The 72,089-nt window shown below is 39.4% G+C and overlaps 1 protein-coding gene across 2 annotated transcripts; it reads left to right on the top strand.

The window, feature by feature from the left end:
* The first annotated feature begins 15,183 nt into the window (after positions 1 to 15,183).
* LOC139128758 (probable E3 ubiquitin-protein ligase DTX3) lies at positions 15,184 to 56,159 on the top strand. 2 transcript variants are annotated; one of them, XM_070694484.1, is made up of 4 exons: positions 15,184 to 15,256; positions 53,705 to 54,416; positions 54,659 to 54,875; positions 55,933 to 56,159. In XM_070694484.1, exons 2-4 carry the CDS (start codon positions 54,321 to 54,323, stop codon positions 55,995 to 55,997), a joined length of 378 nt encoding a protein of 125 aa, XP_070550585.1. In that variant the 5' UTR covers positions 15,184 to 15,256; positions 53,705 to 54,320; the 3' UTR covers positions 55,998 to 56,159. The 2 variants fall into 2 exon arrangements, with proteins under 2 accessions (XP_070550585.1, XP_070550586.1); XM_070694485.1 differs by lacking the exon at positions 15,184 to 15,256 and having other exon boundaries at positions 51,896 to 54,416.
* The last annotated feature ends 15,930 nt before the right edge of the window (positions 56,160 to 72,089 follow it).

A 72,089-nucleotide genomic window follows, 5' to 3' on the forward strand; every position in this document is an offset into this window, starting at 1 on the left:
CTCTCACAATCAAAGTGAGAGCGTATTTGAGGGTTGAGACTTGCGAAAATCAGTACTAAATTCACCTTGATCGAATGAAGACTTGTGATCAAAGTCACTGCTATGCTAAAAGCGCGATACGATCTCCACTTAAGTGTAAACGGCGCAGCCCTGTGTATGAGCATGCATGGAGCAACAGCACCGATCGAAGCTTCACGATATGAGCGAACGGCTATTAAAGTACATGACGTCCCTGACGGAAACAATTGTCAAACACCGTAAAAATATGAATGAGGCATTTTGTAATCTTTACATCGTTGAGTTTCTTGAAGAATATAATGTCTTAATATATAATGTTTTAAAAATGGAAATCGGCGACTGACTGATCGGGCAGGGATCGCACATTCAAAGTGCTTGTCAAAGTGAAATCAAACGCTATATGTGCGACAGGCAGAAATATTATAACATCAGTCATCGCCATGATTAGGTAATACACTGTCAGGACTGAAAAACACTTTCTTGTAAAGCTTTTAAACTTGAGACAAGCCCATCGGGGGATTATCGTTATTGAAATTACTGCCATGACAATGACACACGACTGATCACGTCGTTCAAAATCTCAAGTGTCTCTCGACACAGGCGCGACTTTGCACAATTTTTAAATAACAGGTATTTACAATCTAGTATCGAAGTTTGACATATCGACAATTTTGGGACTATAGAATCGATACTAGAATCGAATGAACTGTGGTTGTCCCATGGGAAGCTGCGTCTGCGTTACCGCCGATGTTCACCGGCGTTTTTGGGGACTGTAATATCGATACTACACGATACCAGAATAAATTGCTTGGGGACTGTTATATCGATACTACACGATACCAGAATAAATTGCTTGGTGCCATGGCATGCCCGGTCTGTTAAATCGACGATATTTACCCGATATTTATCGGCGATTTGGGGATTCTAATATCGATATTAGACGATACTTGAATGACTTGCCCTGTGCCTCGGCACGCCGGATCTGTGAAATCTCCGATATTTACCCTATATTTTTCGGCGATTTCACCACCTTACAGGTTTTGCGTCAGGGTAGCGTCAGGGTTCAGTTGTCCGAATTTAACGTGTTCATCGGGTCGATGGCATATTCAAGCCAAATACCGTGATGTAATATTTTTAGACTCATACTCTCGCCATTGCTGCATTGGTAAGGTTGAAAAAATACGCGGAGTCTTTGAGGTCGGCAGTATTGCTCTGTCTTATTTATTGTTGACAGTACAACCGGCTTAATTTTGAAAGTCTGAAAATTTTCAACGGTGAGTTTTAGTTACACATTAAAAACTTCCGACTTTTATACAAGCTGATAACTTGCTCCAGACCATGACAATAATTAATTAAGTTATGGCGTTTGGCCAATTTCAAGACTCAACTGCAATGATCATTTCCATCTAACACAAATTAGAATGACGGTACGCTGAGAGACCACACCCGATATTGACACATGAGAGAGAGAGAGAGAGAGAGAGAGAGAGAGAGAGAGAGAGAGAGAGAGAGAGAGTTACGTATTGTACTGGGAAATAGCCACTGCGTTCAGTTGAAATATGTTTCAACACCACCTTTCTTACGATCGACTAAGTCTAGGTTGTTGTAAACGTAAATGCACAAAATGTCTTTGACATCCTACATGCCTGTCACAGAGTTTATGTTTATCTCAAGGCGGATACACGATGCATGCATAGGACGGTGATGCATATTCGTTTTACAGCAAGTGATTCGGTCGCGATGTGTTGCTCGCCGATAGATTGCTTGTTCTATAATCATCAAGTCGTTGGCTTAAAAGTTTCAGAGCCAGGACGGCACAATCATTTCCGCTACAGACAAACAACGTATGAATGTGATGCAAGGTCGCAGAGCTTTCTGATTATATAGTATGAAACAAAGGAGACAGTCAAATTTCTATCTAATGACTGCTCAATCGCTGACTACACAGAGATAGCTATGATTTCTGTGACAATATAATTGACCATGAGATTGATTCAGTGAACAATATTCAAGGGCTCGTTGACCAAAATGGCATTCTTTATTGAGGTAAAATATCCATCATTGTTAACAAAATGTAAAGGTTACAAGCATTCATGACCCCTGATATTCTGATGCAATTGATCGTTTGAAATGATTATCAAACTTTGTGTACAGAGAAAATAAAAAGCACGCTGTCGGTACAAACGTAAAAAAGAATTTGTCATTTGCTGTTGTCTGATTTCTCAGTTTTAGTAGCTATTGATTTTTTTTATCCTCAAAAAATCAATCATAGAGAACCAGACAAGTCTCCAAAAATACATTTTCCCATGATCTTACTTTATCTGGTGAACAAGCCACTCTAAAATTTCTTCAAAAAAGTTTCCTCTTTCTTCGAAAATTCTCCGGCAAAAACTCCGCATACGACGCCATGTCGGATAAACAGTATCAGAGTTCACGTGCCCAGGTCATGAACTGGTTTGACTGAAGTCACATTTATCAGTCGCGCTATAGTCGTACAATGGTACCAGAAGAAGTATCGCTCGCTTGAGTTGCATGTATTAATAATAAAAAGGATATCTGTGATATTTGAAATGCAATGACTAAAAAAAACGAAAAGGTTAACGAAAAAGACGGAAGTGATGTAATGGGTCATGATCTGTACGCAGGTCATTGTGTACTCCTTCCGCGCTCAGCTGGCCGTTCAGTTCACAGAGCTATGCCGCGCCGCGACTGTGTTCTGGAGATAGTAAGTTGTTATTCAACGTTGAAAGCGACTTTGACTCTCATTTTTCGTATGTCTGAGCCCGAATTTGATCGGTTCAAGGCGCCCCTCACTTCAAGCCCTCACATTCGCTCGCACTTCGAGCCCTCACATTTGCTCGCACTTCGATTGTGAGAGCCCTCACTTCAAGCCCTCACATTCGCTCGCACTTTGATTGTGCTGGCCCTCACTTTGGCCCCGCACTTGTCGATTTCCGGCACCCTTACATACCTCAACAAGGACGTTATGGACAAAGTACCACCTTATTTTACATTTCAAGACCCTCCTATAGTGTCCTATACCTATTCTAAGACCATAGGTAGGAAATTGTTTAATTACAATAGGGTCTTGAAAGAAATTGATATTAGGAACAATGTTCATGATGGTACTTGTGATTGTATGTCATCTCCCTTTTGTTACAAACCTCACGGTCATATAATAACAGGTGACATGAAGATAGTTACACATCCTAAGCTTCGGCAGCTATTCCAGTTTGGCCCAAAATATCGGGAGCCACCCAAAGTAAACTGGAACTTTAACTTTAAGTTAATCATGGATGCTGCTGAGGCTTATGCTAAGAAGTGGGCTGCCCTCGAAGACGAAGACGTTGGATGTCTTTCAGACTGGCTTCGCACAGTCCGTGATAAGGTAAAATCTCGTATTTCACGTCTTCGTTCTTCACATACTGTCATCAACACTACATCTGCCTTTGATGACCCTTCTGTACGGGAATGTCTAGATGCTTTACATGATAAATATGTTGTTGTGCCTGCAGACAAAGCATCAAACAACATCATTTTTGTCTGCAAGCAATATTACATTCAATGTTTAAAGAACGAACTTCAGATTAACTCAGATGATGAGAGTAGCACAACATACTCTCTTTCAACCTTATCTGAAGAGGAAATATTGCAGAACCATTCAACAGTTTTGAGTGAATTTGGCATCAAGTTAGCGCAAGATGACAATGTATTACCTAATCTATATTGGATTCCTAAGATCCATAAGAATCCCTATAAACAACGTTTCATAGCTGGTTCCAGTAAGTGTACAACAAAACGCTTGTCACAACTTTTAACCATCATTTTATCAACCATTAAATCTGGTTTGGTACGGTATTGTGACAAAGTTTATGAAACTAGTGGAGTCAATCAAATGTGGATATTAAAGAACTCCAAAGAATTGTTACATATTTTACAAAATAACAAAAACATGTACAATTCAATCCACACATTTGATTTTTCAACGTTGTACACAACCATCCCACATAACAAACTTAAAGACAGGCTATCATCTCTCGTGAAGAAAGCCTTCTTTTACAAGAACGGTACTCGTAGGTATGAATACATTGCCATCAAGCGCAACTTGGGCTATTTCACCAACAACAGCGATGCCAAACTCAAATACAGTGATGTTGAAGTGATTCAAATGCTATATTTCCTAATTGACAACATATTTATCAAGTTTGCTGGCATGACATTCAGGCAAACCATAGGCATTCCCATGGGCACAAACTGCGCCCCACTTCTTGCAGACTTATTTTTGTATTCGTATGAAGCAGAGTTCATACAATCACTTCAGAAATCTGGGTGTAAAAGGATTGCCAAGCGATTTAACAACACCCACAGATATATCGATGATCTCATCAGTTTAAACAATCCTGGTATATCCAATTATCTACACCACATCTACCCAGATGATTTAGAAATAAAAGAAACAACTGAAAGTGTGGACTCGGCTTCATACCTAGACGTATTGTTTGAAATTAGACAAAATACACTATATACTTAAAGCTGTATGACAAAAGAGACGATTTCAATTTTGAAATCATAAACTTTCCCTTTTTGTCGAGCAATATACCATCATCTCCAGCTTATGGCGTGTATATTTCACAACTCCTTAGATACAGTAGAGCATGCAATTCATATGAAGACTTTCGAGTTAGACACAGCCTATTAGCTCAAAAGTTAGTAAGGCAAGGATTCTCAGAAAGTAGATTAGTAAAATCATTTAAGAAGTTCTACGGTAGATACGGAGATGTTGTATCAAAATATGACCTGTCTGTTACTCAAATGATGAGTGACAGCATACCAAATTTTGACTCTCAAAAGTAATTTGGTGAATTCACCAAATAACAATGGATTTGTCGCTTTGGGTCAATCTTGACGGGTGCGGCTAGCTGGCAGGGTACGCTTACCCATTCCGGACACCTGGTACCACCACTATTTTGTGGTTCAAGATGACCCCATTGCCTTTGTCATTTTCAATATGTTCCTTGGACCTGGTAACTTTCTTAGTTACCTTGAATGATAACGATTATTGGACCTGATTTGATGTCTATTGTAGGTCTACAGGAATAAGTCTTGTTATGCATCTACTTAGCACCTAATAACACCTATCTTCCACCTACTTCTGTGTTAGACCAACTGTAGGTGACAAATAGATTTCTGTAGGTAAAGCAAACCTACATAGACCTATCATGACCTATCATGCACCTAAAGGAAAATTGAGGCGCCCTCACAGGCAAACAAACGTAAAAGCCGTAGTTGAACTTTAAACCCTATTTGAATAAAGAATTCTACCTACAGGGGTACACCCAATTGATCATTGCTTAGGGGATTTCCCGGCCTTCTTCCGATAAACGTTTGCCGGCTGCAGGCTGGTGAATATTTATGTGACCTTTGTGCTTGTTTTGGTTCCGTATTGCACCAAGTTTTCGACCCAAATGTTAAAATTGGCTGATCGGAATGATAGCATGGAGGTTGGACATCGCATAGCTGACGTTTTTTGTGGTAGCAGCAGTAAGTCATGATGATGGTTTCACCAAGTCCCGACATCGAGGATGACATACCTCTCAGTCCTCTGGTGCGACTATGTGATCGCCACGAATAGTCTGACAATAAATTTGATGAAGACGGTGCAGCAATGATCAACCCGGAAATAACGCTGACATTGATTCAAGACCAACATCGTACGCTTCAACAACTTCAAGTTGCTGTACTTCTGACGACGATTTGGGTGAGTGGAGTCATGAATTTGAAACAAGAGATGGTTTGATGATAGGAACATTGATGTTTGGTCATGACGGGAAGTTCGAAATCGGAATATGACGGTACCTGTCGTAATATTGAACTACATCCTTACCCAAAGTCATGGCGGTACAATGAGATGGATGTGGGAATAAAATGATACGCGAACCAACTGAACAGCATGGAGGCGAAGCAAATTGATTCTAAGTCAAATTGGCCTGAGAACATCTTTTGACCCTGGAACATTTGATCGAACATTTTCAAGTTTGTTTCGGACTGACACCACGATGGATCTGGTTGATATGCATTTTTTGTTTTTCAAATATTTTTTCTTGAATTTCTGGCCAACTTGATCCAGTGCCTGCTGTCAGTGCTACTATGCCGACATTGACAGAGTAATACATAAAAGGTATCTGCTAAAGTGCGGGTTGCGGTTGCGGGTTTTTAGAATTATGGCTAGATTTCTAATTTATGTAATTTGGCATTTAGTATATAAGAAATAAAACCTTTAGAAGGTGTCTATTATCATGACGATCAGGTCTATGGTACAGTATCCCTTTTCCTGCCAAGTCCATATTTCACCATCGGGTCAAGATTGTTAAAATTAATGAAACATAACTATATGGTGTATTTAAAATAATACTGTACATTCAATATACTTACAGAAGAACAAGCTGGCTTTAGAAAGGGATATAGCACAATTGACAACATTTTCATTTTGCACACCCTCATTCAAAAATACATTGGCGTTCGAGGGGGTAGGTTTTACTGTGCATTTATAGATTTTGAGAAGGCTTTCGACCGTGTCAATAGGACGATTCTATTTTATAAATTGGGTAAAGCAGGACTGTGTGGAAGAATGTTCAATTCACTCATGGCAATTTACAATCAAGTTAAAGCATGTGTTCTTGGTAATGAGGGTTTAACAGAAGTTTTTGATTGCCCATATGGCGTTCGTCAAGGATGTATTCTCTCACCATTCTTGTTTTCCTTCTTTATTAATGATATTTATGAAGAGTTTAAAAACGACCCATGGGTAGGTGGTTGCTCACTTGGTATGGTCGAACTTTTCTATATTTTATTTGCTGATGATTTAGTACTGTTAGCAGAGAGTGCAATTAAATTGCAAAGACTTCTCAACCAAATGGAAGTTTACTGTAGAAAATACAAACTTACTGTTAATCTCAGTAAAACCAATATTATTGTATTCAGAAATGGTGGCCCCTTAAGAAACTATGAGCGTTGGTTTTATCAGGGAAAACGCGTACAAGTCGTTTCATATTTTAAATACTTGGGTGTAGTATTTTCTTGTAGTGGTTTGTGGTGTAAAGCCCAGGAAGTTTTAGCATCCCAAGCATCAAAAGCACTTTTCTCATTGAATTCAAAAATGTACTTTATCAGTAATGAAGCTATGCATATTTGCCTGAAAATTTTTGACACAAAAATACTGCCCATCTTGAACTATGGATGTGAAGTGTGGGGCTATATAGAAGGTCACGACATTGAAAAGGTTCATAATAAATTCTGTAAACAAATATTAAAACAAAAGAAACATGTTTCAAATGCAGCAGCAAGAGCAGAACTTGGAAGGTTTACTTTACGAGCAATGAGACTTTATAGAATTGTTAAGTATTGGCTGAAACTTTTAAGACTTAGGCATGAGCGGTACATTTATCATGCTTATCAAATACAACATGGTATGGCAGAAAGTGGTAAAAGTTGCTGGGCATTAAAATTAAAAAACATTCTGTTCTCATATGGTTTTGCTGAAAGCTGGTATAATCAAGGTGTTGAAAATGAAAGAATGTTTTTATCACTGTTTAGACAACGCTGTATTGACATTGACCTACAACATTGGCATGAACAAGTTCACAACTATAATAGATTAGCCACTTATGTTCTTTTCAAAAGTTCACCTTCATTTGAAAACTATTTGAATGTCAAGATGAAACCCATTTTTAAAGTCACATTCACCTCTTTTCGTATCTCCTCACATCCATTAAATATTGAACATGGCAGACACGTAAAAATACCAAGAGATCAACGTGTATGTAACTGTGATAATTTGTCTGTAGAAAATGAATTTCACTTTTTGTTGGTTTGCCCGATTTACTCTGATCTCAGAAATGTATACTTACCTTTCTATTATTACAGTTTTCCTAGTTATGATAAATTTATTCAATTAATGCAGAATGATGACCATTCCATCATTCGAAATCTTTGTAAATTTGTATTTCATGCATTTCAAAGAAGAAACGACCGTTTAATGCAGTTGTAATATTTTTTTTTTCTGTAATTCCTGTACATTTGATCTAAATGTATATGCTTGTTACCATTATGGCACAAAGGGCCGGTGGCCTAGGTGTGAATAAAGATAATAATTATATTATTAAAAAAATACTGTACATTTGAAGGCTGTTGAAAACATAAATGCTGTAAACTTGATTTTTTTGGACTAAAGTGCTATAACAGACCAAACCAAATGGGTGGTAAATACGTCATGTTTCTGAAAAAAATCAAAATCTGCTAAACTAAAAGCCGCGATTCCGAGGACCAATTTATTTATTCCGAGCTGCCTGGCCATTGCAAATAATTAGGGATCTAAAATCACTTTTCTTTCTTGCCATGGATGTGAGTGAGAAATAATACCAGACTGACAAAAAAATTCGCGCCTCGGAAATGTCGCCACTTATCGCGGAATGAAAATTGTTACATTTCTAGTATCAGGCCATAGGAAGTAAATTCTTTGTGATGCATCCATTCATAATTCGGTTCTAGGGCAACACATACAGAAAATTAAAAAATGCCTACTTAAATGCAATGTGTAAGGAAAGATTTGACTTAAAAAAGCGTAGAAGTGATTTGTATTTAAATGCCGTGTATTTTTCATGAAATCTTTAAAAAGAAAAAGACGTACAACAAAGGACTTAGTTTACTTTGCCGTTTCGGTTCACCCGAGGTCGCGACCGCAGAGAACGACATTTCGCTACATTTTACGCGAGAATTTCAGCGGGAAAACACGCCGGTGCTTTGACTTATTTTCAGGAATCGATCTAATTGGAATATTTTTGGATTAGTTTGTGTTCTGAAGCTCTCAATAATTGTGTATCTCCTAATATCATGAACGTATTCTATGACTTGCACCTGCTGTATGATAGTCGCTCCATGCATTTGATCCAGCGTGACTATGAAGTTTCCTAGGACTATAATCGTGTTCACCACAATAAAATAATTTTAAACGGCATTGAAAACGATTTTGAAAATTGTGCTTTTATCGGCGGTTTAACTAATCTGAAGTGAGAGAAGGGCATGGCATTCTATGAAAAAGTAACAAATTATAGGCGTGTCGAGTTTCAACGAACTGAAGTTCATCTCCCAGTTCATCTGTGCTGTCAACGATCAGAAACTTACTTTTAAACTATCCATCATAACATGAAAACTTAATATAGTGAGTTGTTGTGAAATCTGTCTTGTGTTCACATTATTACTCATCCGTGTTCAGTCATATCATTTCGAAAGCTTCGATCTGCAGTGCGCTGTGCAACGGCGAATGTTGGATGGGAAATGGACTATTCTGACGTTGGTGGCGCTTTACCAGATGTAAGCTAAAATAATGGCATTATTCAAGAAGTTCACGGCTTTTATTCCATAAACAAATACATCTGGATACTATTTTAGCATTTATTCTAACTACTAGCGAAAATGATAGCAACAAAAACACATTTTTTCATGCCCGCAACCCGCAGCCCGCAACCCGCAAAATAGCGCATCCGTACATAAAAGAGATGATCCTGCATTTGACGAGCTTTGGAAAATTTGTCGAATTTTGTGGAACATGATCACAGGTAGAAAATGTGTAAATGCTGAGCGATGTTTGTCTGTAGATGAACTATGGTCAAGTTCAAGACACGTATATTATTCCACAGAAACAAGCCAACTAAAAGCATGTATTACAGTTAACTGGAGTCTAAGCACAAGCACATAAAAAAATAAATTTCTTGTGAAATTTTCAAAAGAAAGATTGTTAAAATTCTTAATTCATAAATTGTAATGTTACTTGATCAAATGTGCATTTCATGCTTTTTAGAATATAGCTGGGGGCACATACATTGTCTTTTTTGAAATTTCTTATTGCGTTGCTTGAAACCAAAAATCTTTCAGCAACTCGTACACATTGGCTGAAGTATTTGTAGTGACTCTTCACATTTGTGATATCGATCCACCAATAAAACACCTTGGTAGGTACATCAAGTCACCTAAGGTTATCAACAGTGTGCAAACGATCTGATTTTGCATCTGAAAAATATTTCGTTGACATTACAACTTATTACCTATGATACACCTACTCCTTAGCTGTATTTTCATGATATGTGTATGTATTTTTGAAAGGAGTCATCATTGGCCTCTTGGGCTATTGTAAGTAGTTGTGTAATAGATTTATGTAGGTCTATCATAGTTCACTAATAGGTGCTAGTTGTATCTTAGTAGGTGTGTTGCAGATTTATATAGGCATGTTACACTATACAGCGAGCATTGAAATTCACTGGCGAGAATCATCAAGACTCGCCGTTCGGAATCTTTGTTGAACGCCGAGTCTTGATGATTCTCGCCAGTGAATTTCAATTCTCGCTGTACTTAATGAGAATTTCCATTCTCACTGGTGAGAATTTGTTCTCACACTTGATTCTCGCCAAGGAGTGCATTTCTCACCAATCTCCAGTGGAGATTAAAATTTCTCACCAACAGCGGTGAGAATAAGAACAGATTCTCACCGATCACGAGAAAGCGTCAGTTTCTCGCTCTAGTCACGCCTTTTTTCCCTATAGTGTTAGTAGGTCTGTCGTAGGTCTGCACTAGCTACAAGGTAGGTGTCTGAGTAGGTGACTAGTAGATTTCTGTAGGTATCAAAATCCTTTTTTCCAGGTGAGGCAAGTGGTAGGTGTGCAGTAGATTTTCGTAGATATTAAATGACCTAATTTGCATCTCATAAATATTTCGTTGAAAATTACTACTTATCGCCTATGATAGACCTACTTGTTAGCTTGTAGTTTTGTAATACAGTAGGTGTAGGTAGATTTTAAGTAGATGTCCATTGTTTCAGTTAATAAAGCTCTGTTCACCAAACTTTCACCTATTTGTCACCTATTTGTCACCTCTGTAAAATAGCGCTATTCACCTACTAAAATAGGCGCTATGTTTTTGGTAAGGGACCTCCTTCCCTCAGTCACTGTTATCTAAACTACTTGTATCATCTCAGCTGAGTCATTACCCACATATCAAACCAATCAACCCTGCACGAATCGGCCTTTAACATTTGCCGTGCTGAAGTTCACCTCGCAAAACTCCCACCCACCCTCCACTGGAAGAGAAAAAAAACAGCAGATCACTTGCAAAGAGAACTGCAGCCATTTCTGTATTTCATCAGCTTTTAATGTATTAAAGTTCCATGGGGTTACTGTCATGGGCCTGCAGTGGGTACACCGGTAACACATTGCCCGACATGCAGTGGGTCCCCGTGAGGGACCCTGTACCGCTGTCCAGCCGCTTAGACGCCTTGACGCCCCTGTATGGCAGTACCGGTACAAGCATCCTGGTAACAGGCTGCCTTCCCCGAGGTCACTCAAATCTGCGAGTGGCCCAGGGGGACAGGGTAAGTGGCGATTCCTGGATGTACCATTGCCCCTGGATTTCAACCAAAACATGTCTCCGTGTCATTTTCTTGCATTAACTGAAGTGTTATTGATGGTTAACAATTTATTCTTCATTTTACAGGAATTTATGGAATTGGCAGGTATCATAAGACTTGATCATCTGCCACTACCTATAAGTGCTGTGATAACCAGCCTTAATAGCAGCAGTTGCAAATGGGGAATGAAAAAGAACAAGGACAAAATGCTGTTGATGGTGAAAGGACATTTAAGCCAACTAATTCAAGTCAATGATGATTTGGTAGCACTGTTAGCGAGATATCAAGTAGGTAGTGCTATTGCAGCCAATTTAAGTGATCACAGTGGGAATAAAAAAGTTGAATTCCAAGGTAAGGTTACTCAAAGCAGCCCTGCAGATAGCGAAAGTAATCTGTCAGATTTACACCAAGGTAGATCTCAGAATGTTTCTAAAAATATTGCCAGTAAAGCACCAAATGATTTACACTCCCCAGAGCCTGCAAAAGAGTGTATGGAAAATATTTCCACAGTTGCGAATCTTTCTCAAAATGAGAGTGAAAGAGATTGCATGCACACTTTGGAAACTACCGATAAGAGGTTTCAGAAAACGGAGGTCTTTGGCTCAGGTGAAGCAAACTTAGATCATGAAGGACAGCATCATTAATATGAGTGGTAATACTAGAAATATTGATGCTTCCTCCCAAAGTATGAAACCTGTAAATTCAAATGAAGCTGTGGCTCAATTACCTCAGAATGATACCACTGAAGTAAGAGAGCAGGACAAACATTTTGACCATGAGAAACATGATAGTGTACAGCGTAGAACTTTAACAATGTCTCTCCCTGCTAAGAAAGAAAGGGAAAATGACAGCAACACTGAGAAAACTGAAAGTAATGTTGTCACTGTAGTAACCGAGTCAAAATCCACATCTGAACTACCGGTACCTAGGGCTAATCATGACATTGACCCTGCCGAGGAAGCCAAAGGTTCAGATAATAAGTCCAACAGAAATCATGAACTTAAAGTAAGAAACAGTGAGATGACAGGCCAAGATGCAACAGGAAAAAGGAAAAATGTTATCAATATTAACCAGAATTCATTAAGAATAAGTACTGCTAGATCGGGCAAGAAAATTACAGATAAGCCCAATGCCAGTTTAACAGCTGTCTCTGATCACCCTTTAGTCAACACTGATAGCAATGTAGATAGCTCATGGGATCAGCTGCCTGAATTATCAAAAAATAATGTTGACGAAAGGAAAGACTTTGATAAAACTGTGGAAGGTGTTTCAGCAGAAGGAGTTGAGTGTCTTGGTGTGGTTCACAAAGATATACCCAGCCATAATGAAAATGCAGAAATAAGAGCAACTCATGAACAAGAAAAGAAAAGGGCCAACCAATTCAATGATTCCAAACAGGTTAATGATAGGATGGCAGAAAATTCACAATCGCAAGCATGCGACACTTCCCTTTACCAGGATAAAATAAGTGTTAGCCCTGACCTACCTGAACCAGGCTCAACTTCTGGAGAAAAAAAGGAAGGAAATGATGAGAAACTGAACATACGGTACAAGATTCAGATCAAAAGATAGTGGTAATGTAAGCCCTGGTACAGACAATCAACTAGATAGCAAAGCTAAAATTGATAGGTCAACTAAAACAACTAAACATCCAGTTCACTCAACATCCACTGATGGAAAATTAAGCTGTGCAAGCCAACCTGTTACATTTCAGGACGATCAACATTTGTTACATTATGCATTTCTTGTGCATTCACAAAAAATAAGTGACTTGAAAGTGAAACATAGAGTTTCTATAGATTATAAACTTAAAAATCAACAAAGTTACTATTGTACCCAAGAAATCTTGTACCAATGAGGATGCACAAAGAGTTGGCGAAGATTTTAAGAAATTGTTCAAATGCGTTGAGAAAAATCTTAAATATGGTATCGTAGATTTTAGAAGGCTGGGCATTGATTCCACCAAAAAGGCTAAAGTGATGGACATTATTGCACAATGTGAAAGGGAGAATATGATTGTTCGTGTCCCAGTTGCTGAAAAAAATGTTGTCAAATTATGCAGTGAAAATCAGGAGATGTTGGATGATACTGTGCGAAAGATTAATAAAACCTTAGGGATTGTGCCTCCAAAGGGAGATAGAAAAGTTGGAAATGCAGATGTTAAAGACAATCAGTCAGCTCAACCCATGAAAAACATCAAAGAGTCAGACATGAAATCTAATAAGAAATCAGGCAGAGCTGGAAAAGCTGAGGAAAGTTCAAATCAGTCAAGTAGTGATAAGTTTTCAATAACATCTGATTCAATGAACATGAGCAGTAAGAAGGATGAATCAACTGATAAATGTGAGATTCATGCAATGAAAGAAAATCAGTATGTATTACAATTCTTCTATGACACATGCAAATATGAGATCACAGAGCTTTCAAAATGCTATAATGTTTGTATCAAATGGGACCCATCAATTGATGCAGATACTATAAACATCATTCCAGAAGATGATTGTCTTGCTGAGTCTGTAGAATTGGCAAAAGGAAAATTGAAATCTTATTTTCAAACAATACGTGGATTACTTGAGAAGGAGGTAGTTGATTTCAGCCACAACCCTGACATAACAGAAAAAACTATACAAGAGGCACAAGGGATGTTGGAAATTTACAAAAATGATGTCTCCTTTCTTTTAACACCAAAGGGGAAATTTATCTTGTTCAGTAATGATAAACAATTACTGCAGAAGGCTAAAAATGAGGTGGTGTCTTCCTTGGGATTATTATCTCAGAAATCTCATTCAGCAGGTAGCAGTGGGGACAAAGAACACTCACAAACTCAACTAAAAGAACCAGTGTCTGATAGTCCAAAATGTGCAACAGATGAAGCAACCAAAAAAGCTACAGGTAGGGGAAGATATGTTAGCTTTTATGTTCCACGTCCATAGAGAAAGTCTGAGTGATATTGCAAAGAACCAACGTGTAAAATTTGAATGGAATGAGGGTCATGATGTTGTCATAAAATCAGCAAAGGACAAGGGCCTGTGCTCCGAACGAAACTTAGAAAATGCATATGAAGTGTTTGTTTCATTTGTGCAAAGCCTTCATATCAAGATGATATCCAAGGAGATAGACTTAAAGGGAAAGTTTTATCTCCTTCTAAAATCAGTCAAGCTGTCAAAATGACTCAGGCTATCCATGACAAAATTCATGTAATTGAAAGCGATGAACAAATCAGAATATTAGGCGAGACAAGTCAGGTGAAGTGTGCCAAAGAGACATTCTGCAATCACCTTGGTGTAAACATTCCCCAATCTCGTCATGGGGGTCGGAAAACAGGGGGATCTTTAGGCGTTCAAAGAAATAACAGTTCAGATAACCAAAGAAGGAAGGTTTTATTAGAATTTGAGGTGGGAAAAGTAAGGAAAACAAAAGTGTTAGTTTGTCAGGGAGATATCACCAAGGAAAGAGTGGATGCCATTTCAAATGCTGCCAATGAGAGACTTGACCATGGTGCAGGTGTTGCAGGAGCAATTATTAAAGCCGGAGGATACAACATTCAGAAAGAGAGTAATGATATCATTCAAACAATGGGAAGACACCTCAATATAAGTGAAGCAGTTTACACCAGAGGTGGCAATTTGCCATGTAAATGGGTTCTTCATGCAGTTGGTCCTAGATGGGATGAGAGAAATGCAAGGAAAGTGACAGAAGCTTTACATTATTGTTGTACAAATCTTCTGTCATTGGCTGAAAGTTTAGGAGCAAAGTCTGTGGCCATACCAGCTATTGGTACAGGTAGAGTTCTTGTCTTATATTTTATTTATGATAGTAAGCTGCACCTTACACCGCATATTGTGCTCAAAAATCACTTTCGCAAATATTCATTCAATTATAATTAATTTTTTAACCCCAAGATTAAGATATTGGTTGGACTGGGCTCACCTTTTAGCTAATTGTCAAGCAGTTGTCAGTTGCTTGATAAAGAAGTGTTAATTTATGCAAATGTATGCAAATCACTCGATTTTCTGGCTTCTTTTTCCTCCCAATTTCAAAATTTCCAAAGAATTTAACTCCACTCTGGCTGGGTCAAATTTTCTGAAATTTTCACATTATGTTTTTTAAATGCTACATAACAAAACGACTATTTTGTTTGACAATAAAGTTCTTACATTTTGAATAAGAGGCATTTTAATTTTGCTAATCATGATTTTAATCACTTTTTTGAGTGTCAGTCTTTCAACCCTTGCCATTTTAGAATGAGGATAGATAATGCGAAATAAAATAGTTGTTTTTTTGTACATATACTCTTCTTTCAAATGAAATATTAAATTTCAGAAAATAGTATCAAGTTTTTCACTTAATTTTTATCATTAATACCAAAATTAGGTTTTTTACCCAAAATATACACCCACTTCATCCTTCGAGTAAACCATTGGTACTATACCAAACTTTAGAGTCTCTGCTTTTTGAAAATATGTAGTATGAGGGGGGTTACTTGTCATCTTGATGAGAAATATTGCTTTAAAAAAATTGTGTCATCAACATGCAGCTCTGCCTTAAAGACGCCCTTCTCAATCCCTGGTTCTCGCATTAGCGAATGTGTCAACAGCCCATTAACAGTTTGTCATTCTTTGTTTTCCATTGAATATTTTATCAAGAAAATAATATTTATATTAGATAAATGTGATAATTGAGTGGGGGCTTTAAAACAAATTGTACCCAACATATGTAGGTCTTGTTGTCATCCAAGCATTCAAATTTACTGTTAGCTGTTTTGGTACAGACTTGTTTTGTTTATTCAAACTGCTCCCTTCTTACTCCAGGACATTATTAGATCTATCATGATCCCTCATCAGGGGTACCTAAGAAAGTGTAGCTTTTGAATGAAAATGACAGCCTTGACACAATGCAGGATAGCTTGGGGAGGGAACGATAGCTGCAAGAATGGAATCCAATAGCTTTGAACATATTTTGCTATTGAGGGCGTAAAAACAAGATGGCTGACATCAAAAGTATCATCAGAGCCCGTAACAACCACAGCTCCTACACAACGACAACAAACCAACCAAGTCATGTAACTGCCGCAAAAAAGAAAATTGCCCATTGTCCAGAAACTGTCTCACGCCCTCAGTAGTATACAAAGCCACTGTAAATACAAGCAATGATACAAAGCACTATATCGGACTCACGGACTCAACTTTCAAAACAAGATAGATATACATATCACAAAATATACTTTCAAACATCAAAACACAGGAACAGCACGGAACTCTCAAAATACACATGTATGGACCCTCAAGGACAGCAACGCAAAATACAACGTCACATATTCTATCATTGACAGAGCCCAGCCTTACTCAACCAAGACAAAACGCTGTAACCTCTGCATCATGGAGAAATTTCACATTATCAACTCAGACAAGTCAACACTGCTAAAAACGTACAGAATTTCTTTCGAAATGTAGACACAGAAGCAAATTCCTTCTCATTAACACTTGAACGCGCCAGAACAACCGCCTCGTTTGTATTATACACCTGACCTATTTATAGGTAGCAACAAGCCCGCCAACATCACTCCTGACGATTGCCAAGCGCATGAAACAGTCTGTAGAGTTATCACGACAAGTTCCACGTCTAGCAATACCTATGCCCTGCGGAAACGCATCGAGCACTATACATTGCCTGAATTGACACCAAGCCACTGATATATATATATATATATATATATATATATATATATATATATATATATATATATATATAATATATATATATATATATATATATATATATATATATATATATAATATATATATATATATATATATATAGTGGTCCTGGTTCACAAAAAAACAACTTGGACTGCATGGTCCCAGAGTTCATTTTGAAGCCAACTTGGAACAGTCCTGGAAGCCAACTGGGGCCAGTCCCAGAGTGCATTTTGAGCTAACTGGGAGTCCCAGTTGGCTGTCCCAGTTAGGGGTTTGAACTGCCCTTACATATCTGTGGATTTTTAAGAAATCCAATTTAATCTTTAAAAAATGCTCTTCTCCAGAACCAACTCACTATTTCATTTGAAATTTCACTTTTACCATCCCCAGTGTGAGGACTTTCAAGCTGGTGAAAATCATTTCAATCGGTCTCGTGGTGGCCATATTGGTTTTTGCAAAAACCTATGATTATAACCAGTTAATAATATTCAAAAATCATCTTCTCCAGAACCACCAAAGCATTTGAACTGAAATTTGTTCATATCATCCTTAAGTGTGAGTACTATCAAGTTTGCAAAAAGATATGGATTGGTCATGCGGTTTAGATTCACATAAAAACCTATAATAACAAGGAGATGATAATTCTTCTATACAAGAACCTAAAAGACCATTCAGATCAAAATTTGGACATAGTATTATTAGTGCAAGTACTTTCAATCATGGCAACCGCTTTGGCCCACCAACGCTGCTTGCAGCTCGCTTTAATGGGTGATTGTGACTTTGCTATAATCATGGTTATCGTCTGGAAGGACACAGAGAACAGGTCTAAACCTTTCACACATATAGATCACCATGTGCCGCCTATTCCTAACACTCACTAGATGCATTAATAGAGACGTAACCTAATCCACCACCTTTCCTCAATTACCATAATCTAAACTACTTGCGTCATTTGCACCGCGTCATTATCCATGCACATATCAGTGTGGTCAACGCTATATATCGTCCATTTCAACTTTTGCCACGCTCAAGTTCACATGGATAAATTTCAACCATGCAAAGAGAATAAAAAACGGAGGCCGCGCCAGGGCGGCCACCCATTCATCAACGAGGTCGAAGAGACGCCCAGCACACCTCGACAAGTACCTACTTCAGTCAGAACCGACGGAAACCTCAACCACCAACCCTGCCGTCTACGCACCAACAGCCACGGTGATGGCAGCCAATCCAAGTATTGCAGACCACATCGCCAAACTGATAGAAACCGGCATTGCAACCACCATTGACTCAATCTAACGTGAACTAGGGCAGTCATCCACCAACAGCAGCACAACTCTGGTACCTATCCCGACACCCAACCAGCAAGTCCAGCCAACTATACAGTCGTTGGGGCGCTTATAATCACCAGCTTCAGTCATCGTCTCGGGGCTGGCGACGCTTGCCTCTCCGTCCAGCTTGCTTACTCACTCAAGCCCACAAAAGTAATGCTGATCATGTTAATAAATACATGTACCAACCTGCCATCAACACTCAACACCCTGGCTAACCTCAGTAAGTTCATCGAATTTAGTGACTTGCACCCTGATGCCCTAGCCCCTGACTCATCCCAGGCTACCAATTAAGACACAAGTAGCCTCCGAACTAGACAACCTTGGTGTAACCACATTCACTACCGAGTTAAAACGAAAAACTGTCGACGACTTTGAAATCTGGTTACAGGGCTTCGTTGTCTTCCTCTCATATCGAACATTATATTACCCACACTTAGCGATCCCCTCAGCCAACTACCTTTGCTTCCTCACCTCCAAAGCTCCCACCTACAAGCCATAGGCCTGGCTTGCCTACAACAAAACCTTCTGCCTGTATGCTTGCCTGCTACCCTGACAGGGTCAACTGGAGCCAGCCAAACACTGCGGGACGAACGTATGCCTGAATGTTTCGTATTCCGCGAAGCATATGTTCTACCTGAGAGCGCTTTCGACCGGTTGCTAGTGACGACAGCGAACATTGTATCAATTTATTTTCAATAGAATATCGATCGAAATCTGCTGGCGTACGGGTTCATGTGTCGAGGTCAAATCATTAATATGTCCACATAACCCGTATATATTGACTTAGATAGCATAAAATCAACGTATCAGTTGGTTTCTTGTACTTAGATGGAATCGTCGACACTTTTTTACAGTTTTGGCGATGCGTTCACATTTTGGCGCTCTTTGCAAGTTTGGCGCCATTGTGAGCTGAATATGACCTGCGAGTGAGCACGACAACAATGTATCAATTTCCGATAAAAGGATATCGATCGATAACGTTCACTGCACGATAACAGTGGAGAGTCTGCGCCCGTTCGCCTCCGTTCTGTGTTATTTTTCAAATTTACTGGAATTTTCATCGTTGATTTTCGCCAAAATTTGGTATAAATTACAACAACATGACATGCATTTGGTCTGTACATCTTACGAGACGCATACTGATAAAAATGCGTCAATTTAAGGCCCGTGTTCTGCATATGTACACGCCGTCAGCTCGCCAAATCATTGACGGCAACAGTATATTTCAGTGATCGGAATAAATAAAATTCAAATAAAACAATTTTCGTGAAAAAATTCAAAAATCTAAAATGATAGGAATTTTGTATATTAATCAAAGGATCACCATGTCAATTTTCATCATTATTCGTTCAAAATTGAGGAATTTGAACCGACGAGAAGTGTGCAATCTGTTCGGTATATTACACACCATTTTTTTCTACAGGAAATCAAGCTTATTCGCCGCGTTGTAAAATGAAAAATATATCTGAGAAAACCCATTGGTTTAACTTTTTCATTTCGCTGTAATTTCTTACGATATTTAAAATAGCACATCTCATGAAGGTTAACTAAAACTCTATCGTTTTACTTTTTTGAGTTTCCCTCTCATTTTTATGAAATGACGAGTTAACGATCGTTTGGCTGTTGACTGTGTTTTCACCTATTTTTGCATATGAATAATTATCACATATGTATTTTCATAATTCCTTCATGAAATTATTGCCAAAATATCATAATGGAAAGGTCAATATATGAGAAAATTGAATCTGCAACTCTTCCATCAATATTAAGCTGTGCAGCGTGGAAATTTGGCGAAATGTAATACATAGCGTCAAAGGCGGATTTGACTCACTGTACGCATACACGACGTATGTGGGGGCGAAAAAGTGACACGCTAATATGAAACAAAATGGGGGGCCTTTGGCCCCGCAGTGAAACCCAGACCTCAATTTCCTGCACTTCCAAAACAACCCACACCTCCTGCGTCCTTCCTGCTTCACCTGCGGTCAATGTGGTCATGTGAATTAAGACTAATTCCACACCACCAACCGGCAACAAGAAACAGTCTGACCCACCTCAGGTATGTCGATCTTCCAACCGTGGCTCATGCAAGACCCCCTGCCAACATGGTAGACTACACAATTAGTGCTCCGTGTTTAACGCAACTCGGACCACAATGCCCAGCAACACCATCAACGCATCAAACCAGAGAGCCTCCGGCCCTTTCAAGGAGTGACTGTCCACCTAGCCACAATCGCAACGCTACAGCCAACAACACCAATCAATCTCGCTAAGCTCTCAGCTGCCCTGCCCTACAATCCGCATGAACAATTCACAGCCAGCCTCATCCACGACCTCACTCATGGTGCTGACATCGGCTTCAGCAGGAACCGCGCACCACATTACACTCGAAATGCCCAGTAAGCAATGATCAATCCTGATGCCGTCACCAATGCCATAACAAAAGAACTGCACCTCAGCCACACAATTGGCCCGTTTGCCTTGCCACCACTGCCAAACTTTGTCGTAAAATCAGGCGGCCACTGTATAATCATGGACCTATCACAACCAAGGGATGATAGCGTCAACCACTACATCAACAAGACTACACCCTCACCTACTCCCGCGTGGACGATGCCGTCACAATAGTATAGAGACTTGTCAGAGGTGCGCTCCTCACAAAAGTGGACATTAAACACGCATTCCACCTGTGCCTGGTGCGGAAAGCGGACAGGCACCTCCTCAGCGAGATATGTAAGGGTGCCGGAAATCGACAAGTGCGGGGCCAAAGTGAGGGCTCTCACAATCAAAGTGCGAGCGAATGTGAGGGCTTGAAGTGAGGGCTCTCACAATCGAAGTGTGAGCAAATGTGATGGCTTGAAGTGAGGAAGTGAGGGCTCTCACAATCGAAGTGCAAGCGAATGTGAGGCTTGAAGTGAGGGGCGCCTTGAACTGATCAAATTTGGGCTCAGGCATACGAAAAATGAGAGTCAAAGTCGTTTTCTTCGTTGAATGAAAACTTACAATCTCCAGGGCACAGTTGCGGTGCGGCATAGCTCTGTTTACAGTTGAACGGCTGAGCGCGGAACGAGTACACAATGACCTGCGTACAGATCATGACCCATTACATCTCTTCCGTCTTTTTCGTTAACCTTTCTTGTTTTTAGTCATTGCATTTCAAATATCACAGATATCCTTTTTATTGGACACCGTGGTGCGAAGCACCAAAGGTGTCCTATGTCGCCACAATGTCTGTGTGTGTGTCCGTCTGTCCGTCCGTCCGTCCGTCCGTCTGTCCGTCCGTCTGTCCGTCCGTCCGTAGACAGATTTTGTTCCACTCATAACTTAAGAACCCTTAGGTCCAATGTCATGCAATTTGGTATTTGGTATTATCATGATGAGACTTAGATCTGATTAGATTTTGGTGGGTGTGGCTTATTAATTAATTGCTCATTTGCATATTTTATGACTTTTTTCGTTCACGCAGATATCTCAGAGACGCCCTGAGCGATTTTGTTCAAACTTGGTAAAAGGATAGTACTCTACCCATACAGATGCACGTTGATTTGTTTCACAATGCGATCAAATTTGGCCGTGTTAGAGGACTTTTTAGTTTTCGCCTCCATAGACTCCCCTGTATAAGGCAATCCATAGACTCCCATGTATAAGGCAATCCATAGACTCCCATGTATAAGGCAATCCATAGACTCCCATGTATAAGGCAATCCATAGACTCCCATGTTTAAGGGGTAGACCCACCTTCCTTGAGTGATTTTGGTCATTTTTTGTTTTATGGTAAATTTGAATCTGTCTAATATGGCCTTTGAGTGGACGATAAGTTTGAAACCATAACATACTCGGAAATGAGTTAGATTTTAACAAAAATGAACATTGTAGGCCAGTTCGCGTGCTGTGTTTTTCTTATGTCTTAACGGTTTCCAGATTAGTCAAGGCTATCTCAAGAGCGTAAGTAGATTACGTTAATTCCGTCCGGAGGAGTGCGCATGCGTCAGTCTTCTTCCCAGCTGCCGGCAGCGAGGAAGTATGTCGCGGCTACTGAACATGCTGAAGGCAGCCGTTGATTGCAAAAGCATGGTCCACAAAAGCGAAATTACCAAGCGTATGGCCGGGAATGAGAGAACAGTTAAAATTGTCAGAGTTACAGTCAGGCTTAAAACTCCAGTTTCCGATGCGTTGAAAAGGTGTAAACTGGAAATGGTCGCAAGCGAGGACTGCCTGTAACGCAAAACGCTTACTCATTCAACAAGTTGCCTGTCCCGTTTTTCTAGAGGGTCTATGACTAAACTGAGCTTCGAATTAAAAACTGGTGATACATCTTGCGCACAACAGAGAGGCTGCTCGTTGTAGTTTACGTTATTTTTACCTCGTTTTCCTATGACACGTATTTAATAAAACTGTTCCCGTACAAAACAAATAACGGCCGAAAATCCAAATAGTAGGTCTTTGTCTTTACATGTTTGGCAAATAAAGTCCAGCACTCAAAATTAATCGCCGCCGAAAACCAAAACGTACATTATTGTGTCCGCTAACAAATGACGTGGACTCAATGCAAAGTATATCTGACATTCAAAACTGACCCCGCCCCAATCAAACTAGGCTACTCCGAAAATCCAAAAATTACGTCTTTTTCTGATAACAGTTTACATGTTTGTCTGCACCTAATGAAGTCCGACATTCAAAATTGATCCCACTCCGAATTGCGACTGATGATAAAAATGTCAGATGATTTTTTTACGTGTGCAAATGCCCAGTGAAATCCGGCAACCAAAACTGTTACCGGCCCCGCTTACGTTACGGTTTACACGTAAAACATGCAATGAAGATTACGTTCCTGTACGTCACCACAAGTTTTCTATATTTTTGTGAAAATGGTTGCGACGTCTTTTTGTTTCGACAGTTGGGCGAGCAACATTCCTCTCAGTAGAAATTAGAAATATGGCAATAGTTCGAAATTTTATAACGAGAAAATCGCGCCGGTGTCTGCTCTGCCCGGTTTGGAAACGTAAGCCTATTGTTTTGTAAATTCTATGCGGGCACAGAGGGAACGTGATGCGGATAACGCACGTACAGTTTTGCTATATTACATTAGAATGATGCCGTGATTTACAATGTAAACACAATGTTGACCTAGCATTTGTTTTTCAATCTGTACCGGAGCTAATCATACAGCAGACATAATTTGTCTCGATCAACTGAACTTTTATTGGCGGACTGCTCATGAAGTGAGTCGAAGTCCAGGGTCGAAATCAATCTCGATTGAAAAGTATGCGATATTTCACAGCACAAATTCATGTCAGTATAGCTTTAAAATCATTGCGATTGAATTGTTATTAGGTAATTATAAACTTATGCGGTAAATTTAAAGAAACCAAAATTGAAAATGATAGAATAATTTCCATGAACTTGAAAAAAAATAAACAACCACGAACGTGCTTTTTTCGAATCAGCAACTACTTTTTCCTGTGGATAAACTCAATCACGCTGAAAAACAGCGTGCTGCTGGTCTGTCGATTGTCGTTATTATAGTAGTTCAACGTACAGTCGCCACCGGAGAACGACGAATGCTCGTTTCCACATATCATCCAACACGATATTCAACTGTTTGACTGAAGTTCACGCATTTCATTACTTGTACAAAATTCGACCGTCGCGATTTTAGAATGACGCATTCAGCGTGGTCACAGATTCACATCTGTTTTAGGTACTCGCCTCCATGGTACTCGCGAAGCCAAAACAAGTCGCTTTTAGAATTGTTCAAGTTTCGTGTCAGAATCGATGTATTTCAGTTTTCGCCAACTTTTTATCTTGCTATTAGGAAATCGTTTTAGATACCAGATATTGTCAGGTGTTATATTTAGTTTAGCCTAACGATGGATTCTAACCTGGCACAACACAAAGTTAGCCCGGCACTGGTGCTTCTGAGGTCGGAAACCGCGTTCATGTAGCTGTCCGTTTTTAGCTCTATGCCATGGTCAAGCCGGACTGTGATCGTACTTCACCATGCAGTACGGAACGTAAAAGCTAACGTACGCAACACGGCGTCTGAATGAACTTCGTCTTTGTCGGTATGTACCACATTGTAAATTCATTGTCACGTGTCTCTCTCCGGGCAGGAAGCTGAAAACGCGGTGACGATTGCGCAACCAAAAGAGAGAAAAACACAATGTCATAGGACTTGGCATGCAAAATCACATAATTTTTACGAAGTATAAACGCAGCCAGCCATTTCTTCGCTTGATAATCAAATTTTAACTGGTACACTACAGTGCACAGTTAATACGCTAGTTTGCATTTAGCAAGAAGATTATCCCCAGATTTAGCTCGGAATGACAGTTGTGTAAATAAAACCTAAAGCTTACGCCGCGATTTGGCCCTTTCAGTGTTCATTTTTTTCAAGTTTCACGTCATGCATTATTTCATTTGTACCACAAATCTAACAATTGTGCCAAATGTCTTGATCTTTTATTATAGGTTACGAATTTTCAGACAAAATGTGAGCAAACCGGATGTTTAATTGACTTTGTAGGACTCCAAGTGTCGCATACACATTTCTGCGTTTTACTCAGTTCCGTTTTTGGCAATTTATCGCTTGACGGACTTGTCTGATATTTGCACAGGTTGTAGTTAGTGACTGTTTCTACAAAACCGTGTCTCAGAATTCCGATAATGTTCCAGAAACAAAAGATATCGTGACAAACGTGGACAAAAGCCGTTAATTTATTCAGAATCCACCACTTCTCACTTTCAAGGCTAATTGTGCAAAAACAAAGCGGAGTATCAAAAATCCAAGACACGTTTTTTACACACTTACCCTGCTATCAATTGCAGTAAACGGCTCTCCAATGGCCATCACCCTCTCGTACTTACACTTTTTTAAGTGGAAAAACTCAAAAACACACATTTTTGAGCAAAACAAACACACGCAAACAGATTTTGAAAATTTCTTACAATTTTTACAATCTTCAATTGTCAAGCTACCCAAACATATACTACATGTAGGTTTAAGATTCATTTTAATGGTGAAAAATACGGTTAAAGATAAGTGTCTGCGAATGTGGGTCTCCCCCTTAAGGCAGTCCATAGACTCCCATGTATAAGGCAGTCCATAGACTCCCGTGTATAAGGCAATCCATAGACTCCCATGTTTAAGGCAGTCCATAGACTCCCATGTATAAGGCAGTCCATAGACTCCCATGTATAAGGAAGTCCATAGACTCCCATGTATAAGGCAGTCCATAGACTCCCATGTATAAGGCAGTCCATAGACTCCCATGTATAAGGCAGTCCATAGACTCCCATGTATAAGGCAGTCCATAGACTCCCATATATAAGGCCAAGAAAAATAAAAATTAGTTTCTCATCGTATTCATATTGCAAAAAGATGCAGTGACACAGTTTTTAGTCCCCACAGATAAAGTCCAGGGGGCACATAGATTGGGTCATGTCAGTCTGTCAGTTCATCCATGTGAGTCTATCCGTTCACGCAGATATCTCAGACGCTTTCACAAAATGTCACGTGACCTTTGACCTCAAATATACATATTTGTCCATAACTCGGTAACCACAAGTGCTAAACCTTTCATATATGGTATGATGGGACACCCTATGATGCCACATATTGTACCTCATTAATTATGTGCATATCTAATTTTGAGCAAGCCAATAGAGCTAGAGGTCTGATTTTTGGTATATATGGATAACTTAGCAATACAATTTTTTTGACAAAATGTCATGTGACCTTGGTGACCTTTGACCTCAAATATACATATTTGTCCATAACTCAGTAATCACTAATGCTACACCCTTCATATTTGGTATGATGGGACACCTTATGACGCCAATATTGTACCTCATTAATTATGTGCAATATAATTTTGAGCGAGCCAATAGAGCCAGAGGTCTGATTTTTGGTATATAGGGATAACTTAGCAATACAATTATTCTGACAAAATGTCACGTGACCTCAGTGACCTTTGACCTCAAATATACATATTTGTCCATAACTCAGTAACCACAAGTGCTACACCCTTCATGTTGGTATGATGGGACACCTTATGACGCCACATATTGTTCCTCATTAATTATTCACGTATCTAATTTTGAGCGAGCTAATAGAGCAAGAGGTCTGATTTTTGGTATGTAGGGATAACTCAGCAATACAATTTTTTGAAAAAATGTCACGTGACCTCAATGACCTTTGACCTCAAATATACATATTTGTCCATAACTCAGGAACCACAAGTGCTACACCTTCATATTTGGTATGATGGGACACCTTATGACGCCACATATTGTACCTCATTAATTATGTGCATATCTAATTTGAGCAAGCCAATAGAGGTAAAGTATGATTTTAGTATATAGGGACAGACTATAGGATAGAAATTTTTTGACAAAATGTCATGTGACCTCGATAACCTTTTACGTAAAATACACGATTATGTCAATAAATAAGTAACCACAAGTGCTATGTCCTTTATATTTAGTAGGATGGGAGACCTTATGACAACACATGCTTTACCTCGTTAATTATGCCCATATATAATTGTGGGCAAGCCAATAGAGCTAGAGGTCTGAATTTTGGCATATATGGATTAATTAGCAATACAATGTTGTTTTTTCAAAATGTCACGTGACCTTGATGACCTTTGACCTTGAATATGCATATATATGCATAACTTCATAGATCTGAACATATACACTCCAGTGATACTTCTTAATGACCTCATTTCCCTGCCCATCAAGACTAATACTCCTATTACAAGTTGGGACTATGTCAATGTCAATGACTTGTTACTTCTATACAGAATATTATCTCACATAGTGAGTGTCTGAATATTATTCTGAATTGTATTCCAAAGCACATCCTGAAAGGACTCTTCTGGAATATACAGAATATTATCTCACATAGTGAGTGTCTGAATGTTATTTGAATTGTATTCCTAAGCACATTCTGAAAGTAACTCTTCTGAAAATTTCACATTCTTTGCCACTGCACCATCTCCCTAATACATACTGGTGACCCACGGTGTCCACTCAAGTCTCACTTTGATTATTAATACATGCTATTAAGTGATCGATACTACTTCTGGTACCATTGTACGACTATAGCGCGACTGATAAATGTGACCTCAGTCAAACCAGTTCACGACCTGGGCACGTGAACTCTGATATTGTTTATCCGACATGGCGTCGTATGCGAGTTTTTGCCGGAGAATTTTCGAAGAAAGAGGAAACTTTTTTGAAGAAATTGTAGAGTGGCTTGTTCACCAGATAAAGTAAGATCATGGGAAAATGTATTATGGTAGACTTGTCTGGTTCTCTTTGATTGATTTTTTTAAGGATTAAAAAGATTCAATAGCTACTCTGGGAAATCAGACAACAGCAAATGACAAGTTCTCTTTTACATTTGTACTTACAGTATGCTTTTTATTTTCTCTGTACACAAATTTTGATAATCATTTCAAAAGATCAATTGCATCAGAATATCAGGGGTCATGAATGTTTGTAACCTTTACATTCTGTTAACAATGATGGATATTCTACCTCAATAAAGTATGCCATTTGGTCAACGATCCCTTGAATATTGTTCACTGAATCAATCTCATGGTCAATTATATTGTCACAGAAATCATAGCTATAATCTCTGTGTAGTCAGCGATTGACCAGTCATTAGGTAGAAATTTGACTCTCCTTTGTTTCATACTATATAATTGGAAAGCTCTGCGACCTTGCATCATATTCATACGTTGTTTGTCTGTAGCGGAAATGATTGTGCCGTCTCCGGCTCTGAAACTTTTAAGCCAATAACGACTGGATGATTAGAATAAGCAATCTATCGGCGAGCAACACATCGCGACCGAATCATTGGTGTAAAACAAATATGCATCACCGTCCCTCCTGTGGGTGGAGGGACGGTGTATGCATGCATCGTGTATCAGCCTTGAAATAAACATTAACTCTGTGACAGGCATGTAGGATGCCAAAGAAATTTTGTGCATTTACGTTTTCGACAACTTAATAAAAGACTTCGTCGATCGTAAGAAAGGTGGTGTTGAAACATATTTCAACTGAATGCAGTGGCTACTATTTCCCAGTAAAATAAAAGTAACTCTCACAAACTCTCTCTCTCTCTCTCTCTCTCATGTGTCAATATTGGGTGTGGTCTCTCAGCGTACCGTCATTCTAATTTGTGTTAGATGGAAATGATCATTGCAGTTTAATCTTGAAATTGGCCAAACGTCATAACTAGAGACTTGTCATGGTCTGGAGCAAGTTATCAGCTTGTATAAAAGTCGAAAGATTTTGCTTCGAAGGGGCGCACGCGTAAAATACTGAACGTGTAACTAAAACTCACCGTTGAAAATTTTCTGACTTTCAAAATAAGCCGGTTGTACTGTCAACAATAAATAAGACAGAGCAATACTGCCGACCTCAAAGACTCCGTGTATTTTTTCAACCTTACCAATGCAGCAATGGCGAGAGTAGGCCCCCTATGAGTCTGAAAAATATTACATCCGGTATTTTGCTTGAATATGCCATCGAACCGATGAATATGTTAAATTTATGAATACACCACCGCTAAGTGAGGAAAGAGAGGAGGGTTATTGCAAAAAGCAGAATGGAAACACTGACAAAGTATAGAAATAAAGCACAAAATGAAACGGCAAATATAAAGCAGTAAAGGGCATAGAACAAGTGCCCCAGATCTCAAACTAAGTACTATCAAAACTTACAATACAAAACAGTCAAAATAGAAGTAGCAAACTAACCTACAATAAAATGAGCAAATATATGAGAGAGGGCCCCTTCAATCAAGCAACCGAGCAAAGGTCATAGGTGACCTTGGGGTCAAGGTCTGAATGACCTTGATGATGGATCCATCCTGAGAGGTTGAAATGTGGGAAAGGAGTGGAATTCCCGAGAAATGGGGGTCAGGATGGAATCCAAAGCCCAGACACTTGAGAGAATTAGGGAAAAGAGAGGAGGAGACAGGGGATGGTGGTGGGATTGGCCGAGCTGGTATGGCATGAACCCAGCGGCTGAATGAATGAATGAATGAATGAATGGGAGCGATGAGACAAAGGCTTGATGATGTAGTGTCGTGTGCAAACGTGGCTGATTGGCTGGGAAGGAGGATTGATAACAGTCATGGGTAGAAGAGCGATTGCTAAGGGACGACGATGATGATGTAAGGAAGGCAGATAGCTAGGTGTAATCACAAACACATCTGTGATAAAACACAGATTCCACTTTATGAATACACCACCGCTAAGTTGAGGGAAAGAGAGGAGGGTTTATTGCAAAAGCAGAATGGAAACACTGACAAAGTATAGAAATAAAGCACAAAATGAAACGGCAAATATAAAGCAGTAAAGGGCATTAGAACAAGTGCCCTTGCAGATCTCAAACTAAGTACTATCAAAACTTACAATACAAAACAGTCAAAATAGAAGTTGCAAACTAACCTACAATAAAATGAGCAAAATATATAGGAGAGGGCCCCTTCAATCAAGCAACCGAGCAAAGGTCATAGGTGACCTTGGGTCAAGGTCTGAATGACCTTGATGATGGATCCATTCTGAGAGGTTGGAAATGTGGGAAAGGAGTGGAATTCCGAGAAATGGGGTCAGGATGGAATCCAAAGCCCAAACGAAGGAAGTATGACTGAAGTGACCCCCAAAAGGAGGGAAGGAATTGAGAATGATGTTAGTAAAGGGGTTCTTGCACCCAGGGGATCACCACGGTGGTGATACGGCCTGGGGGGAGGGGGTCCCGGGGGACAGGTAAACTAGCTGTACGAGCCCGGGTGGAAACATGATGGAACGAAGACGAGGTTCTCGCACCCAAGGGATCACCGCGGTGGTGATACGGCTTGGGGGGAGGGGGTCCTGGGGGACAGGTAAACTGTGCGAGCCCAGGTGGAAACATGGATGGTATGAAGACAGGGTGTCTCGCGCCCAAGGGATCGCCATAGTGGTGATACGGCTTGGGGGAGGGGGTCCTGGGGGACAGGTAAGCTGTACGAGCCCAGGTGGAAACATGATGGAACAAGACAAGGTTCTCGCGCCCAAGGGATCACCGCGGTGATGATACGGCTTGGGGGGAGGGGGTCCCGGGGGACAGGTAAACTGTACGAGCCCAGGTGGAAACATGGATGGAACAAGACAAGGTTCTCGCGCCCAAGGGATCACCGTGGTGGTGATACGGCTTGGGGGGAGGGGGTCCTGGGGGACAGGTAAACTGTGCGAGCCCAGGTGGAAAATGGTATGAAGACAGGGTGTCTCGCGCCCAAGGGATCGCCATAGTGGTGATACGGCTTGGGGGAGGGGGTCCTGGGGGACAGGTAAGCTGTACGAGCCCAGGTGGAAACAGAAGTTACGTGTAGGAACGGTAAAAGATGAAAACACAAGAATGACAAAACGCAGACATGAAACACAACAAGACGTGTAAACGTGTGAGTCTGTTAATGCGGTGAAATAAGGCCGACTTGAAGTGACGACATAGACCGCAGTAGAAAAGTGTTTGAGTGTTCACACAGTAAGGAGGCTAGCCGTTGAAAAGCGTGACGCAGGGAAATTTCTGATGTTCTTATGTACATGTAAAGTCGGTAGCAGTTGCTAGACCATCTACCTAAAAGGTTGTCTGCTAGCTGTTGAAAAATGTGACGCAGGGAAAATTTCTGATGTTCTTATGTACATGTAAGTCGGTGGCAGTTTGCTAGACCATCTACCTAAAAGGTGGTCTGGGATTTCCATGTAGAGCAGTGAATGGATCAGGCAAATCGGAATGTCGCTGTTAACTGGAAAAATGTCCGAGCAAGCAAAGCAAAGCCTCTTCAATGGCATGTTGCTGGTCAAACGAAGTGTGAAGTCCATGACAGCGTTAAATGTCAGTTCTTTCGATATGAGGAAACTGATGTGGGATAAAAGTGCATTAGCATTATGAGGCATTACTAAAAAACTGTAATACTGCTAAATGGCACAGGATGGAGTCTGTAGTCCTTTGCTTCAAAGTGAAAGTGTTCTGAAAGAAAGCATGTTCCTCCAGTCACACTGATGTGAACTGTGCAATCCACAAAGTCAAAGTGCTGATGTGATGCCGTAATGCGGTTTGTGGTAAGGTATCCATGGGTATGCTGACCGAAATGTTTTATGGACAGTGAGTTCGCTAATACGTAGACATTGAGCTAATCAGACTCTATGATACAGTTCAGGCACTGGCTTATTGCAGGGGCCCTGGTACGAGCATGCCCAATGGGTTGCAGATGCTAGCAAATGTTTTTGTTTTCGTATGTTTTCGCTGGGATGCTTGTGAGATTGCCGACAAGTGCAGCTGCAGGGTTCGGCTTCCAGGGAGTGGCACAGTAGTTTGAAACAGTGCATCTAAAATGAAAGGAAAAAAGAAATGTGAAAGACATCACTACGCTGTATGAAGAGCAAATTGCGTGGGGCCGCATGTAAGGCCAGACTGCGCAATACATGCAAAGCTGGGAAAACGCTTGTGCAGGATGGCCAAATCAACATGCTGAAAAAGGGGGGCACGATAATGCATGCAAACCGAAGAGAGCCAGGTAACATGAGCTGCAAACAGGTAAATAAACGAGCGACAAGTAGGCGAATGCTAGCAAAACTGAACTACTAATAAGTAGTAATTTCAACGCAAAAGGTAAGTCATAGCCTTATCGTAGCATATGAAAAAAAGAAGGCGGCAAGATTCATTGCCAAGTCCACCCCAGCAGACAGAACATGCCAATGAGATGGCAAACATCAGTCTGAAAGGCGATATAGAATGACCGGTCGTTCTCGATCTCCAGCTGTAGATTGTTGGTTCTTTCTTGTGGCACCGCAGCGTAATCCAAGGTAGAAGTAAGGGGTGGTCATCAGGTGATATCAAGCAGCTGCGCTTGGTGACATATACAGGTGAAACGTCCGATTGGTGAGATGACTGTAAAGTAGGCCACCGATAGGATGCTTTATAGCGAGTATAGCCTTCAGCTTCTGCATATTATGCTCTGAATTTATTTGCTAGTCTGAGTTGATTGTCAGCAAACGCAGGAGTGTCATGTTGATACGCATCTAACTCTTCTGAAAGTTCATCACGTGGGGCTAGCCTTGAGCTGCCGCATATTCACATGCTCAGAGAAATTGCTAGTCATTGTTGGTTGACCGCGTAAACAGAGTCTGACTCAATTGAGTCTTGAATTGAAACTGTACCTTGTTTCGCTTTCAGTCAAACAGGAATTGCTAGTCATTGTTGGTTGACCGCGTAAACAGTCTTGACTCAATTGAGTCTTGAATTGAAACTGAACCTTGTTTTGCTTTCAGTCAAACAGGAAGTGAGGCCGTGTGTAGATCGTTGTCAACTGCTGGTCGGGAGGACTCGTTAGTATGCTTGAACTCATGCAGATGTTACTTAAATGGTCGCCTGTGATCTTTGTTCGACATTAAGTTGAGTGACGCTGCGGCAACTTGACACCATGGGCGCCGCCATCTTTGGTCCTAAGACTGAGTTTGTTTTGACGTCACAGAGTCAATTAGGTCCGTTGTTTTCCCTGTGCAGCAAGCTGTCCTATGACGGGCTACGCACGACTAATTACTAATCTGAAACGGAAACTGATACAGTCGTCATCAGTCAGTCAACTGATTCTCTTGTCGATTCTTGCTGGACGTGATACGATGTACATGATAGGAACTGATGACATCAGGTTTTATGAGGTTTCTGGGCCCGCCACCAAAACAGGCAGGTCGACCGAGTCTCAGGAGTCAATGTGGTATACACTATGACCGTCGTTACGTTCGCTTCTTGACGGCGTCTGGCTGTTGTGTCCTGTTGATTCGCAGTCATCTGAATAAAGCTTATGAAATTCTTGCGGGGCTGGCGCTGGATTGGTACGATGGGTCGGATTGAGCGGTCGGACGTGACAGAAAGCCGGGCTCGACATAGACCATGAAAACCGTCGCCATGGGCGGTATAATGGCCAAGCAAAGTCAGTTAAATACTCCATGGAGGTAGCTCTATGGTTACTCGTAGTCAGCCTGCAACTTGTCCAACGTACAGACGAGCTAGAAATGTCGGAAACAGACAGAGTATAAAATGAAAGAGTCCGATGCCTTATGGTTGAACTCGAAGATGTGCCAAAGTCCCACGTCTTTGGTAAGTAGTCGGCCTGCAGCTTGTTCCAACTTGCGGTAGTCGTTTCAAATTAGTACAAACACTAAACGAGCGGGAAGATGCCAGATATTTATAGCAAAGTAAGAGATATTTATAGCAAAGTAATAGAGTCCGGTGACTATATGGTTTGAACACGAGGACGTGCCCATGTCGATGGAGCCTTCGTGAGCGTCGTCTTTTGCCTGGCAATGGCATGTATGTTCATTCATGTACACATGGAAATATGCAGGTCGTCAACTTGAAGTTGAAGGTGTGGATAAGCAGCAGAAGTCCGTCGCTTGAACCATAGCCGGGAATGAGTAGGCAAGATTCCCATCCTTTCCTGCCAGGATATCGCGACGAATCGCTGGAGACACCATTTCGATATGTGGTAGGCTTTCTGAAGGCGTTCCGCGGGTCCGTAGCAAGATGTTGGATGACGATGAGGAGGGGATGACAGCGACGTTGTTAGAACGTAGGGCGCCGCCATCTTGGATTGTGTTGTTTACGTTCCGGAGTGGAACTTCGGGAAGTGACGTCAGAGAGTTCATAGGTGACTTAGTGGCCGCTGGTCGAAGTTGCTGTTGCAGGATATTGGATATCGTGTTGACCGAGTCTTGCAGCTACGTTTATGGAAGTGTTACATAACTATCTCTGGTAATGTTGGCTTGGGACGCTGCCCGCCGAAATGCTGGCAGAAGGAACCATTCCAGACAATGGAACTTCGGAGGAGACCTGGTTCTGAACTCGGTTTGAATGCCAGGACCGTCATTCGCCTGAGGCCGATCAGAAGGATTGTGAGAAATACGTTAGTACCGCGGACGTGCTCCGTATTCGCAGCTAGATCCAACGTGCACTTGCAGCGGAGCGGGACAGAGGTCAGTGGCCGGTCTTGTGTAGGGCTGAGCACGGGGTCTCGAAGCAGGCTGAGCATTCGGACACTCAGATTTCTTGGCTGTCTTTGGACGTCCTTTGGCCGGCATGGTTGTTCGAAGGAAGGGATCGTAAACGATTCCGGACGTAGTGTAATTGGCCGAGCTGGTATGGCATGAACCCAGCGGCTGAATGAATGAATGAATGAATGGGAGCGATGAGACAAAGGCTTGATGATGTAGTGTCGTGTGCAAACGTGGCTGATTGGCTGGGAAGGAGGATTGATAACAGTCATGGGTAGAAGAGCTGATGGCTAAGGGGACGACGTTGATGTTGTAAGGAAGGCAGATAGCTAGGTGTAATCACAAACACATCTGTGATAAAACACAGATTCCACTTCGGACACCTGAACCCTGACGCTACTAGCTATGCAGCTAGACAGTATATTATTGGTCTAGACTGGACATTGTACGACAGAACGGTATGGTAACCATGGACACAAGCAACCTTCTTTCCGAGAAGAGCATGCGATGTACTGCGCACGCTGCTCATCATCCCCTTGCACAGGTCGTAACAGTTCGACTAGTCTCCCATTTCGGGGAGCATCAGGCTGACCGGACAAGAGACATAGGTCAGCGTAAATGTGATTCCTTTAGAAACTATTTACACCCTTCCCTTCCCCTCCGCATTGAGGCAATCAGTATTTTTGCCAAAAACCTACCTACTTCTTAATACACCCTATGTCTACAGGTATCTTGGGTCTTGGAGACTTTAGTCCGTAGGCTATAGATTTCTGTTAATTAGTTGTAGTTAGGTTTGCAGTGTTTGCCCCATAAGCCAGCGACTAATGAGAAACCACATCACTCGGGTTTCGAAACGCAAGCGTCAAAGGGCCACTCTATCAACTTTGTAACACCATAGGTCCGGCTGCGTCTCGCCATAAGCTTTCCCCACACAAACAAAACGTTACCGTACACACCAATCTAAACTTCCCTACAAATATCCGAAGCGAAACAAACATTTCAATAACACAAACAATCGGATAAGAATGTAGGAACACATTTTCGAAACGAATCAAACACAAACTCGACACAAAAACATTTTGGATAGTTAGGTGGGGAGCCTCTTTCACATTCTTTACATTCAAGTCAGTCCTTGAAAGTCGGGTTTGACGAGAACTGTAAGGTGGTGAAATCTCCGATATGTATCGGATACTTACTTGCGATTTGACAAAATCTAGTATTGTCTAGTATCGAAGCTAGAGTCAGTCCTTGGAAGTCGGGTTTGACGAGAAGTGTAAGGTGGTGAAATCTCAGATATGTATCGGATATTTACTTGCGATTTGACAGAATCTAGTATTATCTAGTATTGAAGCTAGAGTCAGTCCTTGGAAGTCGGTTTGGCCAGAACTGTAAGGCACAGGGCAAGTCATACTAGTATCGTTTAGTATCGATATTTGTGGCGAAGGGAAATTCGTCTTGGTGTGACTGATGGACAGACAAGCAGACACGATGTGTTCTGTAATTCTGCTACAACACACACATTTTATTCCATGGTTCTACTTCTATATATACACCAAAGCATAGACCCTCGAGAAAAACGGGACAGGCAACTGCTGTGGGTTTTTTTTTGTGGGATCTATCTTGGAATATATTAACTTTATTTGCCGAGTGGTCCCGAACAATAATACTTCGTACTTAACACTGAATCTCATTAACGATCAAACTGACGTTCTGAATATGTACACTTTGCTCTTGCATGGCACGTTCCGAGTAATGACACAGAGAATTTTGAGGTTTTTTTTATACCAGTCATGGTGAATGTTCTGGTAACGATGAAGATCACAGTTTTTCTCGAGGGTCTATGACCAAAGTTAAATGTCAAAGTTGACATAAAATAAAAAACAACGGAAAGGTCATCAGATTTGCATAGTATGGCTTCATTTAACTAACATCTAATATCGATATTAGGGTACCCAAATCGCCGAAAAATATAGGGTAAATATCGGAGAATTCACAGATCCAGCGTGCCGAGGCACAGGGCAAGTCATTCAAGTATCGTCTAATATCGATATTAGAATCCTCAAATCGCCGATAAATATCGGGTAAATATCGTCCATTTAATTAATAGACCGAGCATGCCATGGCACCAAGCAATTTATTCTGGTATCGTGTAGTATCGATATTACAGTCCCAAAAACGCCGGTGAATATCGGCGGTTACACAGACGCGGCTTCCCATGGGACAACCGCAGTTCATTCTAGTATCGTCTAGTCCCGAAATCGTCGATATGTCAAACTTCGATACTAGGTTGTAAATATCCGCATTTAAAAATTGTGCAAAGTCGCGCCTTCATGTGAGTCGAAAGACACTTGATATTTTGAACGACGTGATCAGTCGTGTGTCATTGTCATGGCATTAATTTAACGATAATTGCCCGATGGGCTTGTCTCAAGTTTAAAAGCTTTACAAGAAAGTGTTTTTCAGTCCTGACAGTGTATAACCTAATCATGGCGATGACTGATGTTTTAATATTTCTGCCTGTCGCACATATAGCGTTCAATTTCACTTTGACAAGCACTTTGAATGTGCGAATCCCTGTCCGATCAGTCAGTCGCCGATTTTTAAAATCAGCCAGACATATTCTTAAAGAAACTCAACAATGTAAAGATTACAAAATGCCTCATTCATATTTTTACGGTGTTTGACAATTTTTTTTCGTCAGGGACGTCATGTACTTTAATAGCCGTTCGCTCATATCGTGAAGATTCAATCGATGCTGTGCTCCATGCATGCTCATACATAGGGCTGCGCCGTTTACACTTCAGTGGAGATCGTATCGCGCTTTTAGAAGTGACTTTGATCACAAGTCTTCATTCGATCAAGGTGAATTTAGTACTGATTTTCGCAAGTCTCAACCCTCAAATATGCTCTCACTTCGATTGTGAGAGCCCTCACTTCAAGCCCTCACATTCGCTCGCACTTTGATTGTGCTAGCCCTCACTTTGGCCCCGCACTTGTCGATTTCTGGCACCCTTACATACCTGCCTCAGCTTCAAATGGAAATGGCTGTTCTTCTTCGATTGTGTGCTTCCCTTCGGCCTTCGCTCCCACCATTCCTAGTCAACCCCCTGGCCAAAGCACTCCTCTGGATTATCAAATGCAGAGCAAACTCTCAGGACTTATTGCATTACCTGGACCACTACCTTGGTGCTGGCCCCTCTAATTCCCCACAATGCCAGTACCTCCTCGACACCGTGCTCAACACATGCCACGACCTCGCAATTATACCTATATACCGCCATTACATTCTTGGGCTTTACCTTGGATACGCTCACCATGACACTACATTTGCCGGACAACAAGCCCCAGGACCTGCTTCAAACACTTCCCACTTGGCTCCACCGACACTCATGCACAAAACGGGAGTTGCTATCCCTCATCGGCACCCTCAGCTTTGCATGCAAGTGCATTCCCGCAGGTCGCATCTTCCTCCGCCGCATGATCGACTTAAGCACAACTGTACGCAAGCTTCGTGCCATGATCACGCTATCCGATGCCTTCTGCCTCAACGCAAAATGGTGGTGCGACTAATTCCTACCAACATGGAACGGCATGGCCTCATTTCTCGAAACAAAGTGGACTCTCTCTCATGACCTCGACCTCTACACCGATGCCTCAGGCATGATAGGATCTGGTGGCTACCACAAAGGTCACTTGTTCACCGTCGCATGGCCTGGCTCTCTCCAAGCCTCAATTTAATGGAAGGAGATGTACCCAATACTCGTCGCCTGTTCAATTTGGGGGCATCACTGGCATGGCCGCCGTGTGCTGTTTCATTGTGACAATCAAACTGTCATACATGTCTGGAAAAAAGGCACGATGAGATGTGAAGACATCATAACTAGTAAGAGCATCTTTTACGAGGCAGCCAAAGGAAATTTCCATGTTATGATTGCCCATGTCAGTGGAATTGACAACTCAATTGCTGATGCACTTTCTCGTTCACAGATGGAGAAATTCAGAGCACTATTGCCCAAAGCAGACGCCAGGCCTACGCCTGTACCAACTTGCCTGTGTCCATCCCGCCTGCTGCACAACAACCGACAGAACTAGCAATGGCCTATTCATAACAGTGTCGCTGAGAACACGCGACACACATACCAGGTAGAACAAACTTGTTACATGGACGTCTGCTTATTGCACAGATTAGTGGCCTTACCCATCACAGTTAGGACGGCCATACTCTTTGTTGCGAACCTGGCAAACTGAGGACTAGTATACAGAACCAGGTGTACCTAGCTGGGTGATGCATCAACATGTTGAACATGGGTATGCTGATGACATAATGCACAAGCTGTTCTGCAATGGACACTTGCAAGAGATCAGGCGAAGTGTTGGCGAAGTGCGCCGGCCGTGACTACCAATCACCATTGCCCTGCTCTGTCGCCTCAAGGAATGCCTATGCCAGTGTAACGGCATGTGCAGCGATGACAAGCTCATGATATGGGCAAGCTTCACACTGGCATTCTACGGCTTCCCGAGAGTAAGAGTTCACCTCGCGAACACCTACTGAATACGACATAAACGCCACATTGCTCACCGGAACCTCTGTGTATGCGGTCCGTGCCTATGGCACGTCCGGCCTGTAGGAAAGCTTTTTATGGACTTCAAGGCGCTGGATTCAGTAATGGCCATATTGACTGTAATGTACTCGCTTATGTATGGAATGTTGCCATAAGACCAGTTTTATTGTATGGTATTAACTGTGTACACATGTCTAAATCATCAATTAATGAGGCCGAAAAAATCCAGTCAAAATTATTAAAAGCTGGGTTTGGCATTCATAAATATTGTAGAAGTACTTCTTTCCTGAAGGCAATTATGTTATGAAAATTGATACGTCTCTTGAAATCATTCTCTTGATTTGATAAAATCCATCTTCAGTAATAAATCTCGTGAACGTTGTTTTTACCTGCATCTTTTGAATATGCATTTATTGGTAGACTGCATGGTCACACTGATTTAGTATCACGTGTTAAAAGAATTTGTGTCAGAAATGGTTTCACTTTTGCGGTATATTTTTGACAAGCAATATTCTCAGTCGATCCTTAAAAATATGAAAACATGTTCAAGGCCAATGGGCTGACTGACAGCATTCGCCAGTTGTTACTTGCAAAAGATTTACACAGTCGTCATCTTCTTAATATGTTATTAAGACCATTTTAAACTTGGGATTTTTTTTGTCTTGTACCGAGTGTTTTCATTTAATACCTGATTTTTAAATTGTCATTGTATTAGTTTTTGTATTTCTCTTCTTTTGAAGGCTTTATAATAAAATAATAATAATAATAATATGGGAAGTAAACGGGAACCGCGGCTATTTGTGCCCTGAGGAACCGGCATTCCGATTCGTGGATGGCACATGGCTCACGCGACAAAGACTAAACCAATGCCTACGGGAACTGCTTACCCAGGCAGGAATTACCAATGCTAAGCTGTATGCCAAACACATAGCTTCCGCAGTGGTGCAGCAACAACCGCTGCTGAAGCAGGCCTGCCTGACTGGCTTATAAAGACACTAGGCAGATGGAGGAGAGATGCATACCAGATCTACATCAAAACGCCATGCGAGACCCTTGACGTAGTACCATGCAAAGGTACTCGCGACACGCCAACAATTTTGACGTGAGACTTGGTTCTCGGCAGATTGCTACCAACGGTGTTACAGTGCAACATAAACGGTAGAGACATGCTGGAATGTTATAGGAACAATGAACACATGCTAATCGCCATTATTTGATATGGAATTTTGTTCAGACTCGCAGTCACCTTACTGTAAGTACTTATACAAGTATAACTTATGTTTCCAAGCATCGCTTTCAACAAGCGAAATGCAGAGCACAAGAAACACTGCATTGTAAATGTAACACATAATTTTTCATACTTGTGTAAGACATCCCAGTGGCGCATTGTCACCATGGGGTCGGGAGGGGGCTGTTGTATTGCTGCTGCACCGCAGCCATGCCCGCGGTTTGGCCATAATTTGGGGGGTATACTGTCATGGGCCTGTAGTGGGTGCCCGGTAGCATGTTGCCCGACGTGCGATAGGACCCCATGAGGGGTCCGGTACCACCGTCCAGGCTGCCACGACACCTCGCCCTTATGAAAATTTTCTGTAGAAATTCTATTGAAATTGATGACAAAATTCAATTAAAGTGATACAGAATTTCTACAGAAATTCTACTGAACCTTTATGGAAATTAACGGAGTTTAATGGAGTTTTGGCCCCCTTTTTCTGTAGAAATTCAACAGAATTTCTGTATCATTTCTGTAGAATTTACAGAATTTCTATGTAAATTCGATACACGTTCTACAGAATATCTGTAGCACTATATTGAATTTATACCACATTCTACAGAATTTTTATGTAGAATTTCTGTAGAACTATATTTAATTTCTGCACTCTTTTACAGAAGTTTGTTTGTCTTATACGAGTTCAATCTCTTAGAAAGTATGACAACAATATGTGTTAAACTTTTATTAAGTAAGGAGTACCACCTTATGATATTGCCATAGATACCAAAGCAATGAATTACTGCAAAACTCACAAAAAATCAGGCAGCAAGTAAATTATAAACATGTAGTTTATTTCTAAAAGAATTATGATTAATAATCGTTCGAAACTTGATGAAACATACAGGGACTACAAAATAAAAGCAACCTACACATATGAATGCAAGGCCTACCTCTCCAGTCTAGCAGTTTTGAGTTGTCAACTCAGCCAAGTGCATAATTAAAGTGTTGTGTAATTTAACTCACGTAATTTTCAGTTGATGCTGCAATGTGGATCCTTACAGTTGTGACATATTAGTGAGCTCCCTTCTCCATAACACTGTTAGAATCTTGCTAATGGACCTTGGATCCTAATTTTCCATGGAATTTGGAGTTGAACTTTAGTACTTTTCATAAGAGCCATGTGCACTGTTGACTGCCTCAAGTTCAAATGAATAATGCGTGGCTACACTATTATGTAATCAGCCCATTGTAAAGGCAGGAAACTATTTGCATAACAAAGCAAAGGCACAGGTCAGCTCACTTGACCTAGGATCTAACAAGAGAGCCAGGTTGGTCTGTGTACAGTCATGAAATGTACAAAAGAAATGGTACAATTGAAACTGTATACATTTTCCTGGCACGTGTGTGTAAATGAAAATAACTTTTCAGAATTAAAGGGTACACGAGAATGTGCTTAGAACTCTCCATAGGTATATGTCACTACCTTTTCATATTGAAACCAGCTATATATATGTCACTGAGTTCTTATCAAAGCTCATGCCAACATGCAAAAACATGAACTTAAGTCTGAAACAGTGTAAACTGTGAGGAAAAAAACAGAAAAAAAATTCCACAAAAGCTATGGACTGAAAAATTCCATAAAAAATATGTTTAATTTCTGCAGATTTTCTACAGAAAATTATCAGCAAACTTCAATAGAATTTAAAGTTTCTATACACATTAAAATTCTATAAAATTTAAATTTTTCTACAGAATTGTATTGAAAATTTTCAATTGAATTTCAATGGAAGCATAGTTCCATCAGATTTCCATAAAATATACAGAATTTCTATAGAATATCAGAGTTCAATAGAATATCTACAACTATTTTCGTAAGGGCGATGCCCCTGCCATGGCAGTACATGCATCGTGGTATCGCCCCCCTCCCCTGGGGCCACTCGAACCTGTGGGTGTCTATAGGGGAGGGTAGTAAGCGATGTCTGGATGTGCCATATCCCTGGATTTCCGCCAAACACTTGTCTCCGTGTCATTCCTTTGCGTTAATGGGTGAATATGGCTTTGCTATAATCATGGTTAACGTCTGTAAGGACATGGAAAACAGGGTCTAAACCTTTGACACATATACATGTAGGTCACCATGGACCGCCTGTTCCTACCGCTCGCTTGATGCATTAGGGAGCGTTCAGTTTTTACGGCCGGGGGGGGGCCGGCAAAATCTTGTCGCCAGTGTTCAAAAAAATATAGACCCCCCTGCATTTTTTGTAAAAAAAGATGACCCCCCCCCCCTTTGTCAGACGAAAAATATTGATGACCCCCCCCCCTTGAAAAATAACCAAAACCCATATGTCAAATTTACCCGCATGGTTTGGATTTGAACTCCGGTATGCGGCGCACTTTATTCGATGCCAGTGCACAAACTTCTCAGCCACATCCATTGAAACGTCTGTTAATTAGGACGACTGTAAGGCAATTTTTAACTTCATTTCCATAGACAATTCATGTCCATGGACATTGTATAAAGTAAACTTTATTGGAGTGGTTCGCCAAAGGCAGCCCTCCGGTTAAGAGGGTCATGGGCCATTACGTAAAGTCAACTTTATTCTAGTGGGCCACCAAAGGTGGCACGCCGGTAAAGAGGGTCGATCATAGCTATTGCATAAAGTAGACTTTACTGGACAGGGCCGCTGAAGGCGCGCGGCCATCACCATTATTCAGTGCATGATCCCAGGGGTCCCTCAAAAATGTTTCTAATACAAGCCGCGGCTTCAATTGGGAATTTTACGGTAAGATTGCCGTGGGGTATTACATAAAGTCTATTTATTGCAGTGGGCCGCCGCAGGCGGCCCGCCGGTAAAGAGGGTCAATCATGGCCATTGCATGAAGTAAACCTAATTGGAGTGGGCCGCCAAAGGCATCTGCCCGTTAAGAGGGTCATGGGTAATACATAATGTATATTTATTGTAGTGGGCCGCCGAAGGCGGCCCGCCGGTAAAGAGGGTCGATCATGGCCATGGCATAAAGTGAACTTTATTGTTGGTATTATGTTTTTGAAAATGTGGTGACCCCCCCTTTCCTACCAGTGAAAAAGCGATGACCCCCCCTTTGCGGATTCCAAAATTATGATGACCCCCCCCTGGATTTTGCCGGGCCCCCCCCCCGGCCGTAAAAACTGAACGGTACCTTAGGATTAACCTAATCTGCCACCTTTCCTCAATTACTGTTATGTAACTAATTGCATCATTTCCCCGCCTCATTATCCATGCACATATCAGTGTGGTCAATGCTATATATTGTCCATTCAACTTTTGCCACGCTTAAGTTCACACTGCAAAATTCCCACCAATAGTCACCAACCATAGTCACCAACCCTCCACAAAAAAATGAAAGAAAAAAAAGTGTGCCCTGCTGCAGGGTACCCTTACCGAAATTTTAGGCCTCCCGCAAACTGTTACTGCAAATTTGCCGCAAGCTTGCAGTAAATTTGCAGCAAACTGGACGATTCCCGGTCCGTTGCAGGTCTCATCTCACCATGCTGTGTGTAAATACCGTAGTCAGAAAATATAGTCGGCATCTTTACTGCCGCTCGCGTTCACAAATTTAGAACTCCGCCTGTCCCTGGTACTGTATACACGTTTTTGCAACTATGTGATATCATTTGGCTGGCGATTCCATAGAAAGATCACGAAATTGTCCACTAGAAAACTCCCTGCTCACAAGTACGCAGCCGACACTGGCCGATGGTACTTAAATCTAACTTCGCGCCGATCAAGCCTCATGACGATGACGGAAGTGCGATCTATAAATCATTACGCGATTGATAATGTAGTCCCGTTTTTAAATGCTGGAATTGACTCTACATCTGCACCAATCCGTTATATTTCATACCTTATAAAGCATTTAATTTATTAGTTTAATGAAAATGGTTATTTTTATCATAGAAAGACTAAAAAGAGAGTAAAAATTCTTTCAGCACGAAGAATCAATATCAATGCGCGAACTGACCTTGATGAACCGTGACCGGAGAGTGTAAACATGTCGGCTGCTCGCAGCTGATACACAGGACGTGTTGGACGTTGGTGAAGCGGCGCTTTGAATTTTCGTACAGCGACTCAGTGTAATCCTAAACCTCAAATTTGTGCTCGGCAATATAACTCTAACGCTGAAAACATGGACAAAAGCCTTTTACCTCGACCCATGTTATCAGAAGGCGAGGTTTTGTCAGCGGCATCGATGGGACTAGACTGTAAGCTGCAGTGCATTGTACGTACCATATACATGTACTATATTGATGGGATGAATAGCTTGGAGCACAGCCACTACTCTGCTTGGAGGTAGTAGCGGAAACATTACTGTACAGATTTGCAGTAACAAAAGTCTACGACGTGTCCTTACAGACCATCATCAAACGCACATTTCGTTCGAAACTGTTTGCATTTTGGTATCATTCGCAGAAAATACAGGGTGTAACTTGCAAGACAGACAAGTCCCTGTTTCAAAAATTTGTTTCCCTAAAAATTCAGTTTTCGATCCAACCATAATTTACCCAACCAGATTGTCAAAGGGCACTTTTATTACATCACGTCACTACAGTATATACTATAGATGCACTCTATATCCATGCAATGCTTTCACCAGCATAACTGAAGCTGTTCATTATCTAGCATTACCAGTTATTATAAGTTAAAAAGTGGATTGTCTGTTATGAAATAAAGGAACATAAAATATAAATGAAAGATCAATTTTATGTTGCTTACACATGACTGGTCACGAAGTGCAACAGTACTAGTGTGTAGTGTGTACTCCCTGGTAATGAAATAGTGGGAAATATGTCAATCATGTGTTGCTGCATATTTGCAGCAATAATCTGGTTTGCCGCAAATTTGCAGCAAACTGACTTACCGTTTCACCCCAATTCCTTGACAGTCCAACTTTACTGAAACAATGAGTTGGGCAAACATGGAGTGAAGGGTTAAGGGTTGCAGGAGGGTCACATCTACCTGCAAACTTCTGCAACTCCTTCCTGCAAGCTATATGCTTGCTGCATATTTGCAGCAAACTTACGGCAAATTTGCAGAAGAAATAATTTTCGGTAAGGGGTAGCAGCTCACAATAAAGAGTACTGTACTTCTTCTATATGGATAGCTTACATGTATACACAATAAAGTTCCAGGGGGTGTAGTGGGTGCCCGGTAGCACGTTGCTGGATGTGTGGTTGGACCCTCAGACAGTGAGGGGTCAGGTACCACCATCCAGGCCGCCACGACGCCTCAACACCCCCGCCATGGCAGTACATACATCGTGGTAGAGTTTGCTCTCCCCTGGGCCACTCAAACCTGTGGGTGGCCATAGGGGAGGGCCCGGGTAGCAGTGTGCGAAATTAACGTCGGTCCGACGGTCCGAGACCGACAGATTTCTTGTCGGGCCGAAAGTTTTTAGCAACATGTTTGTCCTTATGACCGACTGAAATTTTGAATAAATGATGAAAATTTCTCCGTCAAGACCTGTGACAGATGCAGATGATGACTGACTCTGAACCATGTGATTCAGACTTGAATGTTATGCACCTATCAATGTTTTCCACCGTGGAAGTGTAGGACAACAGGGGATATTGATCGCATTTTGTGTACTGGTAGTGGGGAATTCGATCTCTATGGTACGCCAGACGGGGAGGGGGTGGCAGTTGACAATGTCGCAACATAGTATTTCGCTTGCGACTTTTTGCATTCGAGTCTAATCCCTCCGAGCGACGCGCATAGCATGATGCTGCTGATTACCTTCAGATCAGTATGAATTATGTCCGTGCATGCAGATTCTAGCAATGGAATGAATTGATTTTGGTGCAACAATGCATACAATAATTTTATAATAATACTCGTCTAGTGAGTGTAACCCTGGTAATGTTAGCATATCTGTGTCATATGACAACAACACCCAGTATCACTTCACTAGTTCTACACTTTAAGTGTTCGGAATTTACAAGTACACAAATGTACATAATACAGCCCTTCATTTTATCAAACTGACTCCGTTTTCTTTGCTTTGATTTTCCATTGAGGCGTTCAAACATAAACGGTTCATAGAAGAGTTTAAGACAAAAACCTACTAAGAGAACAGTGCTGTTGACTAATCATATTTGGTTTTGAACATGGAGGTATTTTTTTTACCTCTATGGTTTTGAACTACGCCCGATACAAGGACTAGATGTTACACGACAGCCCAATTGTGCTACTTGCAGTCGACAATCAAGTTCACGTTTCGCTGCGTTTGTTTGTGGACCGCTAGAACATCTTGCTTGCTCGTTGGTCTTTAACCAAAGTTCACAAGGCCGATCCGACTGTTACCACGATATATCGACGTGATAATAAGTGTAGATTTTATAAAACAGAGCGGCCTTATCATAACAGTTTTGTTGAGTTGCACGATCCGTCGTGTATACTCTCTGAGGCCGAGAGTAGGGCTTCAAATTGTTTCGATGTATATCGGTACCGTTTTACGACAGGCATGCAAAACTCACCGTCATCCTGGGCTGTAGGCCTAAATGTCGCAAAAATACGTCTTTTCAGATTTTACGGTATCATTATCTGATCGTGTCGATTGTCTTCAGCAGTATCGAGTATCTGTCAAACTTTTCAGAGTCATTTTAATAACTTTAAGCTTTCAAAGGGCGATGAGACCCAGCAATCGCTCAGGCAAAACTTTTCGATCAGAAAATATGCATTCATTTCCGCGAGTGGCGTTTGCCTGTTGTCTGCAATTTCTATAATCGAGAAAAAGTTACAATACTTGTCCTTTTAATTAAAAGTATAACTTCATCTGTTTCTTCATGAATGCAACAGAGGCCACATTTAAGCATATTTATTTTTTGAAAAATGTTGAAAGTAATCCATACGTCATATCAAAATACATACCAAGTATTTTCTCCCTTCTGTTTAAAATGATCATTGTTTGCATAAAAAATTATTCATACACTCAAGGTACTAGTTATTCACTCACTCTTCTACTCTCGCATTTTCTAATTTCAGAAGTGATTTTCAGCTCGCCAACCATTTTCAAATCACAATATCACATGCCCTGGTGTAGTGTACAATTGTATACAGCAATGTTGAGAACACCATTCCCCATATAGAAAATCGTGAGAGACAAATTTTCTCACTTTTATCAGCCACATGTAGCCAGTGAATGAGCCTGTATTCCCGGCCCCTGGGTGTTTGACATCATTTAATAGTCCGAGAGTGGGGATTTGACATGGCTAGAAAAAATTCTCCTGTTAGTCCCATATTGAGGAAGATGAGGGCTGTGATCTTTTTCAGATTCCAGATCATGTAGATGAATGATTCATGATCATTCATCTATAAAATATTCTGCATCTATGTGAACAATAGTCCTTTTGATTGAATACTTACCGACTCTATTGATAAAAGGACATGAAAAATTAAATATTAAAACATTCAAAAGCATAGTATTGGTGGAGAAGTCGACTTTAATGGTCGTTAACGAAGTTATTGAGGACCGGCAGTTTTCTGTAGGGACCTGAAGCTTTGGCTTGGTGCAGGTCCTTATGACCTGAAGCTATTTTCTCTTAATTTCGCACACTGCCGGGTAGCGATGCCTGGATGTGCCATAACCCCTAGATTTTGGCCAAACACTTGTTTCCGTGTCGTTCCTTTGCGTTAATTCTGAAATTATGTTTCTGCGATAATCTTTAGATACTGTTTGCTTTTGTGTAACACAGTTTGACAGCTATGTGAGAGCTCTGAAATCGGCAGTCTGCGCCCCCAAACTGCGCTAGCGCATTTCAATTTGCGCTATCAATCTGCGGTCCCATTCTGCGCTATCGATCTGCGCCCCTGTTTTGCGCTCTCTATTTCTCCAAACCATATGTGCTGTGAAAACGACCCAACTAGCACAAGAACGTACTACGTCGATTATGATTTTAGGCCTACTATTTCCATCATTTGATTTTTTTATATGACATCGTAGCGAGTCCTGTATCATCGATGGCTGCCAGACCTACGTGGAGATAGAGTTGACCTTTCAAAATTCTGCCTTCTCCACATACACCTACGTACTTTTTTGACTTTCCAAACATGTAAACTACATGTATGAGTGTGATAGAAATGACACAACCACTTAACTTAACCACGCATCCGCGGTTTGAAACATACAGTCCAGAGGACTGGCACTGTTGCGATACAAACCCTCGCCCCGTCCGGCTCATTCATTGACTCGGATGTGATACATTGTGGATGAAAATTCAATTTTTTGAAATATAAATATTGTAGAATCAGTAGACAGTCCCCTGTAAATAAATAGGTGTGTACATACAGGTTCAGTAAGGTTGTACTTTCACTCGGCCGCTAGTTGACAGGTTCACAATCGATGTGATTGTGAGTGCACTGAACAGATTGGACGTACGTGTTGTCATGCTGAACTGTGGCCCACGGTTAGTGGTTTTCAATGTTAAAACTCGTTGAAGTGCAAATATGTGCATAAAACTAGCCCTTAAAGGATGACCGGTCAATGAAAATACGAAAACTTTCCATGCAATATGCATTATTCACACCAACACGGCTTCATCAACTGTCCCGTACTCAAGGAAGGTGACACGCGTATTTTATTCAACATATTCGATCATCTATTCGGTAATGACGTAGCGCACGATCTCCTTCAAATGTTTTACTAGCCAAGCCTTTTTGAATGAGCTTACTGTTCTGACTGAGAATTTAAAATAAGTTCGAACTAAATTTAACTTATTCCAACTTAAAGTCGACCGTACATCGGTAGATCCTGCACGTACGCTTAATTGGCTGACGGATATAGATCGGAGCGCGGGGGTGGGCCGTTTGCACAGATGTCGGCGCTGATATGAACTTGACAATAATTTTTCACACAAGTTTTTTTACACAAGTTTTGACATCTTCATCTTGACTGTGAACTCTGGTAACCAGATTGTAACTGTTAAGACAACAGTATACAGTTAATCTACTAGTTAAACGTTCGAAATTGGATTTAAACCAGGTTTAGCAAAGATGTGGTTGCGATGCGGTTTTAAATTGCCGTCTCCGGTATAGAATAAATACATGCATGCATCACGATCACGTGTTGGGTCAAGTATATAGGGGTAACTTTATTACTACTAGTCAAAAGTCTATATTCCACAGAGTGCCGTGAAACCCCCAAAAATGCTAGCAAGTGGCGAGATTACAGAGTTGCATGTGGCTGCCGGGGGTGGCCACTGGCGCTACCACTATGTTTCTAATGTTTCTATTACTTTATTGCTGAAAACGTCACGGTGACCTTCCATTCCGACGTCTTGTGCCCAACTTGCCAAAAACTTTGAAAACGGTTGTTCACTCGAATTTAGGCTATCGCTGGGCAGATCGTCCATGTAGCCGACACAAAGTGTCTGTTAGCGGCTACCAAAAACTATGAAAAATAGTAAAGAATGAGCCACAAAATCACTATCAGTTTCGCTGGGAACATATTCGATGGCTTGTTACACAACTGTTACCAGATTTCAGGTAACACTGTTTACCACGTACACGATGGATCTTTATTTAATAAAGTAACCTATAGAGATAGCTGATTGATATAGTAAATGAGACAGATGACTCTACGGCGGTAAAACTAATAGTTTATCCCTATGGTAAATCCGGTCCCCCGAGAGTTGAAATCTCTGACTTCTGCATGGTCACCGCGCCGTGCAGTGTAGCGACAATGATATGATTGCAATTTCGTTTGAAGTTCGTTTACATGTATGTTAACGCAAATAAGGTGAAAAATATCAATGTTTACCAATATCTTGTTATACGGGACGAGATCGTGCTGCTCTTGTACTGCATGAGCTTTGATCGAAGTGCGTTGGCCGTCTTTTGATTTTGAATGTCGAAAATTGCATATGTAACCTCTCCTAAAGCCTTGTGAACTGTGATTTGTTTGCATTTTTTCACAATTTTACTTTCTAACAAAAATAAGTTCACGTAAAATGTACTATTAGATGCGTAGGGATTAGTTTTATTACTCACAAAATTTAAACTGTGTACAAGTTTGAACAATTAAATAATGAACGGTTGCCGCTCTCATAAATTGCCACTGCATGGACGTGCATCTATGTGTTATAACCTTCCAAGAAACAAACATGATGTAATTTACTGATATGAGTAACACTGGATTCCCTTGTAGTTGATTTCATTGATGTTCTGGTTGTAAGCTTTATTCTCTCCCTTACATGGCTAGTTTTAGAAATTCAGGAAATCAAAGACGATGTAAAAACTGCTCAATTCACTTGCTCATTCCGACACAAACAACAGTGTACTAGTTTATCAACATATCATGTAGAGAGTAGAATTCAAAGAATATCCAAATGTCGAAACATTAAAATGAACACAATATGAGAAGATTCCTTTCACAAAAGATCAACTTCAAGTGATACTTTTGAAGATTTGAAACCGAGTACGTATACCTTACTCCACACCTCGTCAGTCGTACGTTATCGACAAGTCACCCACCGGGTCGGCAGGCTTGACGTCATGGACGTAGACTTGTCAATCATCACGGAAGTCGCAAACATGTATGATCTGTCGGGTTCATACGTTTCTGTGAACATGAACAGAAATTCTCAGTATCGACAAAGAAATCGTCAAAAAAGAACTTGAAAATCGTGATGCTAACGTAAACATAATTTTGTATCCACTTGTGCCATTCCATGTTGCAGGGTTGCTTCGCCAGCCCTGCCGCTCACTCTGCAGTGCATTGTTTGACTCGGAGAAATAGTCGCCGTCGACTAGCAGCAACGTCTAACCATGGGGATACTAACATAATGTTAGTCAGAACTTGACTTTGAGCTTTAAACTTCTTGATCACTTCCCGACCTCCTTATACGAGAAAGAAAATCATCTAATTTTTACTACTTCACATATCTTTTGTGTCGGATCCACTGTCCACAGAATGTATGTATGTCGTGATTGTACCGGAAATAAATTCGATCTTACGTTACTCATAACCAGTCGTCCTGACAATCCTGACATACGTCGAAGTTTTTAAAAATACATTACGAAAATACTGAAAAGTTTTCTAATATTATGAAAAATAGTGTTGCAAAGTGTTGGCAATGGCATGATGGTGGGAGGCAACCGACAGCTATAAAGTTACAAGTAAATACAAATATATTTCGACACTGATATGTCCTACGATCTGGCTGGCAGCTTTATCAATCTGTGGCAAAGTGCCACTGATTTATATCGCGTTAGTTTCGTGTCGCAGCTATAAAACTATAAACTTACAACATTCCATAGATAGCGCAGAATGGGGCGCAGATCGATAGCGCAGAATGGGAGCGCAGTTTGATAGCGCAGAATAGGAGCGCAGATTGATAGCGCAAATTGAAATGCGCTAGCGCAGTTTAGGGGCCCAGACTGCCGATTTCAGACCTCTTACATACCTGGAGCCAGTTTGAGGTATGTATACGGGTAGCTCAACCCCCAACTGGGACCGCCAACTGGGACTCCCAGTTGGCTCAAAATGCACTCTGGGACCAGTCCCAGTTGGCTTCTGGGACCGGTCCCAGAAGCCAACTGGGACTGGTCCCAGAGTGCATTTTGAGTGCTTCTGGGACCGGTCCCAGAAGCCAACTGGGACCGGTCCTAGTTGGCCTCTAGGACCGGTCCCAGAAGCGAACTGGGACCGGTCCCAGAAGCGTAGCTCGACGTAACTGGGACCATTATGATTGCAGGGAAACGCACTTGTATCGAATGAACTGTACCATGGAGGTAAGGTACCTCCATGCTGTAATGACGAAACCATAATATTAATGGGAAAGAAGTTTCCCATCCCACTATATGCCTTTTGTAGCAATTGTATGCACTTGTTTTATTCATATTCTCTGTGCTGTTGTGAAAATTATGTATGTTTTTTGTGTGGGAAAGCTAACATCTCCCAGTTTCATCTAGGACAGTCAGGTCTCATTTCAATTCTGGGACTCGTAGCTCCATAGAGCTACATGTATGACAGACATACCGACTGAAATAGAAAACACTGAGACAGCATATACTACATATAGCTACTTGCTGTCAATGAAGTTTTGAAGCAGTGCATGTTGTTGACTTGTATATTCAAAACCCTTTGTCTTAAAATGTAATGGGACTATTATCACCTCGTTGATGTCTATTTTTTCCTCACATAACAATGAAATGATTCTGCTGTACCAGTATATGCATGCACTAATGGTTGCCCCTCTCCTATTTATGTCTATCTGTCCAGAAATATAACTAGGTCCAAATTAAGATATCACTCGTATACTGCAAATGAACTGCAATTCTATTAAAACACAGCAAGTTTTCGTTAAATGTTTTGTTTGCTGTTTTTAATGTAAATTTGAACGCCTTGATGAGTTGCTAGTCTTGCACAGTTATTTTCATCTCCTTTTTTCATCTGATTCAGTACACAGTCTCTCTATCAAGGTGATCCGTGCAGTAAGATTTCAACACACACCATAGCACAGGACTTACTAGTGCTAAGAATGAGTACATCGCAGTAAGGCCAAGCATAGACAGTAGAGGGGGAATCAAATTCTGTGTTTAGCGCCCTCTCAAATGTTTCGAAACATGAGCGGGAAGGCAGTACTAAAACACATACAAGAAAATCAAAACACACGTACGTTATATTTTCTTGATTATTTCCATGTAACAACATATTAAGAGTCAATACAAAAGTCATCAGAAACTTCCTTTCATCGTGATCATCATAAGTTATACTATAAAATGTGAAATTTTGTAAACAACGTATTGTAGGCAGGAAAGCTACTCAGTTAAATAACTCCTATTCAAACCATTGACAGCAGAAAAAACCCTAGTATGTGCACACAGATGCACACAGATGCAAAACAAAGAATTAAATTACGATTATGGCAGAGTAAAAAGATGAAAACATTAACAGATTGTTAGTATGAAGTACCAGTAACAGGGTTTTTTCATAGTGCTCCCAGTTCACAAATTTGATATGTGTCCCTGAAGTGTACTGGGACTGATCCTGGAGGCCAACTAGGACCGGTCCTAGAGTTAATTTTGAAGCCAACTGGGACTGGTCCTGGAAGCCAAGTGGGACCGGTCCCAGAGGCCAACTGGGACCGGTCCTAGTTCGCTTCTGGGACTGGTCTCAGAAGTAAACTGGGACCGGTCCCAGAAGTGAACTGGGACCGGTCCCAGAGTGCATTTTAAGCCAACTGGGAGTCCCAGTTGGTGGTCCCAGTTAGGGGTTTGAGCTACCCTTACATACCTGACAATTTGTTGAAGATAGCAGAAATGTATTTTTCAGTTTGTTTACTCGTGAATTATCATGTAAAGTGTATGCAAAAGAGTAAAGACTTTGGTTTTTCTCTAGGTATTTATGGTGTACCAAATCATATCTGTGCCAAAATGATGTATCATTCCATAATCACATATTTTGGAAGTCAGCTTTACAAAGGTAAAGTGGATGAAATACACTTCATTGATATCGACAAGAACACTGTTAAAGCTTTCACAAAAGTTTTTCAAGAAGAGCTTAACAGGGATGGCTCTTTATATTCTAAACCAGAAGATTTTGGTGGGGATACTGAATTTTGGGTTGTAGAACCACTGTTGATGGACCTCTGTATGGTAGGAAAGGCACAGGTTTGAATCAGCCGGACATAGAACAGTTAACTGAAGGACAAGAATGCACAGAGGAAAATCTGATTCAACTTCCCAAGGCAGATCAAACATCCATGGAGCTATCCCCAAGTTAAGTTCAAGGACATCTGGCACTGATGATAAAACTGACAGAAGTACCTGGGGTAAGGATCTAAAGGGAAACACATTTTCTATCTGCCTTGATGATATTGAAGAACCAAAGAATTACCATGCAAGCATGTATTTTGTAAAGCTTGCATTGATCAATCAGAAAAGATCAGAGGTCCAACCTGTCCAGTCTGCAAACAGATATCTGGTTTGCCTATAGGAGACATGCCTGAAGAAAAATGACTCATAGAGTGGGGAGAGTTCTAAGTCTTCCGGGGTTTCCAAAATGTGGCAGCATCATCATCACATACGACTTTCCATCAGGATATCAAAAGGTAAGTTCGGACTTTTGTTGAGACATTCCCACAGTAACTAAAGAAATACCGATATCACAACAACAGTGTTTTCTAATAAATTGGTAACTTGCAATGACTGATATTGGTAACATAGAGAATTGTCTGGTGTACAGTTATAAAAATGAATCAATCCTCTATGCAAAAAATTCTGAAATTATCGAATGAGAAACAAAACAGCAGGTTACTACAAATAGAACATTTTCACACTGTCACTATTTCAGGAAGAGCACCCCAACCCTGGAAAGTGGTACACTGGTACATTTCGAACTGCATATCTACCTAACAATGCTGAAGGTCAGGAGGTCTTCAAACTGTTGAAGATTGCATTTGATCGTCGACTCACTTTCACCATTGGTAGATCAGTTACAAGTGGTTTAACAGATATCGTGACTTGGAATGGTATCCATCACAAGACAAGCTTTATGGTGGACCTACAGGGTAAGGTCAACCGATTATCAGACCTGCATCACACATTTAATCGACTCCCAAACTTGGTATTAAAAACTAAAGTCACATTAAATGGATGTAAGCATCTTGAATATGTGTCATTGTCATTGACTCATGTCCATCTGGTTTGATCAGAATTGTCCCCAACATTTCAAGTTATTTTAAGCTGCAACAACTTTTAACTTCAAAGTGCAGACAAGGTAAACATTGCTGCATGAGCTCTTATCAATATGTTTTAGACATAATGTACGGTAACTCACACATTCATGCATTGCATTGCATTGATTTTGTGTATAACTATATAGATCTAGGCCAAATTTCATTGCTAGAGTGCTACTTGTGGGCAATTAATTTTTTTTCTAAGGTTAGAGGAGACTTTTATGTCACAAAATACATGCACTTTAGCTGTTTCTCCATTCTTTATTTCTCTCTTTTTAAGGCACCTCAAGTCAGGGCCTTCTTCATAGTAATTATTGGTATTTTCATATCTACTTGTATGCAGCCAAACCGTATTCAAAGTTCAATTTTTCTTAGCTAATGTATGTTGGTAAGTGACAGAACAATATATGTCACAGAAGTTTAGGATGACCTTTACCCATCATTGCTTATTACACTGCATCTAGAAAAAGTGTCAACTTACCATTTAGCAGGATATGGCATTCCTTTTGTACCCTTTAATCTCAGGCCTTCTTCCATGCTTGGGAGCCATTTTAATTTTATGAAAATCTAATTTTAGACTTAATGCACTTGATGACTGATCTGCTTCTGTAGATGAGATTAGTTAGTAGGAAACTCAGATTTGTTCCTCAATGTTTAGCTTTGCTGTCAGTGAAGGGAAGCTTATCACATTGGTGGTTGTCTGTCAACTTTTTGCATTACAAGCCTCTTGTTCAAGCCACCAGTTCAACTGCTTTTGGGCCCCATTTACTGGAGAGACAGAATTATTGGGCACAAGTAGGACTTTATTTCTACCAATTAAATTTTTTTTTTGAAACAATTTTAGAATTTAAGTTATAAACATTTAAAAAAATTTTGATCTTAATTACAGGTTTGGTTACCCTGACCCTGATTATCTCAAAAGAGTCAAAGAAGAGCTTGCTGCTAAAGGTGTGAAATGATAGAGACATTTAAAGTGAATCAGTTGCCTTTATCCCGTTTTATATCCAGTCTTCTTTGGATGGAGGCAAAAAGTGTGATTTGAAGTGTAAAATAACTTTCATAATGACTTACAGCCAACTTGCCTGTGGTATGTTTGACTATACAATTTAACATCCTATGCTTGTAAAATGGCTCATGCTGTTTGTGATCAAATGTTTGTGAACAAATTGAATTACTGAATTGTCGAGAGTTATTTAGCTATACTTTAATACTAGAAAATACTCTTTTTTTAGGAATCCAATAATTTTCGATGCAGACTTTTAATGTCTCCTGGAGAAAATTAAGTCAGAGCACATGAATAAATTTGAAACTAACCATCTGGGGATTTTTCTTTAAACATGATCATTTAACTGCAAGATAGCCATTGCCAATGAATATTTTCCAGAGCCATTCAGACTGTAGAACCTCAATCTTTAAATTAAAGTACTCAGATACAAAAATACCTATGTGAGCATGACTGTTTCTTTTCCAAACAATTTAACATAACAGTTTCGTCAGGAAATATTTTCATATCTTGAATCATTACTTGTATGGTAGTCCAAACACGAGACTAAAACCCTGAGAGCCGGTGACCATTTGTCCAACGTGAGAAGGGCAAATGGTCTCCTACCTCAAGGGTACATATAGTCCCTTGTTTGGGCTATAATGTTTTTATTACATGCCTCTCCTAAGTAATTTTCACTCAAAATGTTTGTGTTTACATGCAAATGACAATCATGTACTTTATTCCCAAGATAAACGAAAATCACTAAAAAATAGAGTGATTTTCTTCATTGAATGGGGATGAATACATTGAAATAGCTGTTATGTAATCTATTTTTTGTGCATGATTTTCAAAAAACTGGCTGGTCCTATGTAAAACGTGTTATTTTATCATTTTGAAATCCCAATGTAGTCAAACTGAACATGGTTATTGGTCACTTTCAATCAGATAATGACTGAGCAGCACGCTTCATCATCAACAAGGTAGCATTGAATTCTTTTGGGTGCGCAGTGATCAATATGAGGCATGTAGTAAGATCAGATGTGATCAAACATTGTTAGCTTGGGCTTCTATATTCAGAGTTCTATCAATCTGTGTTTGTACAAGGACAACACACAATTGTATGCACTGAACATACATGTATCAGTTTGTTTTGTACAGTCATCACCATGGTTGCAATGCTGTGCTTTCTTCACAATATCTCAGTGTTTCCAGCATTAAACGTAAAGGTATTTGTAGTTAGTTTCACATCAACTGACATGAGGGCCAGAAGAAGAAAGAATTACCACTGTGACAGCGATGTGATAGGACACTTAAATGCATTCATTCTTTTGATGTGCATGTTATCAAGTTATATCATTTCAAGTTATGATGCTTGGTGGCCCCGAGTTTTCATCAAATTACAAATACTAGTAAAGTATCATAGGTTACTGAGGAAAAGTAATGTCATAGATCTTGTTACAAAATCACTTGCACCTCGACAGGAAAAATAGTAACTCCTTTTCACATCCATTGTAAAGTGGAAACAAAAAGCTCTCACTTGTGACAATGGTTTTCTAGTAACTAAGATTGAAATTTGTTTAAACATTTCTTATCCCATTTCTCTGTATATATATGCACCCAGGATATATAATGGAGCATGTAATTTACTTTAGAAATTCGGGAATCACTCATCTGTCCCTACATGTATAGAATTGACTGCAGCCAACTTGTTGGCCATTGTATGCAAATGATTGAGGGCTTAACCCAATTGACACTGACAATTACCTTTTTATTCAATACATTTCTTGCCTTGCGGTCAAATGTGGAAAATCCAGTCAAAAACAAGCAATCTTAGTGTAGAAATGTGACTTGTTTCTACTATAAAGGCAAGGCTGTGGCTGATGTGAGGTAAAGCACAGATGCAGCACTGTATTGGCTATAGAAATGCATTCTTAGAGTCTTTATTGACAGAAAGGACCACCAAATACACCAAAAGCAAAATCAGGGTGAGAGCTTGCAGGAATATTACCTTACTTTTGAAACTGTATAATTGCTCTACCATAAGTTAAGTGAACACATACATTATATGATAATACATCTTAGAAATGTCATTTTTGGGGGGATCTTTGCTTCTACAATTGTATTTTTCTTTTTTAATTTCAGAAAAGTAGATGTGATTTTTTGGTTTTGTATATAAATATCAAAAAAGAGCTTATATTTATGAAGTTTGAAAAGTATGTTTTCAGAAGTAGAGGAATTTAGACAAATTATTTTGCTTTTGGTGAAGGATTTTTAGTATTTTATAAATATCTTTTATTTTTGGCACCCAGGTACTTCATGAATCTCTGTAAGGTGGAATGTAATTGTCAGATCTATATGTCTGTCTTTTATTTGAAACTTCCAGTTGTGTGTAAAAAATTTTGCTGTTAGAAGTTTAATTCAAAAGTTCCTTCATGGTTAGATTAGATTGGGTCTTTTACCGATGTAAGACACTTTAAATATGATTATGTAAATAATACTTAAGTTACGCTACATGCATGCACATAACAACCAATTGTCGTGATGGAAGATTGCCTTAATTAGCGTGCATTGGAAAAATAAATGGACCTTTTGGTAATATTTTCATTTTTTTGTCCTAGAAAATATATTTTTCTGGTGAATTGTATTAAAATACAAAGTATTAGCTTTGCAAATTTGATGTGTATGACAATCTGCAATGTTATTGTTGACAAGTGAATTGTTGTACAAATAAACATTTGCCAATGATAATGTAAGACCTATACATATATGCTGTACTGATAATTTCACAGTGAGCATCTTGATGAGCACAGTAGAGCAAGAAACTCTTTTTGAGGCAAATGCTCTGAAAGTATACAATCAACGGCAAACTGAAAAATAATAAGTGTATTTGAGGAGAAGTCGTGTGTAAATATAGCTGTAAATGAGTGAAATTGTCAGAAATTTCAACAGGTCATACATACACTATTTGTGGTTGTTTTAATACAATATAATTGTGATCTGATTTCTTTTCCTCGTGATAACAAAACTAGTATTTTCTCTTGCAATGTAACTAGAAACAGATGATTAAAATAGAGTTTTTCTGACCACTTTTAACTAAGCTTGAAAACTTTGTCATAAATTCTTTAGCTTTGCTTTTCATTTGAGAGTGTATCCATCTCATGGAGCAAATTACACCAGAAAGCTACATGGCATACTTTGATTTAATCAGTAAGTATATTAAGTGAATGGTTTCATGAAATTTTACTTTTGAAATTTGAAGATTATCAGTATATGTAACCTAGTGTATCAGTAACTTCCTGTTTTCAACATGTAAGATTTTAGTTAAAGTATTTTCAATTACAATTGTCAAGCAATCAAATATTTGTTTGTGTCTCTCATTTTGTCTGAGTGTCCATCCCTTGACCTTAATCTTGTAAGATGATAGTAAGAATGCCATGCAGTTTTATCTCAGATTTATGAAATATTGTCTCTGCTACCATGTATATTCAAAGTGATTGACATAAAACTCATATCGTTCAGTAAGTTCAGCATTCTATTACTCCCTCATGAACACAAATAGGTTACACAATAGGGCTGGGTCTATAAGCTCCCACAGAGTAAGATTGGCAATGCAATTTTGATTGAAAATGACAGTTCAATGTTCATAGTATTTTTATTTGATAAAAATATTTGTTTTAGGATACTCTTCTTCATCATAGGAGGCATTGATGGCCAAGCTTGCTACACGTACAGTAGGGACAACTGTGCAGCAAGCAAAAGCCCCATTATGTGGTAAGGAATAAGTTTTACTATGCATGCTCTAGGTTCACATTCAGGCTCATACAGCAGCTTGCTGAGCCTTGAAACCAGCATACGTCAGCTAACCTGGTGACTCTTGACAGACATTAAGTGATGATGGTTGCACCCTATATATCAATGGGTTTTAGCTACTATAGACTATAGTCTATAGAAGCTATTGGGATGGGTATCCGTCCGGCGTCCGTCGTCAGTCTGTATGTATGTATGTATGTATGTATGTATGTATGTATGTATGTCCGTTTGTGAGGCGTCCGTCAACTCAAATATCTTGAGAACCGCAGTACTTACTGATTTGATATTTGTTGTGTAGATGAAAAATATGATTTTGAGAAACTGTTTTTTTTAATTTTTTGATATTGTTGAAAATAGGCAAATTAATGCCAAAAAAGGCGTTTTTGGTAAAAAATCTTCTTCTTCATAACCGCTGGTCAGACAGCTTTGTTATTTGGTATACAGGTCCCTAGGGACAACCCAACTTAGATTTGTTCAAATTGTGATGAAATATGCAAATCTGTATTTTTAAGGAATTTTTTTGTCATTTTTGATCAAAATTTGACTTACATTGTATGTAGTTCTTGTACTGTATAAACCCTATCAATTCACCAAGAAAAAAATAATTAATATGATTTTAAATAATTGAATTAATTAGGAAATCATCAAAGCCAAAATAATTTTAGTGTAGAATTATCAGAAAGTTCAACTTTTTTTGACAGTTCATAGTGAAATGCCTACCATCTTGGAGGATTAAAACATGTAAAGGCAACTTTCCTGAATCCCAACTTTGACATATTCTGAACCATCATTTATTGTGCCCTGTATGTTATCTAAAAGAAATTGCTCAAAATAGTTTGTCATGATAGGGTGGTCAAATAAATAGAGATAGAGAAAGTTCTAATTTCCATTTATGGTTGACTTGGTAAGGATAAAATAAAATTACTTTTTGAGGAAAAAAATAGAGTGGTCAATTAAAAGAGTGGTCAAAGTGATAGGGTTTTTATGGTAAAGCTGGGCTGTAAGATTCCTCATGTGCTATTTATAGCAATTATGCAATCTGTGTAAACAGTGCAATGAAAGTGTTACATGATGCTTTTGATGACCTTGAACTTCTTAAGTTTCAAACATTTGTCTCTTCAGTGTGCTTTCTCTGAGTACGTACAGTCTCAACTTATTCAACAGAACTTACTTACAATGTTAATTTGAAAGTTAAAATGTGCTTGGTTAATAGGATGAAAATACTGATAAAAAGATAACCAGCTTAAGATTCTTTATAACCCGACAGATATGCTGCTTTTTTATGATGGAAATCTTGATTTAAGCAAGTCTTGTTTACTTCAATTAGAATGTAATTAACTCTCGTTTATTAGCTACTATAGACTAATATAGTCTATAGAAGCTATTGGGATGGGTATCTGTCCGGCATGCACTGTCAGTATGTATGTATATATGTCTGTTTGTGAGGCGTCCGTCCACTCAAATATCTTGAGAACTGCAGTACTTACTGATTTGATATTTGTTGTGTGGATAAAATATATGATTTTGAGAAACTCTTTTTATTAATTTTTGATATTGTTGAAAATATGCAAATTAGCCCCAAAAAAGGCGTTTTTGGTAAAAAATCTTGTTCTTCATAACCACTGGTCAGACAGCTTTGTTATTTGGTATACAGGTCCCTAGGGATAACCCAACTCAGATTTGTTAAAATTGTGATGAAATATGCAATTCTGTATTTTTACGGAATTTTTTTTCCATTTTTGGTCAGGCCATCCTGAAATGAGCTATCAAAGATATCCACCTTCTTCATCAATACATGTGTCACAAAAGGTTATTCTCTACATAACACAGCAGAGCTCTGTCAACTGTTGAGTCGCTTGTTTTTTCAAAACCGCTGGTCAGACAGCTTTAATATTTGGTTTACAGGTCCCTAGGATGACCTTAGTGAGATAATTTCATACAGTTAGGAAATACTTAATTTTGTATCCATGTCTATAGTAGCTTCAGGGACTTTGGCCCTATGTTTATTTTCAAATTTTAGTAACTTAGTAAATTTATCGATTTCAAATCTTGATCAAAGTAAAAATTATTAATGCTATGGCTGTGACAAGCAATGACACACCTACAAGCATTGTGGGATTGCAATGTTGGTGACTTTACTGTCAAGAATTGAATTCTTACCATCATGCAGTGATGTAATTGGATATCAGTGAGCCCCATACTGGCCCGCTGCATGAGCTAGTAAGGTCAACAATTTACAGGATATTATTCCAAACAAGTGACGTAAGTAGCTGTCATACCCCCTTCTTATAACTCTCACTGATAAATAAATTGCTGCAAAAGCACCCCTCAAGAATCATATCATGACAAACATTCAGCCAAACAAATTTGGAGATATCCCAAGGACTCAATAGACAAAAAGTAGTCCAAAATACTAATAATTGCTTTATTAAAGGGAAAGGTAAGTCATGTGAAAATAAACAAAAAAATTACTGATGTTGATTTGTTGCATTTAATATCAAGAGTATTCCTGAGTAGAAATAGCAAATGCAAAATCCATCATAGAAAGAGTTTTCCCGACCGAAATTAACAAAATGTGCATTATTTAAAATTGTCATAATGTGAGCAAAACTGAATGAGATCATTCCTCGAAGGCAGTGCAAACCAAATATGATTGCTATCAGACTAACAGTTCGAGAGAAGATTTTTGAAGGAAATGAACCAAAAAAATTTTCAAAATTCTGCTTGTGCAAATATTGTGTGAATTGTGACATCTTCATAAAGTCATCCCTTAGAAGTTATGTATAGCATTACCAAGATGTAAGACAAATTAGGGAAACTGTGTTTTGACACAATTGAGCGTTGTAGTTCCAAACTTTTCAATGCAAATTGCATTATCATTTGAATTTACTGAATGAGTCAAAGAGCAAAATATGGGTAAGAACTTTAATCAAATTTTCTTATGCAAATGTTATTCTAATTAAATTAAACCCAAGTAGCTGCATGTAAATTTTGAAAGCTGTGAGACCAGCACTATCAAATCAGATGTTTCACAAAATTGAGAAGACTAGTTTCAAAAATTTGCATAATGTGTAATTTCCTTATTTGAACAGATCCAAGTTATGCCTTTCAGAGTGACTTCCAGTAAAATCTGAAAGTCCCATCATAAAACCCATGCTACAGCATTGGCAAAGACTGCAGTTTTAAGAATGAAATGAAAAGTTGACAGAGGACACAACATGCTAATCAACCTACATGTTAAGATCTGCTGCACTTACAGCAAAGCTAAAATTCTAATAACAAAACTTTAAAGGTTTCATGAAGCACTGTCAGTAAGAGTTAATAAAATGATCACATCATGTATTTTTGATTCAAGTGAAAATTGTCCTGTCAAGCTGGGTTCACTTTTTATAAATTGCCTAATGTATGCTGATAATCTTTGATTGATTTCTGAATCAAAAGGTGGCTAGCAAAGCTGTCTTGATAAACTGCTTGGTTTTTATTCTGATTGAAAATTATCTGTTAACACAAAGAAAACTAAAGTTATTGTGTTTAATAAAAGTAACCATCTTATGGAAGGAGTTATGCTCAACTAGTACCTAAAATGGAGTGGTTCTTGATTTGATTTGGAGAGAGAACAGTTACCTGGGGTTTTTCATCACTCCAAATGATAAAATCAAAGCAATTTTCGTGACCTTAAAGGCAATGAAAGCTCCTTAGTAGCATTAGTCCCTGTTGATAGCTTAATTTCACATATAGATGTGAAATATGGAGAGACAATATGAACAACAAATGTTACCCTCTAATGATGTTAGTATATCCTTTTATATATTTATTCTTGGAGTTTCTAAGTATGTCCCATCATAAAACCCATGCTACAGCATTGGCAAAGACTATGTTTGACTGAAAACATTTTGCTAAGGTAATCACAAGGTTGAATTCATATTGGCCTGATTAAATAAATAGCATATTGAGCTAATGCAGTGCTACTTCTGTTCGCGATAATCTATGTAAGAAATATAAACAGTGTATAAACAGTCTTGTGAAATACAGAGGCATAAGCTCAAAACATATGGACTATTTGACGCTGATTTGAATTCGAAAATTATCTGCTAGTAACCAAAACTTTTAACTCTTTTTTAACTCCTTTAAAATGGCAGACAAAATTTAGAATTTCTGATCACATCTTAAAAATAGAATTAGGTAGAAGGTCATCAATTCCGGAAAAACCTGCAAATGAAACGTTTGGAAGTATTGTAAATTCTCAGTTGAGGATGAATTCCAACATACAGCACTCATTATGAAATTCTTGTTTCTTCAGCAGCATATGCAACTTCTGTGTAACTTTGAGCTTTGTAATCTTCATTACGTCACTGCACTTCCTGAGTGTGCTATTGAGCAATGAAGTATAACAGTACTACATTATCATCATAACGGTTCCCCGGGGCGGCCGAGACGATTTGGCTCACTTTATCATCATTAATTGATTACTACCGCAACAGTAGTTATGTATATTCCGGAGCACAATAAATAGAATGCGGAAGGAAATAGTTCGTTTCAAAAAGTGTACTGTTCGACAGTGATCTCCGCGCTAATCACTATTTGAAAGGTGATGTCTGTTGTTCTATTCATAGTTTCTCAAATCGGCACGTTACTGAGCTAATAAGTCAAATTTTACGTTAAAAACTTGCGGTCGAATAGGGTTTGTAATTAACGTAATGATCAGACAATATTATGATTACTTATTCAGACAAGGAGAAATTCTGCTTGCATTTGTGATTGACTGTCTTAACGACTGACTATCACACTATAGCTTTGATATCGTAATTTAGTAAATACGCAACCAAGCGCCTGCTTTAATTTGTAATTTGACTGACAAGTTTGATCCACGTCTGTTATAAAGGCGCGTAGAGGTGTTTAAGATGTGTCTGTCACTTTGTGTTCAATTTGATTTCTAGATATTTAAAGCTTTCGAACGCATGTACAAGCATTCATTTTGCTTAATGTTTAAGCACTTTCAAACTTTAGAACTATAAATTTTGCTCATGAGTTCGATTAATCCGAATTCTGATTCGAAGAATATACCCTTTTGGGTCTTAGACTCTCTCGAAGATCCACATTTGAGCCCGCTGCCTGGAAAGAAGACAGCTCGCGGCCTCAGACAATAATTATGGCCACCTACACCAACTGTGACCATAGGAGATACGATAAAGCAATAATGATAAATTGGTATAGTTTTTATACATATGGCTGTAGTTTTTTGAATAAAAAAGAAAGGCATTAAAAGAAAAACACAGACCATTGTCACTGATCGAACTCATCTACTTCACTGCAAGGTTTACATGTTCCCATAACTTAAAGGAGACGTTCTACCGCAAAGATGCTTGGACGGTTAATTTCAACAACTGTCTACATATTAAACTCGTTTAAATTTTTTGTAAATTGTCTCTCGACATTGTGATAAGATTTTGGTGAATACTTGATGAATCTAGGGGCTAAGTTTTGTACACAGAGATGTACAATGAAGTACTTGAATGGAAAATTAGCTAAACTAATATTGTAAAACATACTGTGTCCATTAAAAGAAGTATTCTATAGAAGTATTTAGATCGATGATATCCATTTTACGGTGTTCATGATCGATCGAACTTGCATGACCCAAGGGTCCCTTTGTACCTGTATGTGATGGTATGTCGAATTATGTGTTTCTGGTGCACCACGATGGAACAACCAGAGTCACCGTAAATACTATGCACTGATAATTAACTTCCAATTTAAAATCTACGCATTACTGATCATCAATCACGAAGATAAGCAAATAAGTATCCATCGTCAATCCATTTTATAGGGTAGGAAACCCATTTTTCGAGTCCGTCTAACATAAATTATGCGCATATTCGCTTATTTTCAGCCTCCTAATTTGCGCCTCGTCTGATGCCATCTTCATGCTGTAGAGTCTTCTCAAACCTTGCACCGTTAGTGACTGAGTTTTGACACCACGGAAAGATGTCGACGAAAAGAGCATGCAAACGGAAGCAAACTTTATCCAAACATACAAGATTTCAACTTAATGTAGAGTAGAGGCCCTTGGTATGATAGTGCCGAGCAGTCAAACTTGGAATGCTCGCAGAGCAGCAAAGGATGATCACTCATTCAAGCTTTTTGCATTTGCTCAGGATGTAATTGCTGTACCAATTTGCTCACGAACGCACATTTCGAGTATACAGGTTGCGCGGTATCCTGTCCTTTCACGACATGTTTTTTTTTTTTTTTTATAAAATAATTTATTTATGGTTTTGAGGGTACGCCCTGAAACTTGCATCCCTAGATACGTGGCACTATTCATAAACGATTTCAGGATGAGTAAATTTAATTCAGCAAAACTTTTTCTGAGGTCTTTGTTCGCTTCACTCAAATATGAATCGGCATTGGAAACTGCATCTGTGTAATTCTACCTACATTATCATTTTCCATTGCACAAGGTACCAACTCGACCTTTGTTGTCTTCCGTTTATTTTTCAGCGAATGCGAAAGGAATGGTAAAAATATGCCGGAGAAGAATGTTAGAAGATAGTCGTGTCATTTAGACCCTGATAAAACTGCAGGCGTATGACATGAGTAAATGGAAGATGAAATTCGATTGAAATGTATTCAATTTAAAATAGTGATCGTGTTAAATAGAAAGCTTTGAAAGGTGAACATGATGATTTGAAACTGATCGGAAGACGTAAATGTTAAGAAATGACAACAAAGGTATATTAGTTTGTATGTGAACAATGTCTTGAAACTCAACATGAAAAGTAATAAACTCTCAAAAAAGAAACCCACATTTTTAACACTGGTTATAATAATCGTCCCGACACATATTCGAAACGAAACAAACACTTTTATGAGACAAACAATTGGATAATAATGTGGGGATCCTATTTCACACACATCCGAAACGAATCAAACACCAATGCAACACAAACGTTTGGATAGTAAGGTGAGGAGCCCCCTTTCATATATTTCGATATAAAGTAATTGTTAGCTTTCAAAACTACACCCTTCTCGAAACACAAGTATACAAAGAACACTGACGGTGTGAAATAAGCTTTCAGCGCTAGCCTTAATAATTAAAGATCGCCGATGAGTCTAAAATTAGTAAGCTCGTGTTATGACTATAAGAAAGCGCAATTTAGGTTTAAGTTTTCAAATATTTCACGGCCCGTAAAGAAGACAAATATCGTATTTAAGTTGCTCATTCATGTAAATTGTAATTAACTGAACAAGGTACACATACTCATCATAATTGTATTTTACTTATTTCGAGAATAACTTCACGGAATGTCAGCAATGCTACTCTGACCTTAAACAGTTACCTAGTTTAAAGGGATATGCAATCATCGATGTAATACTCAAAAAAAGTTCCATATAAATAAATATAATACTAAGTATCCAACGCTCATACGATGCATGATTTCGGAAAAAACAGCCAACTAATATCCAAATCTATGTTTTAACACTGAAGGGACTTTGCCGTCTCGGACGCTACCGCAGCCCTAGAGCCTTCACAGCCGAACTTTTGATAAAACAACAGTTACAGCCATAGTATATGATAGAAGGTGCTTATGACTCACACAAACGAGGTTTTACTTATTTAATTTGATGATGCTGTCCATAGATTATTTTCCGTTGTTCCCATTTTCGGCTGCGAACAAATGTGCACTTGTACCTAGAATTTGAAACTTGCGAAGTGCAATATGCTTAGTAAAATGTATGAGCATAAGAACAAATACAAAGATAAAAGACGCGTTCTATCACCTTAAATCTTACATGTAAAGCAGGACTCAATGCACAGCTGGTCAAGGTATTCCAGTGCTAGTTACTCCCTCTCTGCTGTGATTGAAATTGTTTGGTCATATTCGAAGTAGTATTTCCAAACGATTTCTCGATGATTTCAGCATCAAAGCTAAAATAGGTTTTCTCATATTCAATTTTGTATGACTATAAATCCATATATATATATATATATATATATATATATATATATATATATTATATATATATATATATATATGTATATATATATATATAATTATATATATATATATATATATATATATATATATATATATATATATATATATATATATTACACCGAGCAAATTGAATTCACCAAGACCAACCAATCAGCGAGGAGAAGCAATAACAGGAAGCGTCATATCACGTGGTTCAACCCCCTTTCAGCAAGAACGTGGAAACTAACATCGGCAGGAAATTTCTCCAACTTGTCGATAAATATTTTCCAAAGGGGTCTAAACTTCACAAGATCTTCAACAGAAACACAATTAAAGTGAGTTATAGCTGTATGAAATGTATGAAGAATATGGCAAGTATAATCAAATCGCACAATAAGAGGGTAATCTCCGGAGAACAGCGTAAGGACCAACCAGCTGATTGCAATTGCAGGGTTAAGTCGGCATGCCCCTTGAAGGGTAACTGTCAAGTCAAAGGCGTGGTGTACAAGGCCAAAGTATCAACGGAGGACAACGGAGAGAGGTTTTATATCGGCCTCACTGATAACACCTTCAAGACGCGCTACACTAATCACATGAAATCGTTCCGTAACGAGAGATACAAAAACGACACCGAGTTGTCAAAATATATAAGGGCCAAGACTTTGACATTTCATGGTCAATCATTGATAAAGCATTGAGCTACTCTAACATGAACAAGCGATGTAATCTTTGTATATCAGAAAAGCTGCACATTATCAATGCTGACAAATCTACACTGTTAAACAAACGCTCTGAGTTGGTTTCAAAATGTCGCCACCAAAACAAATATTATTTATCGAATTTTAACACCACCTACAAATAGAATGGTTCGTCCCAATCATATATGTAAGAGTGTCGAGCTAGTAATCCTTTCACTCTATCTGAGGATTGCAAGATGCATGAAACTTAAGTAATAGATTTCATTACTTTGTACTTGAAGTAATCTGTTTATATATATATATATATATATATATATATATATATATATATATATATATATATATATATATATATATATATATATATATATATATATATATATATATATATATAGCGATATATATTATATACATATATATATATATATATATATATATATATATATATATATATATATATATATATATATATATATATATATATATATATATATATATATATAAGCTGTTTTCAAGGAATAAGATGGAGGGATTGTTTAGCTATCAATACAACCTATATGGGTACACTCAGCATTGTTGTTGTATATGCTTGAAAATTTAGTTTTAAGTCTAGAAATCCTTTTTAGCTCACGTGTTTACCACTATAGGGAAAAAGTGCGTGACTAGAGCGAGAAACTGACGCTTTCTCGCAATCGGTGAGAATCTGTTCTTATTCTCACCGCTGTCGGTGAGAAAATTTTAATCTCCACTGGAGATTGGTGAGAAATGCACTCCTTGGCGAGAATCAAGTGTGAGAACAAATTCTCACCGGTGAGAATGATTATTCTCACTAAGTACAGCGAGAATTGAAATTCACTGGCGAGAATCATCAAGACTTGCCGTTCAGAGCCTTAATGATTCTCGCCAATGAACGGGGCGAGCCTTAATGATTCTCGCCAGTGAATTTCAATTCTCGCTGTACTTAGTGTGAATTTCCATTCTCACCGGTGAGAATTTGTTCTCACACTTGATTCTCGCCAAGGAGTGCATTTTTCAGCAATCTCCAGTAGGGATTAAAATTTTCTCACCGACAGCGGTGAGAATAAGAACAGATTCTCACCGATTGCGAGAAGGTGTCAGTTTCTCGCTCTAGTCACGCACTTTTCCCTATAGTGTACACACATTGGCTAATGTCGCAGCGATGTCTGTGTGTCTGTCTGTGTGCTCGATGTCTCAAAAACAGCTCATCAGATCAGAGTCAAATCTGATACACAGATTCACTTTGCATATGGCAAGAATTGTTTAGTTTTTGGTGGGTGTGGCTTGCTTACTTTTGCTCATTTGCATAATTAATGATTTTAGAAAAAACGGATATACATTGAGAACGACTGCACACAATTGGATGAGATTGCCTACAAATGTTGATCACACAAATATATATCAGGCTTGGAAAGATATTAAGGGGTATCATGAAAGATAATTGCTAATTTGCATATTTAATGATTTTTCTTATCAGGATCTATATATATATATATATATCTGAATTGGCTCGATCGAAATTGACTAAACTTGTATGTATATTGAGGATACTATGATTTAACATTATTGAAAGTCATTAAGCATTTTTACTTCAGCCAATTCCTTGTTTGCACATTTAATGAACTTTTCTAATTGGGGATATTTATCTGAATCGACAAAACCAAAGTTGACAAAACTTGCTATGTGCATTAAAGATATAATAATACAACATTAGTGAAAGTCATTTAACATTTTTACTCCAACCAATTCCTAATTTGCATATTTCATGAACTTTCCTAATTAGGGATACATATACTTGGATTTACTTGATCGAAGTTGGCAAAACATGCTATGTACATTGATGATTATACCAGGTTGTAACAATATTTAAACTCATTTCGCATTTTCCTGCCAGCTAATTTATAATTTGCATATCTAATGAGCTTTTACAGTTTGGTATATATAGCTTGAAGGACTTGACCAAAGGGAATAACACTTGCTATATAAAGTGGTGATACAATGACAGCAGTAAAAGAAATTATTTTTATTTCAGCTAATAATATATTTGAATACTTAATGACCTTTAGAATTAATATTTGGTGAATTTTGTTCATTATGTTGATCATAACACTTTCAATCAAGTTGCAAACATGTGGCAAAGGTTCAAATTTACACATAACTGAAATATATAATGGAAACACGTGAGCATTTTCATTTCTAGTTCATATCTGGTAACCAATGATCATTGCCTTTATATAGGCTGTATTGATGAACAAAATAGGTAGGTCAAGAAACAATCTGATATAGGGAATGGTGACGTGTATTCTGACAATACCTCAGAATACACGTCGTCGTTACCTACATTTGAATTTATGCAGATTGGTCAAGAAACTGTATTAGATACAAAGAAGCAAGATACTTAAAGGTTACTTTTTGAAAACTTGTTTGATACCCTAGTGTTTATACTTTCTAGTTTGGTTTCAGTGTGTACATTTTTCCTTTCATTTTTTATCACAACAAAACGGGTTAAAAGTACACAGCTTTTAAGATTCCTTGAGTGTACCATGCATATGAATGCAACTTGGTTTTGTTTTATATATAAATGATATTCTATAGTCTGTTTTTATCTTTGACAAAAGTCATACAGGTCTTAATACAGCTGACAAACTCAAGAAAACCTTTGTAGCCCCATTTACCTGTATGCCACCGTTTGATCTGTCCCATATGATACAACTCAACAAAAATCACCAAAAGGCATGTTTCATTTTCAGGTAAATATTTAATTGTATTGTTACAATTACTTCATTTTTACACAGAGTTTTATTTACAAAAAGTTCTATAGTTATACTTAATATTCTTGTTATTTAAAAGGATGACAGAGAAACCTTGTTATTGTTAAAACAATGTTAACGCAAAGGAACGACACGGAGACAAGTGTTTGGCCAAAATCCGGGGTTATGCATGTACTGCCATGGCGGGGGCAACGAGGCGTCATAGCGGCCTGGATGGCGGTACCCGGTTATTGGTACTTGCATTGGGCAACGTGCTACCAGTCGCCCGCAGCAGACCCATGACAGTACCCCCTGGAACTTTATTATGTAAAGTTAGCGATATAGAGACATACAGTATCTTTTATTGTGAGATGCCAGCCTGCAGCGAGGCTTTTTTTTTTTCTAGTGGAGGGTGGGTGGGAATTTTGTGGTGTGAACTTGAGCGTGGCAGAAGTTGAAATGGACGATCTGTGGCTTTGATCATACTGATATGCGCATGGATAATGACGTGGCAAGGGTGACGCAAGTTGTTTAGATAACGGTAAATTGAAGGCGGTTGGTAGATAAGGTTACGTCTCCAGTACATCCAGCAAGCAGTAGAAGTAGTGGTGCATGGTGACCCATACTTAGCAAGGTCTAAACCCTTCTCCCCGTGTCCCTCCAGACGTTAACAATGATTATAGCAAAGCCATAATCACCCATTAACGCAAAGGAACGACACGGAGACAAGTGTTTGGCCGAAATCCGGGGTTATGCATGTACTGCCATGGCGGGGGCAACGAGGCGTCATAGTGGCCTGGATGGCG

The sequence above is a fragment of the Ptychodera flava genome, unplaced genomic scaffold (assembly GCF_041260155.1).
Source record: "Ptychodera flava strain L36383 unplaced genomic scaffold, AS_Pfla_20210202 Scaffold_67__1_contigs__length_642179_pilon, whole genome shotgun sequence".
Classification (NCBI taxonomy): Eukaryota; Metazoa; Hemichordata; class Enteropneusta; family Ptychoderidae; genus Ptychodera; species Ptychodera flava.

Bases quoted from the DNA above. Each gene is read 5' to 3' on its own strand.
- LOC139128758 (XM_070694484.1), top strand. From the start codon at position 54,321: ATGACTCATAGAGTGGGGAGAGTTCTAAGTCTTCCGGGGTTTCCAAAA. The intron at 54,417-54,658 runs GTAAGTTCGGAC...TCACTATTTCAG, and splicing joins TTCCATCAGGATATCAAAAG to GAAGAGCACCCCAACCCTGG. The intron at 54,876-55,932 runs GTAAGGTCAACC...TCTTAATTACAG, and splicing joins CTTTATGGTGGACCTACAGG to GTTTGGTTACCCTGACCCTG.